We start from the raw sequence: 71932 nt of genomic DNA on the forward strand, positions 1-71932 counted from the left end.
TCTTTCTCCACTGCAGAGCAGTTCAAGTGTGAAGGAGGGTCAAACCAGACAGAGTGGCTAGTGAGGTATGAGGGAGTGTGTGTGTGTCAGTGGGTGTGTGTTTGAGTGTGTTTGTTAAGGATGGGCCGATTGCTGGGGGAAACATACAGGCAAGAAGGAGAAGTGGAATTTTCGGCTTCATCAAGTCCAGTCCACACCCAACTCACAATCCCACACACACACACACACACACACACACACAAACACACACACACACACACACACACACACACACACACACACACACACACACACACACACACACACACACACACACACACACACACACACACACACACACACACACACACACACACACACACACACACACACACACACACACACACACACTACGTGCCCTCACTATCTAGTTAAGTACTTTATTTGAGGTCTTTATTTGAGATGTCCTACACATCTCCAGCTCTGCTCAGTTTTTTGGAGGAGAGACGAGGAGAGACGGGTCAGCTTGATCTCTGTCCCCCCAAAGAAATCACGAGTCATCATTATTATATTTCAAAGTTGATTTATTGTCAAAGCTCCCTTTTTTACCAATTAGTCAATAATATTGAAACAGAGGACTTGGCTTTTGTTTAAGTTTTCTGGGGAGCCCTGTACTTAAAAACATACTAACAAAAGCCAACAAGGGTGTAGCTTTAAGACTTTGTCGTCAATATAGACAGTTACGGCCCGTCTACACTACAGGCATGAAAAAATCTTGGAGCTGGGCGTGTCTGAAGCTTGGCGATTTTTTGCGAGCAACCAATCACATGAATCTCCCGCCCCCGACATACAAAGCAATAGCAATATTAAAACGAAGTAAACTGGATATAAACTCTCCAAACAGGCGAAAAAACGATCAGTTTCACCCACTGTCTCTGCCACCTCCCTCCATGCCTGGTTCCTCCGGTTTGTATCCCGGTAAATAGTTCCGGTCGTAAAGAACCGGGTGATTTGCTACCCTAATATCTCGTTTGGAATATGAGGAAATGAACTGCGGTCTGGCTCTCCCAGCTTGCACGCGGTTTGATTGGCTGCGCTTGCACTGGCGGGATTTGCATAAACGGGATTTCATTGGCTGATGCCAAGCATCGAGCCTCAAAAGTTGAACATTGTTCAACTTTTGATGCCGATAGATGCTCGTGATGCTTGCAAAGCCATGCCATGCTCCCCACAATGCAGTTCGGCGAAGATTAAAAATCTTCTACGTCACCCCATTCAAGTGAATGGGCGAAGCGTTGAAAGCATTTTTTGATGCCTGTAGTGTAGACGTACCGTTCAACTTTTGATGCTGATAGATGCTCGTGATGCTTGCAAAGCCATGCCATGCTCCCCACAATGCAGTTCGGCGAAGATTAAAAATCTTCTACGTCACCCCATTCAAGTGAATGGGCGAAGCGTTGAAAGCATTTTTTGATGCCTGTAGTGTAGACGTACCGTTACGGCCCGTCTACACTACAGGCATGAAAAAATCTTGAAGCTGGGCGTGTCTGAAGCTTGGCGATTTTTTGCGAGCAACCAATCACATGAATCTCCCGCCCCCGAAATACAAAGCAATAGCAATGTTAAAACGAAGTAAACTGGATATAAACTCTCCAAACAGGCGAAAAAACTATCAGTTTCACCCACTGTCTCTGCCACCTCCCTCCATGCCTGGTTCCTCCGGTTTGTATCCCGGTAAATGGTTCCGGTCGTAAAGAACCGGGTGATTTGCTACCGTAATATCTCGTTTGGAATATGAGGAAATGAACTGCGGTCTGGCTCTCCCAGCTTGCACGCGGTTTGATTGGCTGAGCTTGCACTGGCGGGATTTGCATAAACGGAATTTGATTGGCTGATGCCAAGCATCGAGCCTCAAAAGTTGAACATTGTTCAACTTTTGATGCCGATAGATGCTCGTGATGCTTGCAAAGCCATGCCATGCTCCCCACAATGCAGTTCGGCGAAGATTCAAAATCTTCTACGTCACCCCATTCAAGTGAATGGGCGAAGCGTTGAAAGCATTTTTTGATGCCTGTAGTGTAGACGTACCGTTACTGTATGTGTGTACTTAAATTCTCCATTTCTGACTCATATTCCCTGCTGTGAGGCTGTAAACTAATAACAATATATATATAGAAAGCCCTTCATCATATGTCCTTAACATTTCCTGAAGCCAGATGGGGGGGGGGGGGGGGGGGATGCACGTCCCTCGACGCAGAAATAATTGAATTGTGTTTCTGAAAAAGTTGGAATGAGAGACTTGAGCACTTTTCAAGATGATGATGTCTCCCTGAAGCAGTGTCTGTGCTTGTGTGTGTGTGTGTGGGGGGGGTGTGTTTTTGTGTGTGTTTTTGTGTGTGTGTGTGTGTGTGTGTGTGTGTGTGTGTGTGTGTGTGTGTGTGTGTGTGTGTGTGTGTGTGTGTGTCAGGCGCGCCGGATTCATTTTAGAAGTGGGGGGGCCAAAAAAAGTGCGTGTGTATGGCCCAATCCCAAACCACGCCCTGCACCCTCCCCCTCCGTGACGGAGTGAACTCCGTGGAGTGACACATGAGGCTCCTCCTGTCAGATGGAGGGAGTAAATACAGCACTAGCTTTGGGACCAACTCCCCTCTCTCCGGCAGAAACAGGAAATGCCGTAACGGCTACAACGGTTTCAAATCAGCTTCTCTTTGACAAAAAATGTAAATGAATAACTCAAATAAAACTCCAAACATCTTTCATTGTGTTACTTTTTAGAAAAGCTCTTTTAGTTTTAAACCTGATGTTTATAAGCCTCTTAGTTTTTGCAACAGTCTGTAAATATACACAATTTTATAATAAAATGCACACATTTATCTTTTTCTAGACTAATCACACAGGTATGATCCTAAGTTAAAACATATGAGGTTATCATGAGCTCGTTAACATCGCAGTTTATCGTTTAGTGGTTTTGCAAATAATGAACCACTCTCTGTTTTTGTACCGTTCTGCGTTGAAGTACCTTCTCTTCTCCGATGGTTAGCTGTACAGCTTTACCCGCCTCAATGTCCCGACAGCAAACCTCCATGCAGTCGGAACCAGCCTGTTTCTGTTCAACACGGCGGCGGTGGGGGCGGCGGTGGGGGCGGCGGCTGTTTTGACAGTTTCTGCGGCCGCAGAGCTGCTGCCGGGTTCATCTGGCTGCGCTGTTTGAAGGAGGTCCAGGCTCCGGAGATGTGGATGTCAGGGATGTGACCTTCCAGTTGTTACATTTAAGTTTAGATTGACTGTATTTAGTTTTCTTCTGCGCTGGTTCTTCTGACATGTTTGCAAGTGTATATATTCTTTCTATCTAGGTTAACGGCTGACACACACAGAACAACGTAACAAATAAAGTAAACAATGTAACAAATAAACAAATCTAAGCTTTTTTATTGGTTGTAATTTAAATGAATGGTGTGACAATGTCCTATTTGATTGGGTTGAAATGTACATATTCTTCCTGTTATGTCTGCCTGCTTTATTTTACCTTTAGATTACATTTCATTTAGCTGAGGCTTTTATCCAGAGAGACTTACAATAAGTGCGTTCGACCAACAAAATACAACCTTGAAGAAAACAGAATCATATAAGTTCATCAGGTTTCATAGAGCCAAACATTTCAAGAGCTACTCAACTGGCTTTAGATAAGCCAGCCCTTTATTAGTATATAAGTGCTTTGTTAGTAATTCTATCTCTGGAAGTGGAGTCCAAAGAGATGAGTTTTCAGTCTGAAGAAGATGTGTAAGCTTTCTGCTGTCCTGATTTCAATGGGGAGCTCATTCCACCATTTTGGAGCCAGGATAGCAAACCCACGTGTTTCTGCTGATGGGAACTTGGGTCCCCCTCGCAGTGCGGGGGCAGCGAGCTGTTTGGCTGATGCAGAGCGGAGTGCACGTGCTGGGGTGTACGGTTTAACCATGTCCTGGATGTAGGAAGGGCCAGATCCATTCACAGCATGGTACGCAAGTACCAGTGTCTTGAAGTGGATTCTAGCAGTTACTGGAAGCCAGTGAAGGGAGCGGAGGAGCGGCGTGGTGTGGGAACATTCAGGAAGGTTGAAGACCAGACGAGCCGCTGCATTCTGGATGAGCTGCAGAGGTCAGATGGCACATGCAGGTAGACCAGCCAGGAGGGAGTTGCAGTAGTCTAGGCGTGAGATGACGAGAGCCTGGACCAGAACCTGCGTCTCTTTCTGGGTCAGCTGGGGACGTATCCTCCTGATGTTGTAAAGAGTGTGTCTGCAGCAGCGGGTTGTAGCAGAGATGTTTGCAGTGAAGGACAGTTTGTTATCTAGGGTCACACCCAGATTCCTTGCAGTCTGAGTCGGGGAAACAATAGAGGTGCCGATGTTGATTGTTAGGTCAAGAGTGGGACAATCTTTTCCCGGAAGGAAAAGCAGTTCAGTCTTGTTAAGGTTGAGCTTGAGGTGGTGAGCAGACATCCACCGAGAGATGTCAGCTAGACAAGCAGAGATGCGTGCGACGACCTGGGTCTCTGAGCGGGGAAAGGACAGAATCAGTTGGGTGTCGTCAGGGTAGCAGTGGTATGAAAAACCATGCGGGCTAATGACTGATCCGAGCGAGTTTGTGTACAAGGAGAAGAGGAGGGGACCAAAAACAGAGCCCTGAGGGACCCCTGTAGTTAATTGACAAGGGTCGGACTCGGACCCTCTCCAAGTTACCCTGTAGATCTTTGAGGTATGAGGTGAGGAGGGAAAGTGCAGAGCCTGAAACTCCAAGTTCTTGGAAAGTGCGAAGGAGGATCTGATGGTTCACCGTGTCGAATGCAGCAGACAGGTCCAGAAGGATGATGACAGAGGAGAGGGAGGCTGCTTTAGCCGTGTGCAGTTCCTCAGAGACAGCAAGGAGAGCAGTTTCTGTGGAGTGACCTGCCTTGAAACCAGACTGGTGTGGATCCAGGAGGTTGTTCTGATGGAGATAACAGGAGAGTTGTTTAAAGACAGTTCAAGTGTTTTAGACAGGAACGGGAGGAGAGAGACAGGCCTGTAGTTTCTAACATCTGACGGGTTGAGAGTGGGTTTCTTTAGGAGAGGGTTTACTCTTGCCTCCTTGAGACCAGAGGCGCGGGAAGGTATTTTGAGTGGGGGTGCTGAGGTGCTGGACTGAGCACGCACAAAAAAACTCCCCACACGCAAACACACAGTAAACCCGCGACTGTTACAATGAAGGATCAATAATCAGCTCACGGCATATAGGCAGAGGTAAAGTGCTATTTTTTACGAGTGGGGAGCGGACCTCACCTCCTCTAGGGGGGTCCTCACCTCCTCTAGGGGGGTCCGGGGGATGCTCCCCCGGGAAGATTTTTTTTAAATATTGAAGTTAAAAGCATCAATCTGGTGCACTTTGAGAGCAACATTAAGAGATCTATGGATACATCTCTCAACACCCAGATGAAACACAACTTTAAGCAGATGTTCTTTTTCTTTATGGATATTTTACAAATCACTCCCCTTTCAAACTGTATTCTTGTTTTACTGCCATATAGTATTTCATAACTGTTTTTCCTTTATTCTATTATTTTTTTTATAACTATAATGATCATATGAAGGTGTGCCGCGGAAATAATCTTTTGAATAATTTGTAACCAAACCGTTTGAGACCCACTGAGATAACTTAGACTAAAGTGAACTATCTAAACACTCAGAGAGTCCTTTAGCTCACCTGAGCCTCTCAGTCTGAGAGGAGAGCTCTCCTCCAGCTTGTTGTGGAACAAACAGCTCCGTATGTCCGTTAGTGCAGCTAGCTAACTAGATGCTAACAACACGGTCCCTGCTGCTGGCACCGGTCTCTCTCTCTCTCTCTCTCTCTCTCTCTCTCTCTCTCTCTCTCTCTCTCTCTCTCTCTCTCTCTCTCTCTCTCTCTCTCTCTCTCTCTCTCTCCCCCTCTCTCACACACACTAAATGCGCTATTTCCGCACACACACAGAGCCGCGAGCTTGAATGACACAAGCACACTTTTATTTCCATGCAACTCTCTGGTTGGTCTGGTGTCTTGCCTCTGTTGCATTCACTGAACACCGGACATTAAAGTCCTGCCGTCCTTTCTAGTGTCTTGATGAGGTTCACGTAAAGCACGGTTAATGTATTATATTATTGAGGTAGAATTGTCCGGGGCTACAGAAAAAACATTCGGGGCAGGCCAAAATATTATTTTACCAACAATGTGGAATGTATTGGCTCCATATTACACAGATTATGCACAGCGGGAGCAGCAATAACCGTCACATAATAATTCAGACAGGGGAGCTCCGCACCCCCTGCCTGCCGCTAGGGGGTGCTGCAGCGCCCTCAGCACCCCCCTTCCCGCGCCCATGCTTGAGACTGTTTGGAAAGTGACCAGAAGTTAGAGAAGTGTTGATGAAATGAGAAACGGTAGAATATCAGGAGCGATAGTCTGAAGGAGGTTTGAGGGGATAGGGTCCAGAGGACAGATGGTAGGACGGGCAGAGGTAATGAGGGTAAGACCCTCACTTGGAGAGAGAGGGGAGAAGGAGGTCAGACAAAATATACACAGCTAAATCAGATCGCGTTTTAGATGCGACTTTAGAGTAGAGGGGAATTATTGAAACGGGATTTGTACAGTTTTCCGCGGCATATGCTGCTGCGAAAATGTGGGGCAGGGCTGAAAAGTGGGGGGGCCAATGGCCCCCTGGCCCCCCCGCTTCCGGCGCCCTTGGTGTGTGTGTGTGTGTGTGTGTGTGTGTGTGTGTGTGTGTGTGTAGTGCCAGCTGTCTTGATGCTATTTTAGTTAAGTATCAGACGGCGCTCCATACATTAAAAGGTCTTGAAGCTGTTCCAGAACCAGCAACAGATTGAGAAACTGTCCCTGTTGATGACATAGTAAAACCGGAAGTGTCCCCCTGACTGTCAAATGATTTTACAGTGATATCTGCAGTACTCATCAACTAAAAAACATCAGTTTGTCCTTGTTAATTACACAACATTGGTTTAAATTGTGTAGAATGCATTTGTGTTTTTCCGTTTAGTTTCTGAGACACATTTCTTTTTTCTGAGTTTTGGAAATGGTGTTTATGCGATAGAAAATACGGAAAAAAAAAATGTTTAAAGAAAATAATACTTTATTCCGCGAGTGCTTGCTTTTCTCTTTGACAGTCATCACATAAATGCATTGTAATACGGTTCGGCTGCATTAAACATTACACATCTGCCGTAGTTCTTTATTTATAGAGCCCTGAATAGAAGACCTTTGTCTTTGTAAATATTCAACATGTAAGTTTATATCTTGTCTTTTAATTTGTATTGTACAATGCCATGTCTTTTTATGCTGCTGCAACACAAACATTTCTAAAATTGGGATCAATAAAGTTCTATCTTATCTAATCTTATCTTTGGACAAACTGGAAGAACTCTGACAATGAAACTGAATCCATGACGTGGATAATAAATATATCCGCAATTAAACAATATCTTCAATTTCTCTTCAAACAATACATCTCCTTGCAATGACTTTTATATATGATGCAATCAGTAGATAGGCTATATTTTACACCTTTTTGCATACCCAAAATTAACTACAAAACTTGATGTCGTTTTGCATAACGGCCAAAGCTGATATAATGGGACTTTTAGTTAGTTCATTTTTATAGATATGATGGATTTTCTTTGCATTAAAGAGTGTAAACACTGAGTTGAGAGAATAGTCAGGGGTTTTAGGTGATGGGAGACACATCTATAGATTCAGAATTGCAATATCTAAGCGTTAAATGATTGCACATAATTGTTCTCCCTTATTGTTCTTGGTTGAGATGGAAAATAACTGTTAGTTGTAGCTCAGGAAACACAGGGATAGAGAAGGGTGTGACATGCCACAAAGGTCCCAGGATAAATGTCGGACGAAGTGTGGTATATATTTCATCCCTAATCCAAGCATCCTCCCTTTCACCACCATCTGGCTGCACCGATGTCCATCGATCATGATTGGAGATGACACCTGCCATTCCCAATTTCCCCTGCTGGAGCTGCTGAGTGTCTGAAGGTCACGGTGGGATGTGGCGATGGATGTCAGGCCGGTGCAGCAGACGGTCAGCGGGTTCAGCCCCATACGTGTGTGAATGTGTGTCTATAAGCGGGAAATAGAGAGGGAGGTGATAGGGGGAGGGTTAGAGAGACGGAGATAAAGTATGTTTCCATAATGCCACAGTATGTGAGACGGACGGTATAGCCTCTCTCGCTCTCTTTTTGGTGTTATCTCTCAGTGGCGTTTGCTCTCCAGGAGAAATAGAGGGCATTCATTATCTGCCGGCCCGCTGGGACCCCCCCCCCTCTTTAGGATGCATCCAGCAGTTTAAACCAGGCCAATCAGAGCGGAGGGGGAGGAGAGTGTGAGGAGGAGTATGTGCGCTGGGGGGGGATCTCACATTCAACCTGCCAACCAGTTCATCCACTGTAACCATGGCGATCCACTCACATGATGGGATGACACAGTGGCGCAATGCATTTCGGGTTTAAGTTAAGAACATACCTGTAGTAAATGCAGAGCAAGGAGTAAAGCAACCCCTGATTGTTTTTAAACAATCTCTCTTTGTCTTTATCAACATGAAGTTTTAAAGGTCAATTATTGTAAAAAGTAACATTTCCATTGTTACGTCCCCACTAAGGTCTAGGGGACCTGGAGACAATAACATACAACCAATAAAAATGAGGGAGTCAGTGTAACAGTTGACAAAAGGTTTATTTTGCGTGAACCCAGAACCGAACAAACATATAATTGAAACACTCGGTTGGTGAGGAGGAGGAGGAGGAGTCAAAGGATTGTGCCAAACAAAAGAAACAAGCATAACAAAACCAGGCCTATCTCTACATCTATCCTTTGAAACCAAAATTCAAACAAAAAAACCCTCACTAACTAAACTACAAAGAATTTGACAAAACAATATACAGGGGTGGCAACAATCCGCTAACATAGTTTGTCTGAACATTAGTTAGCTACGTGGTGAGAAATGTACAGGGTACCCCAGACTTACCTAACTCCTCCACCTCTCAACACACACACTTTCAAAAAGGTCAGACAATACAAAGATCATGAGTTGCTAAACACTGCAGGCTCCTTCATCAGCAACAGGCCCAGAGTGAGAGAGAGAGAAGACTTCCTGGGTGCCTCATTTATGGTCGGCCCTGGCTGCTGATAGGCCAGCTAAGGGTGAGGGGATCCAATTAGCCATCAGATTCAGGTGCACAGGCAGATTCCGATCAGCTGCTGATTAGCTGTGCAGAAGACAGGGAGAAGAGAGAAACACAGGAGGGAAAGAAAACCCCACAAGTACAGCCTGCCTGGCACGTAACACCCCCACACATATAAATCCAAACAGTATGTTTGGACCCGACAATATACATTTTCTATTTACATAGCACGAGATAGTGCATCGGCAAGAACATTATCGGCCCCCTTTATTAGACAGAGCAGAACCAGGTACAGGCAATAGAACCAACACCTTGTCACCTGGCTGAAACAAGCGTGTTAGCGCCTTCTGGTCGTACCGTTTTTTCATTTTCCCCTGGGTAGAGGTCAGAGCTTCCCTGGCCAAGGAGCAAGCACGATGTAGACGATCCTTAAGTTTGGCGACATACTCTGGGATACTGCAAACTTTTTTCATTGGCATGATCAAATGCTCTTTAAGAACTTTTAAAGGACCTCTGACTTCATGTCCAAACACTAGCTCAGCAGGACTAAAACCTAGAGCAGTGGTCACCAACCTTTTTAAGCCCAAGATCACCGACCTCGGCCTAGGTGAAAGGCGAGATCTACCTATTGCAGAATTGAGTGAAAAAGACGGCCCAGACAGTGCTTCCAATTTGAGCACTTTTATATAGGCTAATTGCATCTGAATTACTGTTACAATAAAGGCTCCATAATCAGCTCACGAATTATAGGCAGGGGTAAAGTGCAATTTTTTCGAGGACCTCACCTCCTCTAGGGGGGTCCTCGCCTCCTCTAGGGGGGTCCTCATCTCCCCGAGGGGGGTCCTCACCTCCTCTAGGTCCTCACCTCCTGTAGGGGGTCCGGGGCGATGCTCCCCTGGGAAGATTTTTTTTTAAATATTGAAGTTGAAAGCATCAATCTGGTGCACTTAGAGAGCAACATGAAGATATCTATGGATACATCTCTCAGCACCCATATGAAACAGAACTGTAAACAGATTTACTTTTTCTTTATAATAATAATAATAATAATAATAGATCTAATTTGTTAGCGCTTTTACAGGTGCTCAAAGACGCTTTACAGATATAGTGAAGAGAAAAGAAAGGAACAACAAATAAATATAGTTAAAGTTAAAGTAAAATAATACAAAAACAATCACACATTAAAAGCCAGATTGAAGAGGTGAGTTTTTGTAAGTTTTTTGAAGGTGGTGAGGTCAGTGCAGTCTCTGATGGGTTGTGGGAGTGAGTTCAGAAGCTGTGCAGAAGACAGGGAGAAGAGAGAAACACAGGAGGGAAAGAAAACCCCACAAGTACAGCCTGCCTGGCACGTAACATCCATGTTTTTTTGTTTTAAGTCTTTGTGGTTTATTAATGCTGAGTTAGTATCAAAATGCTCAACTCACCAGCAAATGCACACACTTCGATTTCAGAAACTGGGCCTCAGATGTAGCACCTCATTTCAGACAGTTTGAAACGCGAGGGCCGTGGCCGGCACGGGTTCTGCCCTCGCTCAAAGGAAAACCTCCAGCGTGACTTGAGACCGCCCCCTTGATAAATAAATGTAATTATAATGAAGCCAGCTGCAATGGATCATTGATCCACCAGGGGGTGCAGTGGGGTTCCACACTGGAGCTCATGTGAAATAAAGTCAGATACAGTACGCTGGATGTGCAGCGGAACTTTGTTAAGATCCATGTGTCACGGATATCATACTCTGTGCTAAATAAGAGACATGTAATCATTTACAAAACATCACCATGTTTTTATTTTACAAAATAATGTTGGTTAGTCCACAACTGCTGTACAAAAAACATCAGGAAGCCCGCCGGCTCCAAAAACGAACGGGAGGAAACGCTCTCGATTTTTATTTCTAATTTAATCATCTTCACCACGATCATTTATGTTTTTGTTTGCCGAATTTACATGAAAGCACTGACAAATATGAATATACTGTAGTCAACTTCATTACAACTTTATTAACGTGCCTAAACTCAGTAATTCACTCAAGATATATTTATATTTTATTGGAGCCTCGTCAGGCAGATCAGTGTCCCGACGCGTAGCGGAGGGATCTTGATCTGGATGAAGGGTGTTATTTTCCCCATAATGACCAAGTCGCTGCACATTATCCCGCTTATTACATGGCCACATTCTCAACAAAGTAACGACATGACTCCCAATATTAATTGAAATGCTCTTATGGATTTCGATTTTTTTTTATTGATTTAAAAAATATTTGTATGTATTGATTTAAATTAACATGCATCCGCTAAGAAAAATAGTCCGTTGTTACCGTTTTTTAAACAGTCTGAATGAAACGGCAGCTCTCAGCTCTCAGCTGTGTGTTTACACACCTAATGGCCCATCAGGCACAGCTCTCTCTCACCCCCCCCCCCCCCCCCCCGATCTTACAGCTACACCATTGTTTGGTTTCCATGGTAGCGCGTCTCTTTAGTAGCGCGCGCAACTGAAAGTCTGAGAGGGTGAGGATTGTTCACAGAAAACAGAACAAGAATCAACAACTCCACCCTCTGCTCACTCCTTTCCTGTATAATACAGGTCCAGCCAGGCAAAACAGTGCACTCCTCTTTCCCGCACTACTGTGACAGACCATGGGGCTGGGTCAGCCACTAACATATATATATTTCTCTTCTCAAAAAGAGAAATATGAACGTTAGTTTTTAACTGAAATGATAAAATAAAGTCAACATTTCACAGTGTTTACAAACATTGACCATACCGTTCACCAGCCCCCACCCCCCTATGTTGTGAACTCTTTGTTTAAAACTAATTGGCCATCGGAATGTGTGTCCCCCAACCCCCCCCTGTGATCTCTCTTCTCCAGCAATCTGGTTTGTGTTTGCATATTCATGCTGTCGCAGTTCCTGTTGTTTCTATCACGCATTGCCGGTATGAAAGGGTCTGTGCCGGAAATATCAAACATTTAATAAAAGTGAAAAAAAATGAACAAGACTTAACGTATTAATAATAATTAATTCTATTTTTTCCGTTTGGATGTAGGATTTTTGACTTTGTTTAGAGCAGTGATCTTCTCTTCCTCTCTGAAGCAGAGAGCTAAGCGCTGTCAGACCGGACCTAACCCTAACCCTGAAAAGTATTATCATCTGAAAGTAAAATGAATCATTATGTTATTCGTATTAAATACATATAAGTATTTTTACAACTTGTATTTAGAAATACTCCGTTGTAATTATTCAAATTCCAATTATTGACGGGAAGAGCGGTGTAAATGGGTGGCATATATGCATTTGAAAAGAAATAGTAATCACACAGTTATCATACAATAGGCTTAAACAAATATAGCTTTACACCCCTGGCCGAAATGTCCTTACAATGAAGTCCGAGTTCGACATTTTAATTAATGTCCTGCCAACACTGACAGGACAGAAGGTGACACGCCCGTTCTAAGCCGTGTCCCTCACTCCTCACATCCCAAGCTACATCCCCAAAAATTGTATTATTTTGTAACATCGTTTCATATGTTATGTTTCAGTTGTGCTCTTGATAAGCCATTACAACAGTAAAAAGATGTTCAATTTCCTTTTGCTTGTTGTGTTTCTTGTTCACCAACACATACCCATCTGTCATGGGTATGTTTTGGTTTTACTGTATTCAGTAATCAGAAACTGATTACATTTACAAAAGGCGCGTTCACACCAAGTACTTTTCCCACAAAGGTTCCTGAGAACTTAGTTCTAGAGAACTCTTTTAGATCCTAAAACTAAAAGATCGCGTTCACACCGAAATTAGTTCCTGGGGGAGGATTAGGCAAATGAAGCCGCTGATGCCGCTGATGTCACTTCTTCTTCTGCTGCTTTGAGTTTACTGGCAGGCCGCAAACAACTTAAAGTTGCAATCCGCCAAAAAACCGAGAGAAGAAGAAGATAAAAAACTTCCGCTTCCGCTGTATGCGTCTGTTTACCTTCCGACCTCAGGTGTGGAGTTGACTGAAGTTCTGGTTTTGGTGCTTGTGTTATACAGCTTCGTAACTGAGTTATTTAAGCCAATAAGTCAGCCACAAATAAAGATCATCGACCAGTCAAATGCAATAGCAATGCTGATTCGGAGGCATTGCTATTGCATTTGACTGGTGTCAAATGTCAGTATCAAAACAGTGTGGCAATATAATAACAAACTGCCAGGTGTGTCGTATGTACAGTAAATAGGCTCAGCAGTTAACACACCTTTTATTATATATCCTCCTGAGAGGAACTCAGTACACTAACTCCTAAGATGTGCCCTTACTATAATTAATTAAAAATATTGAACTCACAACACTGGTAATTACAAACGTAACTATTTATCCATCCATCCATCCATCTTCTCCCGCTTATCCGTGGTCGGGTCGCGGAGGTAGCAGTTCCAGCAGACAGCCCCAAACTTTCTTTTCCCTGGCCACATCAACCAGCTCCTACTGGGGGATCCCAAGGCGCTCCCAGGCCAGAGAAGAGATATAATCCCTCCATCTGGTTCTAGGTCTACCCCTTGGTCTCTTCCCAGCTGGACGTGCCTGGAACACCTCCCTAGGGAGGCGCCCAGGTGGCATCCTAACTAGGTGCTCGAACCACCTCAACTGGCTCCTTTCGATGCGAAGGAGGAGCGGTTCAACTCCGAGTCCCTCCCGGATGACCTTATCTCACCTTAAGGGAGACACCAGCCACCCTGCGGAGAAAACCCATCTCGGCCGCTTGTACCCGCGATCTCGTTCTTTCGGTCATGACCCATCCTTCATGACCATAGGTGAGGGTAGGAACGAAAATGGCCCGGTAGACAGAGAGCTTTGCCTTCTGGCTCAGCTCCCTTTTCGTCACAACGGTGCGGTAAAGAGACTGCAGTACCGCTCCCGCTGCTCCGATTCTCCGACCCATCTCACGCTCCATTGTTCCCTCACTCGAGAACAAGACCCCGAGATACTTGAACTCCTTCACTTGGGGTAAGGACTCACTCCCTACTTGGAGTGGACAGTCCATCGGTTTCCTGCTGAGAACCATGGCCTCAGATTTGGAGGTGCTGATCCTCATCCCAGCCGCTTCACACTCGGTTGCGAACCGATCCAGTGAGAGCTGAAGGTCGCAGACCGATGAAACCATCAGAACCACATCATCTGCAAAAAGCAGTGGTGCAATCCTTAGTCCACCGAACTGCAGACCCCCTCCCCCACGACTACGCCTCGAAATCCGATCCATGTATATTACAAACAGGATTGGTGACAAAGCGCAGCCCTGGCGGAGGCCAACCCTCACCTGAAATGGGTCCGACTTACTGCCGAGGACCCGGACACAGCTCTCGCTTTGGGAGTACAGAGATTGGATGGCCCTGAGTATAGACCCCCTCACCCCATACCCCCGCAGCACCTCCCACAGTGACTCCCTGGGAACCCGGTCATACGCCTTCTCCAAGTCTACAAAACACATGTAGACTGGATGAGCGTACTCCCAGGCCCCCTCCAGGATCCTTGCGAGAGTAAAAAGCTGATCCGTCGTTCCACAACCAGGACGGAATCCGCATTGTTCCTCCTCAATCTGAGGTTCGACAATCGGCCTGACCCTCCTTTCGAGTACCTTAGAGTAAACTTTCCCGGGGAGGCTGAGTAGTGTGATCCCTCTGTAATTGGCACACACCCTCTGATCCCCCTTTTTGAAAAGGGGAACCACCACTCCGGTCTGCCACTCCTTCGGTACTGTTTCCGAATTCCACGCAACGTTGATGAGACGTGTCAACCATGACAGTCCCTCAACACCCAGAGCCTTCAGCATTTCTGGGCGGATCTCATCCACCCCCGGGGCTTTGCCACTGTGAAGTTGTTTGACGACCTCAGTGACCTCCCCCCGGGCGATTGGTGTCGATCCCCCGTCATACTCCAGCTCTGCCTCTAACATAGAGGGCAGAGTTGTCGGGTTCAGGTGTTCCTCAAAGTGCTCCTTCCAACGCCCTAACACTCCATCAGTTGAGGTCAACAACGTCCCATCCTTACTGTACACAGCTTGGATGGTTCCCTGCTTCCCCCTCCTGAGGTGTCGGACAGTTTTCCAGAACAACTTTGGTGCCGCCCGAAAGTCTTTTTCCATGTCTTCTCCAAACTTCTCCCACACCCGCTGCTTTGCCTCGGCCACGGCTGAGGCTGCTGGCCTTCGGGCCTGTCGGTACCTTGCAACTGCCTCGGGAGTCCCCCGGGATAACAAATCCCTGAAGGCCTCCTTCTTCAGTCGGACGGCTTCCCTGACCACGGGTGTCCACCAGGAGGTTCGAGGGTTACCGCCCCTTGAGGCACCTAGGACCTTGAGACCACAGCTCCCCGCCGCGGCTTCGGCAATAGAGGCTTTGAACACCGACCACTCTGGTTCAATGTCCCCAACCTCCACAGGAATGCCCGAAAAGCTCCGCCGGAGGTGTGAGTTGAAGGCCTCCTGAACTTGGGCCTCCTCCAGACGTTCCCAGTTCACCCGAACTACACGTTTGGGCTTACCAGGTCTATCCAGAGGCTTCCCCCGCCACTCGACCCAACTCACCACCAGATGGTGATCAGTTGACAACTCCGCCCCTCTCTTTACCCGAGTGTCCAAAACATACGGCCTCAGGTCCGATGATACGATAACAAAATCGATCATGGACCTTCTGCCTAGGGTGCTCTGGTACCACGTACACTTATGAGCATCCTTATGTTCGAACATGGTGTTTGTTATGGCCAATCCATGACTAGCACAGAAGTCCAGTAACAAACCACCACTCCGGTTCAGATCAGGGGGGCCGTTCCTCCCAATCACTCCCCTCCAAGTGTCTCCATCATTGCCCACATGTGCGTTGAAGTCTCCCAGCAAGATTAAAGAGTCCCCTTCAGGAGCCCCATACAGGACTCTTTCCAGGGTCTCCAAGAAGGCCGTAACTATTTATCTTTCTATAAATTAATACTGCTTGCGTTGATGGACGCCATTTTGAAATACAATGAAATTATCTTTTTCAAAGCCACATATTTGGGGTGGGAGACAATAAATAAAGCTTTGCCAGTTTATAACCAATGAAACATGATGGTCTCAGAATAATCACTTACATGACATGTAAGTACATCACATTGTGATGTATAGGATGCTACACAGGTCACTGTAGAGATAAAGTGTCAGAGGAGAAATAAGCAAGATACGTGATCTGTTTAATCGCCATGTAGGTTCTCTTTTATTTATCAGCAGCAGATCAATAAGTGTCAGTAGTATCAAAACAATATAATAACAGTGGCAATATATATATATATATATATATATATATATATATATATATATAATAACAATAATAGGTAGGCTCAGCAGCAGACACACCTTAGTGCAAAGTTATGTGTCAGTATTAATAACACTGGCATATAGAATAATAATACAAACTGACTGTCCCAGATGTAGGCAATTTGGGGTGAAGTGTCTTGCCCAGGGACACAATGACATGCTGACTGCAGTGGGGTTTGAACCTGTGCTTCCCTGATCCGAACACCAACGCACTCATCCACTGCGCCACAAGCCTCCCAACAAGTCATTGGATAGTTTATCAACGACGACTAGTTTTTCTTCTTTTTTTAATTGAAGGCCTGTTGGATTTAACCAGCTCGCTTAGCACTCCCAGAAGCCCAGCCTGAAAGGTATTTTGTTGCTCCGCCTGGAGCGCCGCCACCTCCACCTGGCGCGCCGCCGAGTCAGCATGGCGTGCCATCACCATGAGCAGCTGGTCCTGCGATTCCTGGGCCTTGTGTGAATGCAGCAGCTGTTCGTCGTACATCTCCTTGTTGGCCATGGCATGCCGGTCCTCATTGTCCTTGCTGACCATGGCACGCCGGTCATCCATCACCATGATGGTGTCAAGAAAGCGGTCATCTCGTGCCCGCTTTCCTAAGAGGAGAAATAAGCGAGATACAAGATCAGTTTAATCGCCAAGTAATTTTACAACATACTAGGAATGTGTTTACTAGTAGGTTGTCAACAGAGACAACATTGGACATGGTGCAGGCAGGGAGAGTGTACAAAATGCAGGTGTAAAGTAGAAGATAAGATAGGATCAATTAGCTGACGCTCAAAGTGCCCTTATTTATTGTTTTGTGCTTGATGTATGCTTGAACTTTGTTATATTTTGTCAAAAAACTATTAAGAGTTTTTTCTTACAGGAAGTCATGTGACCTCTACCCACGGATGTTTACGTTTGTGAGACAGTGAAAAGGGCGTAAAAAGTGTAAACGATGTATGTTCACGGTGTTTCATAATTGTACCAAGAAATAAATAAACGGACAATAGTTCGATGCGTAACCTTCTTTTAAGGCCAGAGTAGTTACAGTGTGTTTATATGTACCTTTGCGTTTGTTTGGAATGGGAGATGAGCAGGCGCCAGTGGCGGTTCTACGGGTTGGCACGGGGTGGCAGCTGCCACCTCAGAAAAATGCCTTGCCACCCCAGTTGCCACCCTAAATGTAGGCAATGAATTTATTAATAATATTTTAAATGTTGATTATAAATGTTTGTGACATTTCTCCATAGTTTGTGGAAACGTTTTACTCAACAGTTTAGAATGAACCCCCCCCACACCTAAATAATGGTTTCACTCGCCCCGGGAAAATCGTGTCACGTTCATCGCCTCGCTGCTGCGCTGTTGCACACTGCTAGAAAAAGTCGACGGAGTCGGTCGGAGTGACAGTTGGTTAAGCTATAATTTGCCTATATGGGACTTGCTCTATCGAAATCAGTCACATTGACCCGAAGACAAATTTTGAATTATAGACACTGTTGTTATTAGGGCCCGAGCACGATGTGCTAGGACCCAACGGCGTCCTAGCACGAAGTGCAAGGAAACCTATTGTTATTGGTGGAATTATTATTATTATTATTATTTTTATTCGCCATCTTTCCTGTTTTGAGGATGCTGACAAAGTTGTATAATTTTGCACGGACGCCAGGACCGGTAAAAATTACAACATTCTGGAGTGAATGGGTTAAAATATTCCAACATGCTCAATAGCGCCACCTATCAAAATCCCATTTCGGAATACATTTATAAAGTCGCACCGTAACTCCGAATGACCTGAAATTTAGCAAACATATCCGGGTGGACCTGTTCTACAAATAATCCTCTTGGAACCCTAAGCTCCGCCTACATGTTTTTTCTTCTAAATTAGCATAATGTTCAAAAGAGTTAAATATTCACTTAAATTTCAATTTTCAGTTTTTCAACACCAAACTTCATATCCCGCATCGGTGGAGGGTCAGACACATTACCGTAGAAAATGATGTCGCAAATGACTCCAAACTACTCCAAATTACTCAAATAAAGTTGTTCCAATATTCACGAGACGCTATATCTACATTACTATTATGATTGCACACATATTTCAAATTGCTTTTCATTAGCCCCGCCCCCCAGAAAGCTGGCCATTTTGAAAAATGTGTATTTCTCATGCATTTTAAGCACATTTGTGCTAATTCGTCATAGGGAAATGATCGGAAAAATTCCAATCTAGGGCAACTTAAGCGGATATCCAATGTGATGCAACATTGCGAAGGAATAGTCGATCGCTTGAACATGGAGCTCGTAAGTTAATGGAGAATGTACCATTTTTGACCATTTATATGTCACATACTACCTTAAAGGGGACCTAAAAACAGGGCTGCAACGGATTTGATAAATGCGGATTCTGATTTGCACCTCTATGATGTCACAGAGGTGCACTCCACCTGTATGGTCAACTCTCCACCTATCAGGGGAATGAGAGGTTGCAGTGGCATGGCAACAGCATAGCAACAGCATGGCAACAGCATAGTAACATGACGCTTGTGCCTCGCCCCCTCCTTTGCAGGGGGGGGGGGGGTGTCAGCTCCAGCTCATGCAAAGACAGAGCTGGAGTGAGACAAAATGAGGCATGGCTAAACTGCATGATCTGTTTGGTATTTTGAAAAATAAAACTTATAAATATACCTTATATAGGTATGGCCCTACAATATATTATTCAAATATAGCATGATAGGTCCCCTGTCTGCACCTTCAACTCACACACACACACACACACACACACACACACACACACACACACACACACACACACACACACACACACACACACACACACACACACACACACACACACACACACACACACACACACACACACACACACACACACACACACACCTCCTCCAGAGACACTCCTCTCTCCTCTAAATCAGTGTATCCTCGGTCACGGCTCCTCCAGACAGCCTCCTCGATAATCGATCCTCAACGGACCTTCAGAGAAATTAGTTTTCCTTCCAGACCGCGCGCCGACATCCGTTTCCGGGTTGCTGCCGGAGGACCTGGGAGTCTGGGATGCGAAATTAGAGAAATGACAAACGGCTCATTTCCGAGGACTCGCGCGCGTCTGCTTGACGCCGGGACGACTGGCCGCCCTCCCCGACAGGCGCACGGACGCGAGGGCCCGCTCATCACTGCGCGCACAAGTGCGACCGCAGTTTTAATTATTATTAGGGCCCGAGCACGATGTGCTAGGACCCAACGGCGTCCTAGCACGAAGTGCGAGGAAACATATTGTTATTGGTGGAATTATTATTATTATTATTATTATTATTATTATCTAGTCACCATCTTTCCTGTTTTTGAGGCCTTTATGATGCTGACAAAGTTGTATAATTTTGCACGGACGCTAGGACCGGTAAAAATTGCAACATTCTGGAGTCAATGGGTTAAAATATTCCAACGTGCTCAATAGTGCCACCTATCAAAATCCTATTTCGGAATACATTTACAAAGTCGCACCGTAACTCCGAATGACCTGAAATTTTGCACACATATCTGGGTGGACCTGTTCTACAAATAATCTGTGTGATCCGAAAAATGCCAGTCTAGGACACCTTCAGCCCCTATCGAATATGATGCCAAATTGAGAAGAACATTGTTGATAGCTCAATCGTGGAGGTCGTAAGCTAACAGCGAATAAACAATTTTTGACGATTTACATGTCGCAAATGACTCCAAACTACTCCAAATTACTCAAATACAGTTGTTCCAATATTCACGAAACGCTATATCTACATTACTATTATGATTGCACACATATTTCAAATTGCTTTCCATTAGCCCCGCCCCCCAGAAAGTCGGCCATTTTGAAAAATGTGCGTTTTTCATGCATTTTAAGCACATTCTTGCGAACTCCTCCTAGGGCAGGGGTCGGCAACCCGCGGCCCACGGGCCACATGCGGCCCTTTAAGCCCTCTACTCTGGCTCCCTTGAGCTTAGACAAAAAATAAGAAGGAAATAAAATAAAAGTATTTGTAGGACTATTTCTATTTTGTTGCATGGTTGAAAATGTTTCGTATCTTGTATTTTGAGGTGATACTGTGACACATAAATAAAAAACAAAACGGTTTTAATTAGGTCAACTAAAATATGCGTCACATCCTGCTACGGTCCCGCACGAGCGCCTTTTCCTGCGGGTGAATAACCTGACCCCCGGCTCGATGAGCGAACTATGGATAAATCAAAGAAAAGTACCGGAGGAACACAGGATTTAATTCTGTGTGGACAGGGTTATATGCTTTCACAGCAAACGATGCTGGTTTACCGGTATGTTTGATATGTAGAGAGAAGTTGTCAAAGGTGCTGCAGCCTTTACGTATCGAGGAACAACACGGGAGAGGAAGACAGCTGACAATCTTCAGTCATAATTCAATGGGGTATGTCATTTATTTCAAAAAACACTTTTTGTTATATTCCATGGAATGCTCTTAACATCCCGATAGCAATGAATATATTAAATGCTTTGACAATAAATACATAAAAAAATTAATCTCTGGAAGCAGTAGCGCTGTAAAAAGCACAACCAATCATCTGAGCCGGCCCGGCTAAAATAACTGGATGGCCTACCTGCCTGTCAGCCTGTCATCCTTCCATCTGTGCACACATTTATCTCGTGCCCTCATTGGTCATGTGCGCGTTCGTGTGTGTTGGAGGAGGGGCTCTGTGAGGAAGTCTGAAGGAAGAGGCCTATTTTTTCCGGTTGTGTATTTTCAAACTCTAGCGCACTCGAGCTGGTTTGTCCATTCTTACCCATCCCACCTTTAACTCTTTTTAGGGTGCAGCTATATGTTTTATTTATTTCAAAGTGGGCACATTTTAATAATTTTTTTTTTTCCCTTCAAATGTGCAGAGGACTCCCCAAGTGCTGTGTTTAATTTATTTTAAAGTAGGCCTGTGTATTATTTGTAATTCTCCTTATAGGAGTTCTTTGTTTCTTATTAGAGGTTAACAGTTTTATATAATGTAATAAATAGCCTAATAAATGCAAAAAAACCTGTAGTTTTTGTCTGATATAACAATAAATACAACTTTATTAGCTATCAAGCTATGAAATGTGTTTTGCGGCTCCAGACAAAAAGAATTTGGGGAAAAAGGAGCAAAATGGCTCTTTTGGTCAAAAAGGTTGCAGACCCCTGTCCTAAGGGAATGATCAGAAAAATTCCAATGCAGGACAAGTTCAGCCCCTTTCCAATATGATACTTAATTGCGGAGCACATTTTGGAAAAATCACTCATGGAGGTCGTAAGCTAACAGCAAATACACCATTTTTGACGATTTACATGGCGCAAATTGCTCAAAACTGCTCGCATATAGGGACAATGCTGGTTGTTTCTACACGGACCACTATTGCGGTAAGCATGTTGTAACTTCCGGTTGTTGTTGTCATCTCTGGGTATCCCGTGTGCCTGTTCTGTTGCTGATAGCTTATTATCTTAACTTAATCGATCGTTTTAAAACTCTTGATCACGGCAACTGCCTGACGTTGTAATCACACGTTACTACAGCTTAAGCACTCACAACTCTCCTTCTCTTAGCGACTGTAACTCCACAGTTGCCTACACTCTTTTCGGGTTTGCTAACGGTAGCTACTTTAGCTTGATAGCTAGCCATGGCTCTTTCCCCACCCTCGGGTGCTATTTCCTGCTCTAACTGTCTCATGTTTGGTTACTTCCCTACCTCCTTTACTGGTACCGATACATGTGTTAAATGTATTATGGTTGTTAGGTTGGAGGCGGGAATCATAGCCATAGAAGCCCGGCTCCGCATCTTAGAAAATAACTCAGCTACAGTAAAGCCCATGTTAGCCGGTGCGGACCGGCAAAAGGTAGCTCCTCTTAGCCGTCCCCCGGCAACTCCCGAGCAGCAGGGAGATTGGGTGACTGTTCAGAAGGGGCATAACGCGAAACCTGCAGGTCCCCACCAACCCGTTCACGTATCTAACAGATATTCCCCACTCAGCGAGACACCCGCTGAGAAGCCAACTCTGGTTATTGGTAGCTCTATTATGAGACACGTGAATTTAGAGACCGAAGCGTCCACAGTCACATGCATTCCGGGGGCCAGAGCGGGCGACGTTGAGGCGCATCTTAGACTGCTGGCTAAAAATAAACGTAAATACAGTAGGATTGTTATTCATGTCGGTGGTAATGATGTTCGTTTACGCCAATCAGAATGCACCAAACTTAATGTGGCGTCGGTGTGTAGTTATGCTAAAACAATGTCGGACACCGTAATCTTCTCTGGTCCCCTCCCCAATCTGATCAATGATGACATGTATAGCCGCATGTCATCATTTCAGCGCTGGTTGTCTTGGTGGTGCCCAGCAAACAATGTGGGCTTCGTAAATAATTGGACAGCCTTCTGGGGAAAACCTGGTCTGATTAAGAGAGACGGCATTCATCCTACTTTGGAAGGTGCAAATCTCATTTCGGCAAACACTTCAGGGCTTTGTGGACTTAATCCACGACAAACTGGAGTTGAAACCAGGAGGCAGAGTCGCAGTCTTACACACTTCTCTGCGCTCTCTCCTAGGCAGTCATCCATAGGAATCCCGAACCCAATAAAATACCCAATATTAACGGTGTGTGTGTCTGCCCAAGGACAATTTAAGGTAAAACCTAATAGAGGTGTCATACATAATAACCTAATAAAAGTACGTGTAACAACTACTACAGTGCAACAAAACAGCAAGATTAAATGTGGTCTCTTAAACATAAGATCTCTAGCATCTAAAGCAATATTGGTAAATGATTTAATATCAGATTATAATATTGATATATGCCGTCTCACTGAAACTTGGTTGAGACATGAAGAATATGTCAGCATAAATGAGGCCACTCCACCCAGCCATATCAATACTCATATTGCCCGAGGCACGGGCCGAGGAGGTGGAGTTGCAGCAATCTTTGACTCAAGTTTACTTATCAATACTAAACAAAAATTAAATTATACCTCCTTTGAAAGCCTCGTTTTTAGTCTTACGCATCCGACCTGGAAAACTTTGCAGCCAATCTTATTTGTTACAGTGTACCGTGCACCAAGTCCTTATTCAGAATTCTTATCAGAATTCTCTGAGTTTTTATCAGCTTTGGTACTTAAAACAGATAAAGTAATTATCGTAGGTGACTTTAATATTCATGTTGACGATGATAAAAATAGCCTTACTGTTGCATTTAACTCTATATTAGATTCTGTTGGTTTCTGTCAGAGTGTAAATAAACCAACCCACTGCTATAATCACACTCTTGACCTTGTTCTGACTTATGGTATTGAAATTGAGCAACTATTAGTCGAACCGCATAATCCTGCTTTATCCGACCATTTCTTAGTAACTTTTGAAGTACTGTTATTAGACTACAAAGCATTAGCCAAAAGCTCCTGCAGCAGAAACCTATCTGTTAGTGCTATAGCCAAATTTAAGGAAGAGATTCCACCAATACTTAACTCGATAGCATGTCTGCATGTAAGGGAGGAAACTTATAAAAAATGTACACCACCCCAAATTGATCATGTTGTTGATAGTGCTACAGATGCGCTGCGAATAAAATTAGACTCTCTTGCTCCTTTGAAAAAGAAGAAAATAAAACAACATAGATTAGCTCCATGGCATAATACCGAAACCCGCAAAATAAAGCAAAAGTCGAGACAACTTGAAAGGATATGGCGTTCCACTAAACTTGAAGAATCTCGTTTAATTTGGCATATTACTCTCAATGAATATAAGAAAGCACTGCGTAAAGCGAGAGCAGCCTACTACTCTTCATTAATAGATGAGAATAAGAATAATGCAAGATTTCTTTTCAGCACTGTAGCCAGGCTGACAGAGAGCCACAGCTCAACTGAGCCTTCTATTCCCATAGCACTCAGTAGTAATGATTTTATGTTTTTTTTTAACGATAAAATTGTTACTCTTAGAAACAAAATCAATGACCTCTTGCCTTTGACCAGTATAGTGTTATCAACAGCTCCCGGAAATGTAAGTTCTAATATTACACTAGATAGTAAACTAGAATGCTTTTCAGCCATAAACCTTGAACAATTAAATTCAATGATTCTCTCTTCTAAACCATCAACGTGTATCTTAGACCCGATTCCAACTAAGCTGTTAAAATAAGTTTTTCCATTAATTAGCACTTCTTTATTAAATATTATGAATATGTCTTTATTATCAGGCTATGTTCCAAAATCATTCAAAGTGGCAGTGATAAAACCGCTTCATAAAAAGCACAACCTCGATCCAGAGGTTTTAGCCAACTATAGACCTATTTCTAATCTTCCGTTCCTCTTAAAAATTATTGAGAAAGCAGTCGCAAAACAGCTGTGTGATTACTTAAAAAACTATGATTTATTTGAAGATTTTCAGTCTGGCTTTAGAACACATCATAGCACAGAGACAGCTCTGGTTAAAGTCACAAATGACATTCTAATAGCCTCAGACAAGGGACTTGTCTCTATTCTTGTCTTGCTCGATCTTAGTGCTGCATTTGATACTATCGACCATGATATCCTATTGCAAAGACTAGAGCACTTAGTTGGCATACAGGGAACTGCTTTAGGCTGGTTTAGGTCATATCTATCTGAACGCTCTGTTTGTACGTGTCAACGATGAATCTTCCATGCAAACCAAAGTTAGCCATGGAGTGCCACAGGGCTCAGTGCTTGGACCTATTTTGTTCACACTATATATGCTTCCGTTAGGCAATATTATAAGGAATCATTCTGTGAACTTTCATTGTTATGCGGATGATACTCAACTATATTTATCAATCAAGCCTGATGAAATTAATCATCTAAATAAAATTCAAGACTGCCTCAAGGACTTAAAAACGTGGATGACCTTAAATGTTTTGATGTTAAACACGAACAAAACTGAAGTTATTGTACTTGGCCCGAAGAATCTACGAAACGAATTATCTAAAGATATACTAACTATGGATGACATTAATTTGGCCTCCAGTGAGACTGTAAGGAATCTTGGTGTTATATTTGATCAGGATTTATCCTTTAACACCCACATAAAATCAATTTCAAGGACCGCCTACTTCCATCTACGTAACATTGCAAAAATCAGGCATATCTTGCCTCAAAACGATGCAGAGAAACTAGTCGATGCATTTGTTACTTCAAGGCTGGATTATTGTAACTCCTTATTATCAGGGTGTACCAAGAATTCAGTCAAGTCGCTTCAGTTGATTCAAAATGCTGCAGCTCGTGTACTAACTAGAGTTAGGAAAAGGGACCACATTACTCCTGTTCTGGCTGCCTTACACTGGCTCCCTATAGAACACAGGATAGAATTTAAAATTCTTCTTCTCGCCTACAAAGCCCTTAATGGGCAGGCGCCATCTTACCTTAAAGAACTCATTAAACCCTATTGTCCTACTAGGGCATTGCGTTCCAAGAATGCAGGGTTGTTGGTTGTTCCTAGAGTCTCTAAAAGTACAATGGGAGCCAGAGCCTTTCCTTATCAAGCTCCACTTTTGTGGAATCAGCTTCCAGTTTGTGTTCGGGTGGCGGACACCCTATTCCTTTTTAAGAGTGCGCTTAAGACCTTCCTTTTTGATAAAGCTTATAGTTAGGGCTGACTAGATTCAGCCCCTAGTTTTGCTGATATCGGATTAGTTTGTCGGGGGACATCTTACTTCTTCCTTCTCTCTGTCTATACCTGTGTACTCTCATGTTCCAATTAACCCAGCTTCCCCAAATGTCTTTCTTTTTGGTGTCTATATACGCCGGGATCCGGAGTCATGGATGATCCTGCGGTCCTGTGTCATGGATCGCGAGTCCTGGATCTTGAGTCGTGGCTGTGGTCCTGGATCATAAGTCCTGGATGGATATCCTCGTGGATTCATCTTCCTATTATACACACATGCATTTCCAAACATTTGGACTACCTATGTTGCAAATGTATTATCTTTTCAATTTACACACGGCATCTATTGCACGTCTGTCCGTCCTGGGAGAGGGATCCCTCCTCTGTTGCTCTCCCTGAGGTTTCTCCCATTTTTACCCTTTAAACTGTGGGTTTTCTCTGGAAGTTTTTCCTTGTACGATGTGAGGGTCTAAGGACAGAGGGTGTCATATTGTCATACTGATATTCTGTACAAACTGTGAAGTCCACTGAGACAAATGTAACATTTGTGATATTGGGCTATATAAATAAACATTGATTGATTGATTGATTGATTTTTCCGATATTCACGAAACGCTATATCTACATTACTATTATGATTGCACACATATTTCAAATTGCCTTCCATTAGCCCCGCCCCCCAGAAAGTTGGCCATTTTGAAATATTTGCGTTTTTCATGCATTTTAAGCACATTCTTGCAAACTCCTCCTAGGGGAATGATCGGAAAAATTCCAATGCAGGACAAGTTCAGCCCCTATCTAATATGATACTTAATTGTGGAGAACATTTTGGAAATATCACTCGTGGAGGTCGTAAGCTAACAGCGAATACACAATTTTTGACGATTTACATGGCGCAAATTGCTCCAAACTGCTCGCATATAGTTTTTCCGATATTCAAGAAACGCTGTATACACATTACTATTATGATTGCACACATATTTCAAATTGCCTTCCATTAGGCCCGCCCTCCAGCAAGTCGGACATTTTGAAAAATGTGCATTTTTCTGCCATTTTAAGCACATTCTTGCCAACTCCTCCTAGGGGAATGATCGGAAAAATTCCAATCCAGGACAAGTTCAGCCCCTATCCAATATGATACTTAATTGTGGAGCACATTCTGTACGTTCTGCATATTAGTATATCTGGCCAATCGGTTTAGACCCTACTGCCCTAGACGCATGCTCTCAATAGGGAAGTCACGCTTTGGGAAGAGGTGTTTCATTTCACAGATCTACCTTGATTCTTGTTGTGATGGCTGAAGGAAGAGGGACGGGGGAGGAAAATTCAGAGGATGAAGAAGCAGAAAAATAAACTTGTTTGTAAAACGGACAGCACGTCAGTTTCAAGAAAGATGACACCGTGTTTATGCATGACATGCATAATATCTTGAAGCCCTACAACAACAACAAAAAAGGTACAAGAATATTGTGTTGAAATATCGCAAAAGGTCGTAATATTGTATAATGTATTAGTTGCATGTTGTATTTTGCTAAAAATCACTATGTAGTTTTTCAAAAATATAATGGAAAAAGGAGAGAAAAACAAAAACAAAATATCACAGTATGTTGAAAAAATCTGAAAAAAGTTATGTTGTGTTAAAATAACATGAAATAAATCAAAGTAAAGCATCTAAAAAAACATATATTTAAAAAAGTAATGTTAGTCAAGTCAAGTTATCAAGACTGCATTGTTTTCATCGAAACAGTGTTAAAATCACAAACTTGCCTTTTACAGAAACAGTCTTTAAGAAAAAATCTAATGAGAAAATGTACTTAATTTTCTAGTTTTAAGGTTTTGCATACCTCAACGTGTGTCTAAAAGTATCTTGCCAGTAACTGCGATTTATACAAAAAGTGTGTAGATTGTCGACGTTCTTACTACACCCCCAAGAGTAGTGCAGATAAAACACACAAGTTTGTGGTGAAAAAAAAAGAAAGTAAAACATGCAAGGAAAAATTACCCTCTGCTTCTACAGGCGAGTGTGAAAAACATGTATCAGACACGCTCCCCTTGCTAAAATGAAGGCAAACTTGCCTTTTAGAGAAACATTCTTTAAGAACCGCTCGCTCTCTTTTCTTGATCGCCCTCTCACGGAGAACCCTTCACTGTCCCGCTTCATTGTAGGATTTCTGCCATGTCTCTACTTCAGTTTGACCATCTCAATCAATCAATCAATCAATGTTTATTTATATAGCCCAATATCACAAATGTTACATTTGTCTCAGTGGACTTCACAGTTTGTACAGAATATCAGTATGACAATACGACACCCTCTGTCCTTAGACCCTCACATCGTACAAGGAAAAACTTCCAGAGAAAACCCACAGTTTAAAGGGAAAAATGGGAGAAACCTCAGGGAGAGCAACAGAGGAGGGATCCCTCTCCCAGGACGGACAGACGTGCTGTAGATGCCGTGTATAAATTGAAAAGATAATACATTTGCAACATAGGCAGTCCAAATGTTTGGAAATGCATGTGTGTATAACAAGAAGATGAATCCACGAGGACATCCATCCAGGACTTATGATCCAGGACCACAGCCACGACTCAAGATCCAGGACTCGCAATCCATGAAACAGGACCGCAGGATCATCCATGACTCCGGATCCCGGCGTATATAGACACCAAAAAGAAAGACATTTGGGGAAGCTGGGTTAATCGGAACATGAGAGTACACAGGTATAGACAGAGAGAAGGAAGAAGTAAGATGTCCCCCGACAAACTAAGCCTAAATCAGCAAAACTAGGGGCTGAATCTAATCAACCCTAACTATAAGCTTTATCAAAAAGGAAGGTCTTAAGCGCACTCTTAAAAACAGATAGGGTGTCTGCCATCCGAACACAAACTGGAAGCTGATTCCACAAAAGTGGAGCTTGATATTATCTGTTATTAAGTGATGGAATACTAGATAAATAAGTAATTAGATACTTTACCGTTACTGCGCTCATAAAGAATAATAAGAATAATGCGTATTGAACTGGTTTAATTAATTAGTGAGTTTATTTATGGCAATTAGTTAGAAGCCCTATTTGATCAGTATGTCTGCAGAGCAGTTACAATGGTCAAACTACATTAAAACAGAATTGTCCCCATTCTTTCTTTAATACTTACTAACATTAGATATTTTTAATGAGATATGGACCGCAAAACAAAAGATATCTCTGGTTTTCATTTTAAAAAATCAAAGTCACTGAATGCAAGTCGTTGCCTTAGCTTATTTTGTTATGAGATGATGATGTGAATTACTGTTCAAATTAGTTAATGTAATAATCGTTTGGTTATTTTATGCATAGCCTAATGTTACATTTCTGTGCTTAAGAATGCCTTCAAGACAGAGGAGACTGAAGCAGAGAGAGAGAGACATCTGAAGGAGGCAGCTAAAAGGACTGCAACTTTGCAGAGCTGGATAAAAGCTGCCAGCAGGGTATCTGCAGGTGAAGCACTGTGATTATGTCAATCAAAGCAACTACATACATTGGTTCTGAAATTGACCCTTGACTTCCTCAATAACTCCCCAAACCACTCCAAGATTGTCCAAATCAGCCAAAACTGTGTTCTTAACTATTGTTACATATGCTATAATGTTAATTCTTGCTAATTCAGGGTATATGCAGGAATCCTGAAGTCAAATATAATACCTTTTAAGACCTTTGTTAAGACCCTTTCCATACATTGTAAGACCTCATCGCCACTTTGAGTTCTAACCGGTTACATTGGCGACACACTTTACTATACAGTATTGATTGTCCTACCTCCTTATCTTCCAACCATTTGGATGCTAGCTTGCAAATAACATGAAATCAAAGTAAAGCATCTAAAAAACATATATTTAAAAAAGTAATGTTAGTCAGAGCTTTCTGAACTTATTTCTTATCAGCACTGGGCATTTTGTGTTGTATTGTGTACAGTTGAAAGTGCACAGATAAACAGTCGGGCAGGGGCGGTAAGGTGTGTCTACTCAGGCTCTCTAATACAGAGTCACCTCTCAACCCTTGTCTGCTTTCCTGTCTTTCTACAGCATCAGGCCGACTGCATGACAATGGACACTTAAGAGCCTGTTAGGAACCTGTAGCTCCTTGTGAGGACAGCAATGAAGGTCCACACACACACACACACACACACACACACACACACACACACACACACACACACACACACACACACACACACACACACACACACACACACACAATTGGGGGCGGGCCCACCTGTCACTTTTGATGCATACTAATGTGATTGAATCAGCATTTTTTTTAATTTATTTTTTTACGCCATATGGCGCTACAGTGGGGGCATTTTCACACCTGTGAATACACATCACCCCCTCCTATCGACGGATCTCACACCTACTCGGGATATCACAGCTACTTGGGATATCACACCTCGACCAAATGGGAGGCGGGACTTAGCTCATTTGCATAATCGGGGGAGGTGTGACCTGTCACTTTTTTATGCATACTAATGAGACGAATGCGGCATGAATATAACTAATTGTGCGTGTGTGATGACAGGGAAATGAACCAGGAGAGATTGAGTAGTCGGAGGGAGAGTACTGGTTTCAAATCTTGGAAACACTTTATAGTCAGAGCATCTCACCGGGCCCACTCTCTCCTCTATTTATTTTTATTCCGGTAAGTTTGTTAAGAGTTTTTTTCGGTGTGGACATGTTCTACTTTGTGTTTTAAATTAGTTTTTTAATGTACAGTACACACAGTTTAATTATATTGGAAAGTCTGAAGGATTTCATTATTATTCTTTATGTAAAAAAAGGAATTTCTACAACCAGAAAGTTCAACAATCTGGGAAATGAGAAGGGAAAATAACAATTGTTTGCACCCTCCTCAAAGAAACAGCTGCAATCTCATAAAAAAAACTGAAAAAAAAAAATATATTTGCCAACCTTAATGAGATATGCCTGCATCGTGCAGCTGTAACATTATGGGATTTATGCAGCGCTGAGGCAAACACTGTCGTCCTTTGAGATGCTGCAAACTCAGAGATTGAGTAATTGAGTTCATTAGAGGTTGAACCGAGGAGTGTTAGGGAGGATATTATACATTATAATATGTATATATATATACTGTATATATATGTATATACATGATGTACTGTACATCTGGACCTACAGTAAAGTGCTGCAAGCGAGTGTGACTATTTATAAGACTATTTCTAAGTATATAATACAAATTGGCAGGACATCAACAACTGCAGACCAAAACGGAACGTGCTGCCCCGGACTCATCTAAGATCTCTATGAATACCTTTTAGTGTAGTGCTGCTTATAAATGCAAAATAGTGGAGGTGAAAAATAAAATGTTATGGGAAACTTTTCTTCAGTTAAAATATGCACACCATCAGCAGCACACTTGCATATGTGCACACACACACACCTCGTATACGATGATGGGAATCACGGCGCAGGTAGTTTAAATCTGACACCGGCATAAATGAATATGAAGGGATGAAATAGTGTGTGTGTGTGTCTGTGTGTGTGTGTGTGTGTGTGTGTGTGTGTGTGTGTGTGTGTGTGTGTGTGTGTGTGTGTGTGTGTGTGTGTGTGTGTGTGTATGTGTGTGTGTGTGTGTGTGTGTGTGTGTGTGTGTGTGTGTGTGTGTGTGCTTGCGTGCGTGCGTGCGTGCGTGTGATGAATGCCAAGGTCCCCAAACTGAAGATTGCTCCACTCAGCACAATCACGACCAGCTCCCCCCCCGCCAGCACTACAGCCTAACCACTGGTCACGCAACAGCAGCTTTACTGTGTGTGTGTGTGTGTGTGTGTGTGTGTGTGTGTGTGTGTGTGTGTGTGTGTGTGTGTGTGTGTGTGTGTGTGTGTGTCAGAGAGACAGCACAAGAGTGTGTTCAAGAGCCAATGTGAGCCTTTTTTTAAAGGTTGAACATCATTCATATACAAAGCAACACACTATAACTGTACTTTTTTGCAATATTGATGCTGTAACACTGAGAAAACTGAAACATGAACTTTAATTAAATATATTATGTCAACAGATTTCACATAACTGTATTAGGTTAGTTGATATGGAGGACGGAACATGACATATGTGTAAATAAATGTATGAAGACATACAGGAATAAATAAATACGTAAATAAATACAGGAATAAATAAATACAGAAATAAATACAGAAATAAATAAATGTTGAAATAAATACACAAATAAATAAATAAAAGAATAAATAAATGCATACATAAATATGGTAATAGATACACCAATGTATAAATAAATAAATAAAAGTTGAAAATAAAACAGAACACACGTTATTATATATCTTTCATATATTTCTACATTTACGCGACATACATTTATTTATTTATGTATGTATGTGTCTGTATGCTAATGAGGTGGGCGGTCCTAACCTCAGTCTGAAGCAGGATTGGTTACAGGAGTGTGTGATCATTTCAGCAGAGGGCTCTATTGGTTTAAGAGCCATTGGAGATCATTTACGATCATTAGCGGACCATTTAGAGAACGGAGAACCAAAAGACTATGTCCAGTTTCATGTGGAACGATGTATAGAGGACTTGGCTCAGCTCGACATGGATGTTAACCCAGCTGTGTTTGAGAGTCTTCAAGAGGTTGCCCGCCAACTTGAAATCCTCTCGGAAACAGAGGAGGCGACCCTTGGGCGTCCATCTTACATGTTGCCCCCAAACGTTATTGAAGCACATCTTCGTTGGGGGCACACCGCTGGGGACATCGCGCAGGTGTTCGGGGCTAGCCAGGCGTTAGTAGTAGAGCCCTCTGCCAGAAATGATCAAACACTCCTGTAACCAATCCTGCATCAGACTGAGGTTAGGACCACCCACCTCATTAGCATATGGACACATAAATACATTAATAAATAAATGTATGTCGCGTAAATGTAGAAATATATGAAAGATATATAATAATGTGTGTTCTGTTTTATTTTCAACTTTTATTTATTTATACATTGGTGTATTTATTTCCATATTTATTTATTTGTGTATTTATTTCAACATTTATTTATTTCAACATTTATTTCGTCATTTATTTATTCCTGTATTTATGTATTTATTCCTGTATTTTTTCATACATTTTTATTTACATATTTATTTATTTACACTTATGTCATGTTCCGTCCTCCATAAGTTGAAAGCTATAATATTAGGATCAAATAAATATTAGGTTTTAATTAATACATGTTTTTTTTATGTATAGGCTACATGTGCTTGCCTTCTTTTTAAGATCTTAGACTACTCTTTTTAGTTGCCTATCACTGTCCCCTTTGTTGTAACAGTTTACATTTCCCTGCTGTTCTCCCAGTGTAGGATTTCTGATTCTGATATGTGAAATCTAAATAAGAAAAATCATTAGGGTGGCAGTTTATCAGAATTCGGGCGATATAAATGTTAAATGTTGTACCATTATGTGCGCCCTTGCTCATTGTGTCCTGCAGAGGGCAATGTTGTCTGCAGTGCGTCCAGGGCGTGACGTCACTGACTATACCTTGCACTACCTGTGGCCTCTACCTTGTCCGTTCAGATGTTGTTTGGATTGAATACAGAGCGGCAGCACAACCGCATCTCTCCTACCACGATATAAATAAATATGCCTAATGAAGGCTAAAGAAAGCTGTCTACTACTGAGTTCTATTAAATCTCCACCGCAACGCACTCCGCCTAACAATAAAGTTCAAAACGTGAAATCATGGGAGGGATGTCGCATGTTAAAGCTCCCATGACATGGCCATTTCTATTGATCATAATTCCATTGTTGAGGTATACTAGAATAGATTTACATTGTTCAATGTTCCAAAATCACATTGGTTTCTCATACAGCATCTCTGTATATTATGTGTATTCACTCTCTGTCCTACACTGTTTGCCCGGTTGAAACTGTCCCCGGAAATGTCCCCGTTTTTTAATAAACGTTAAAAACACATAGCAAGGTGAAATAAAAACGTTTCATGTCAGGAAACACTGGGTAAGCAGACTGTGGTCAAGCCAGCCCCCACTTCGGAAAACACAGTCAAAAGCACGTTGTATTGCGGTGCGCGAATATCCTATGGATTACGGTAGAGGCCTTCAAAATAAAAGCGTTTACTCGGTCAATAAGAAATATACCTAAAAAACACACCAAACATATTCATATATACTGGAGCTTAAATTAAGAAATATGTACTGTGTAATTTGATCAATAATAATTTAAAACAAACTACGTATAACTACAACATTATAACTGAGTGAATGTAAAATGTACGTATACAGTTATGAAGAAATATCTGACATTTCTACTGGGTGACTAATTTCAATTGATGTTGACACCATCTCACAACACTCCTAAAATAACATTACTTTCTGAAGCACAATTTAAAATGTATACTGTTTAAAATCTCAAATTAGATCTATTGTCCATCTATATTTTGATTATTATTTAATGGAAACCGTCCATAATCAAAGAGTCATTCGAAGTCAATCAAATACTTGATTCACTCCAGGGTGATAGCAGGAGACCCCATCTAGTCAATCAGAGAAAGTCAGGACAATCTGATGTAGAATTTCAAAATAAAATACTTTTGAAATCTCATATACGGGCTATCGTCCTTCCGTTTTTATACAAGAATAAATAAAAAAACTGTCAAATTATCAAAGACTTATTTCACTCCAGGGTGATAGCAGGACACCCCATCTAGTCATTCAGAGAGAATCAGGACAATCTGATGTAGAGTTTCAAAATAAAAGACCTTTGAAGTCTCATATATGAGCTATCATCCCTCTGTTTTTAGATAATAATCAAACAAAAACTATCCAGTATCAAAGACTTATTTCACTTCAGGGTGATAGCAGGACACCCCATCTAGTAAACTCAGAGAGAATCTGGACAATCTGATGTACGGTTTCAAAATAAAAGACCTTTGAAGTCTCATATATGAGCTATCTTCCTTCTGTTTGTATCCAACAGCTCAAATGTTCGAATTACATTAAACCAGAATTGTCCCCCTTTTTTCTTTAACAGTGAAGACAATTGGATATGTTAATGATGTATTGACCGCAAAACTCAAAATGTCCCCGGTTTTCATTTTGAAAATCTGGTCACCTTATTCTATTACCAACGTTCAGGGAGCTCTATGCAAGTCAATGGGACTCCCTGATAGCTGAAAATCAACGCTAAAGGTCCCCCCACTGCGTTATATAGCAGAGGTGGGGACTCGAGTCAAGTCATGTGAGACTTGACTTTTTAAAATTAAATATTTGCGTTTGTTTTTGTAGTGGGATATTACGTTTAGTTTTTTCGAAAAATGTGATTATAACGCCATGCGCGCAAACCTGGCAACCCACTAGACGGCAAGAGTGTCAGTTAACATGGCAACGGCTAGCTTTACTCCAAAAATAGTGAAGTTTGGATTCAAGGATTATTTTGTCGATGACACTAATAAGAAGAGAACAGCGGTATGCAGGGTCTGCAGCATAAAGATCAGTGACAGAACCACCACAACATCCAACTTCATTCGTCACTACAAAATAAACCCACAGAGAAAGGTAGGCTACGTGACTGTGTTGTGTTAGCTAGAAAGCTAACGTTAAGTTTAAGCTACGTTAGACTTGGTTTCAAATCGATTAAGCAAAGAGAAGACAAAACGGGGTAAATTAACACTAGAACCGCCAAGGGATTAATTTTGACTAACCCTGATACTGACGGGCTGTCAGGAGAGAGAGAGAGGAAAAGAGATGCCTCGTTTATTTCCCCTGTGTTATTATCAGAAGTTACTGGAAACTTTTGAATAATGTAGTTCATCTACTTTTAGTAGTTTGTTTAAATGTTTTAATTATGTTGTTTTTGTTTGTAGAAGTGCATCATTCCTTGATTTATTGTAAAATGAATCTGAACTTTTTGATCTGTTATGATGATAAACTGAAGCCATTTCTAAATTAACCCAATTAAGTGAGTTTTAAATCGTCCTGCTTAGTTCATAAGGAAATTATGAAGAGGAACAAATTAAATGGTTTGAAAATGATATCTATGTAGGTGCTGACGCTGTTGGCGGTTCTAGTGTTAACAGAAATTTAAATTAAATATGTGTAATGGCAAATGCCATATATGATTTTCTTACCAGGAATTCTGCCTTTTTGAACAGACTTTTTGAGTCCTAGCTATGTTTTCTGCAGTTCTAGGGTTAATATGAATCTAATATGATTGTCATCTGTCTAAATTAGATTTCAAATGATTAACTGTGTATGTAATGAAGATCATAGTGTGGGTTGAATCAATTTTCATAACCACTGTCTTTTAACTGATTTAAATGCAGAAACTGGGCTTATTCATCATAATTTCGTATGACTTGACTTCACTTGACTTGCTTGACCTGAGCAATGACTTGACTTTACTTGCTTGACTCTCACCACAGTGACTTGGGATTTGCTTGATACTTGTAGGTCAAGACTTGAGACTTGCTCATGACTTGCACATGTAGGACTTACTCCCACCTCTGTTATATAGTGACGCCAAGGGATCCTACGGAGCCCTGGAGGGTTCATAGAGAGAAAAATAAATAAAACGTGGCCACGTTTTACTAAAGCGTGCGCACGAGTTACTAAAGCGTGCGCACGAGTTACTAAAGCGTGCGCACGATTTAATAACTAAAGCGTGCGCACGATTTAATAAAGCGTGCGCACGAGTTAATAAAGCTTGGCCTTGTTTTATTTATATTGAGGGATTCCTGTCCGTGACTCACAGTATCTGCTGCCCACAGCTGTTTTATAGAAGGAAAACCTCCTTCACTTTATGAAATCTCTGCGGCACCAGTGGCCTGTGCTACGAAGCAGGATTCGCTATTTACACTATTCATTCATGAAGTATGACACTGCGCTGTCAGCACGCGTCTCCATGTTTGTGATTGGTCAAATGTTGCTAACCCCGTCCCTTTCACGTGAACGCGCTCTCAGCCGGTCAGAGAAACCCTGGTTGATTTACTGAGTTGATAACCAGCTTCGCAGGACCGCTTATCGACATTGCGTTTGTTAGGGCTAGTTAAGCCGGGTAAATCGAACATATCCAGGGTCTGTTGAACTGGCTCCGTAGTAAAGGGCTCTGGAGGCAGTAACGTGTAACTCAGCAGAATCTGAGAAGAGCAGCACCAGCTGCAAAGGGCTGTGCCTTTTACTGTTTACTTCATTGTGTTTCCCTTCATTAGAACCGCTTAATAGAGATCGAGGCTGCTACGTTTAACCACACACACCTCTACACACATCGAACTACCAGAGTATTCCGCCTCGTTTTATGAACGAGATGTCCTGTCACCGGGGCGCATGGTGTGTGTGTGTGTGTGTGTGTGTGTGTGTGTGTGTGTGTGTGTGTGTGTGTGTGTGTGTGTGTGTGTGTGTGTGTGTGTGTGTGTGTGTGTGTGTGTGTGTGTGTGTGTGTGTGTGTGCACGCTCAGCTCCGCTCTGTGTGCGTGCTCGGTGTGTTTGTGTGTGTCCGACACCACCGGCATTTGTTTTCAAATGACCACGAACAGTAATTTACACAAATCTGGTTCTCCATAGTTATATGTGTATTCCCAAGTGAAAGAAATTCGTTTAATCTTAATCTCGATGTGATAGTCCTGCCGGAGTACACCGGAACGAACGATACTATCATAAACAAATGCCGCCCCCCACCCAAACGCCCCTCACACAAACACACACACACACGTGTGCGCGCACACACACAAAACGAGGCCACGCTTTATTAAATCGTGCGCACGCTTTAGTTATTAAATCGTGCGCACGCTTTAGTAACTCGTGCGCACGCTTTAGTAACTCGTGCGCACGCTTTAGTAAAACGTGGCCACGTTTTATTTATTTTTCTCTCTATGAACCCTCCAGGGCTCCGTAGGATCCTGTTGTGTGAGGAGCTCCACGGATTTGTCCATTTGGTCGTTGTTACGTCACTTATACCAGGAAGAAAAAAATTGAAAAATAAAAATGTCCAACGAGGCGTTCTGGGGCAGCATAGGCGGGTCTTCTCTGTGTTAGAGTTTTACTCGCTACTGGGTACTTTGAGGGTTTTTGACTCTGCAGACCGTTTACATGCATACAAACCTTCATAACACACAAGGGGACGGGAAATAACCGGAAAAGCATGACATGGGACCTTTAAGGCTGTTTGGAGTGTGAGGTCCACAAATCTCTAAGCCTTTTTGTGTCATCATCACCTTGTTACATACGACCGCAACGGCTCCTTTTTTAACATCTTTTTGTGAATTCAAAGATAACTGATTGGTCAAGTTAGAAAAATATCATGTTTTGGGTTAATGGAAGCAAAATAATTTACGCAGGTTAACTCATCAATGTTAATTCATCAATGGTAATTCAACAAAACCACATGTTAATTCAACAAAACCACTCTAATACTTGATTGGGCAATGGAAGAGATCTTAGTTTTGGTTAAAATCAGTATGTGTGTTGTATACTATTTTTGATTACCGTAATTTTCGGACTATAAGGCGCACCTGAATATAAGCCGCAGCAGCTAAATTGAATGATGTGTACATATATAAGCCGCACTGGACTATAAGCCGCAGGTGTTTTAATGTTTAATTACCATATGTAAGGGTTCGTGCACAGAGGGGATTGTCGGGAAAGAGATGGCTGTTTGAGGAAGCTCCCATTTATTAACATTTCAACAAACAAGTTGCATATTTGCATAACGTATTCAAGTGTTACCATTTAGTGCAATAGTACTGTGCTGTGTAAACTGTACTGTATCACATAGCGTTTCAGACACACAAACTTTTCAACTTTCAAACTTAAACGGTGCGCTCCCAGCGCACGTACCGGCAGTGATCTACAGCAGTGGTTTTCAACCAGTGGTACGGGGACAAACTGTCTCGCTCTCGTAATGTCTGTCTGTCTTGCTCTCGTTCTGTCTCTCGTATCACTCTCGGTTCCACTTTTACTTTTGCGCGCTACCTGTCTCACTCTTTTCCGGCCTCCAGCTTTTCCTGCTGGAGCCCGCCGCTTAAAGGTGGGGGTCCGCGGACCGGCCATAGAGCCCATAGAGTTAAAGGTGGTGGACTGTAACCTGTAAAATCCATAGATTTAGGAGGTCCCCTAGTGGCCGTTAGCTGTGAAAATCCATAGACTAGCCGCACCGTTATATAAGCCGCAGCGTCGAAAAATGGGAAAAAAGGCGCGGCTTATAGTCCGAAAATTACGGTAATCCATCCTCTCCTTGTCGCGTTAAAATTTGTATTGTGTGATAGAACACAAAATGCCATGCTAAAACAGATGTAGTGATCGAACACTAAATGACCTTCACTTTATTCATCCGCCATTTGTGAGGCCACTCTGGCACAGAGTATATTTCTGAATCCATACTCACACATGGTGGGCCTTCATTAGTCAGAGTGTGTGTGCGTGTGTTGTAATACACCACTGAGCAGTTAGTCCTCTATCTCCTTAGAGCGTAATCTCTTGATTTGTGGGATTGACCCCTTTTAATTCAATGGAAAATAATCGCTGTGACAGCAGCACTGAATAGATTTTCAATGCACTGCACCTGCTCTAATAAGTTTAGGGAGAACCTCGGCCTTCCTGCCGTGCACACACACACACACACACACACACACACACACACACACACACACACACACACACACACACACACACACACACACACACACACACACACACACACACACACACACACACACACACACACACACACACACACACACACACACACACACACACACACACACACACACAGAGAGGGGAGTGGCAGATCACACGCTCAGATATTGTACAAACTGAATGAAGTCATTCCTTTATTCTACCCTCTTACCTTTCCCCAGTCTCTGTAATGTGTCTCCAGTCTGGTGGCTCTGATCAATGTCCTCTCTATGGCTCTGTCTCTGAGGACTCATCCCAGGACATCTTCATTAGGAGTCTGATGCCAGATCTCACCGTCCCCGACAATAAAGCCTGTTAAAACTCAGATCCATCAGTCTGAGACCTTGCTGTCATAAGGCTTACATTTTACATCTCAGGAAGCTGGCTGACACTCTGTTCCACGCTTTGAATGAGAAGAATTATTCAAGACTGTCAACAACTTCAACAGCTCACGATCTGTTTGTTTCACTTTAAAGCACACTGGGTACCACTTGCCGAGGTCAGCAGTGCATCTCTTCTAAAGCTAGTACTTGTCAGGTTAATGCAAGAACTAGGGGTGTAACGGTTCACAAACATTTCGGTTCGGTATACTCGGTTTTTAGGTCACGGTTCGGTTCGGTACGTTTTCGGTACTGCAGAACAAATTATCACAAAACATAAAATATTTCTTTTTTTTAAAAATTATTATTAAACTGTGAATAATGTATTCACTCAAATAAATACAAAATATAATAAAATAAACATTAAGGTGCAGCATTTCGATGAACTGAAATAATCTATATTTGAACTGTAGCCTACTGTACTAGCACCTAAGCAGCCAGTTTGACATAATGACTTGCTTGTCATTGTATTTTCATGTTTTTTTTAAGAAAAATTAACTTGTCCACATTGCTTGCCGAAAGGGCAGATCTGCTGACACTAACAATGTCTCCTGCTGTGGAGAACACCCTCTCTAGGGACAGAGGTAGCAGATACAGCCAGGTAGCGCTTTGCTAACATGGCAACATAAGGATATTTGGCGTTTGTAATAGCTTTGGCTCGGTCTGAACTTTTTGCGAGTGGTGGAGGCTTAAATGCTACTGGGAGTTGGGTTTGCACTTCAGTCTTTTTTCTTTTGGTACCGGTGATATTCACGTTCGGGTGATGCCTTTTCAAATGAGTGTGCAAGTTTGATGTGTTGCCAGCCGCGTAACCAATTTTAGTTGAACAATGCCGACAAACAGCTTTGGTTCGGTCCACCTGTCTTTGTCCGTCATCCTTGTACGTAACTGCGAAACCAAAATGTTCCCAAACCGGAGTCTTCAATGATGCTAGAGGATTTTCGAGCACAACTTTCAGCTTTCAGATTGACTTTTGGCATCTGCCTGATTTATTGCAGCTACATTGTGTGGTGTGGTGTGGTGTGGTGTGGTGTGGTGTGGTGTGTAGAGCTGAAACATCCTGGGAGCTGCAGAGTATCTGCGGAGGCCTGCTCCCACCTGTAGAGTACGGCTGTGCTGAGGAGGTTTTTACCCCGGAGTCGTCGCGGAGAGACATAGTGGCTCCACGCTTCGGGCTGGGACCTGCTACCAACGGGCGTGTGAAGCTGTGCGGAGGAGGATTTACCACGGCTGGGGCCTGCTTTCCACCTTTCCTGGTTCTGCTGTTGCGGAGGCCTGCTCCCACCTGTCGTGTGCTGCGGTGTCGTGTGCTGCTTTGCTGAGGAGACCTTTCACCCCGGGGATACCACGGAGAGACCGGGGTACTTCCACGCTGCTGCTTTCGCCTGTCCATTGCTGCTGTAATGATTTGCTCCAGGAACATCGCGGATAGTGTGTGCTGGTCTGGAGAAATGGCCCATATCGTGATTCTGCTCTGCCTGTTAACTGTTTTTGACTATGAGAATATCTCTAGTCATTCTGAGAAGTCTACTGGATTCAGGTCTGTTCTGCCACCCGCAATGGGCATCCCCTGCAAAGGTTCGGATGCAACCTGATCTCACCAGAATGCGTGACTCCACCACGAGTCCTTAACATCGCATTGCGTGGTGGAGTCACGCATTCTGCTACATTTACTTGTAGGCACCACGCAAAAAACCCCAATGTAAAGTGAATGAGGCTCTTTTGTCGTGGTGCACACACGAATTTCTACAATGTCCCGCAGTGAGCTTTTATTCTATAAAACTTTTTTAAAATGTACTTTATAGCTTGTAGTACTCACGGGAGGCTTCTTTTATTTTATTTGTATTCATAATAATTTGTATTTTTCATCAGAATGTAAAAATGATATTACTTACGAATTTTTGTTCTCAAAAAACAGTGCATTGTTAGTAATACAACTGTGATTTTTATTAAATTAGTTAGTTTTTAAGAAAGGCCAGAGCTTCAGTTGTGTCAAATAGATTGTTCCCTTTAGTTAACGTTATTTAAAAGATAATGATCATGTCCCCTTTATTGTATTACGAGCGTCCATTCCCATTGGACAACGGAGAATTTTGCAACCAGAAGTAAGTATGCTCCTTACTGTCGATTGATTTTACAGTGATATCTGCACTACTCATCAACTCAAAAACACAACTTATCCTTGTTAATTACACAGCATTGATTTGGTCAAATTGTGTACAATGCTTTTGTATTTTCCCCCTTCGATTTGGAGAAAAAAATTATTTTCTGAGTTTTTGGATGGCAGAAGGCTACACTACCCAGAATCCTCAGCTATTGGGACTACACCATGTGCTTAGCTTGACAAACCCCGTTATCAGTCCTCAAGCTCTGTGATTGGTTGACCTACAACTGCATTCCATATGAAAAAAAAAACGTTTCGTAAAAGATAAAATCATACTTTATTCAGCAGTGCTTGCTTTACTCTTTGAAAGTCAACACATGAATGTATTGTAATAAATGGCTTGGCTGAATTAAATATTACACATCTGTCGTAGTTCTTTATTTATCTACAGAGATCGGGAATCAGAATAGACCGGAAACTATTATTTTACCGTTCTTTTAACTTCACAATAAAGTTAGTAGCAATCATTTGTTTTGATATTATTGTTTTTTATTAACTACTAGACCGCTGGGTCATGTTAAGACCATCTTTTCTGTGTTGCTATGGGATTTTTCCATCGCTTTTGTGTTACAAATATCAAAACAATAACTAAATATATCCGTCGTAAACTAAACCAGAAACAGCAGTATATTTTATTTTGTTAACACTGCAAACTTGACAGCTTTTTAACCCGCACCTCCTACTGGTTAAAGCACGTTATTACACGTTTAGAGTAATTGCAATGTATAAGATTGTGTTGCTTTTTAATGACTGTTTTAAAATGCCTTTTTCTTAATGTCTTTCATTTTTGTAAAGCACTTTTGAATGTGTTATATTTGATGAAAACATTTAAATATTAAGAGTACATACACAATAGTGGGAAAGTAGAAGGTCAATGATATAAATATAGAATAGAAAATATCAAGAAGATACTGTTAATAATACCTACAATAAAACAGTTTAGTGCCTGATAGGAGGATGTGCAAAACAGACAAACTAATAAGGCTTTATTTAAACATTAAAGAATACTTTAGGTTAAGCTCTTCTTTTAAATAAGAAAAAAGCTTTGGGGGTATCTACAGATAAATATTAAGCCTGACAAAGTACTTAACGTCTAATATATTGCATGGTTTGTTTTGGAACTTGACAATCAACTTTCCTGCGATGTTAATGTTGAAGCACTTATTTTAACCGATATTATACATATTTATTATACTCTTATAAGATGTATGTAGTGTTAGAAATTAAAATCAATGTTTTATGGCATAATTTAGTTAAAACATACCGTCAGTTTAAATGCTATTTTATTCTGGAAAAAAACGGAAGTTCTCAATACTAAGCTTTTATTCTGAAAATCCTTCATGACGACATTTAGGGACTACCGTCCATTAGTATCATTAAAGTGGCTATTGACGCCGTTAACATGTGTTACACATAAAGTTATGAAAGAGATAAGGAGGAGAAAAGGCATGTGGAAGTAAGCAATGACTGTAAAATGTCGAAATCCTCTGTTTAATGCAATATCGGACACAGAAGAACGAGGGGGGAAGTCACCTACATCACCACAGCCCCCAGAGAGGAGGAGCGAACAGCCAGCAAGCGGGAAGGACGAATGGTTGTGGGCTCTCTTCTGCTCTGCCGACCACAGAGAGGGAGCTTTTCTCTCTCTCACACTCAACATCTTCTGGTTGTAACATTACAGCGCCTTTTTTAATTATAGTACCCATTTGAACCTTCTCAGAGACCAGGGGCGGACTGCCCATTGGGACGTTCGGGACGAATCCCGATGGGACGGTAGCCCGGTACCGAAGTGGGCCGGTCGGACCACTCGACACGGCCCACTGCCCCACTCCGATCTGCCCACTTCGGTAGAGGTGAAATTGTAATCAGCGTAATGCTTGGCCCGTGTATACGAGTGAACGTGGGTCGCTTTATTTAGTGATCGGATACGATCGGAAAAACATTCCATGTAAACGGCGCTATTGATAGGTTGTCAAACTTGTCAATCTTATGTTTTTTGAAAGTAGGCTGAATGAACTGAAGGGGTTGGGCCGGCCCGGGAGAGATGAGTCGTCTCTTCCAATAAAGTGGCGAAGTCCCTCCCCTTCCTGTGGACCTCCCGTCAGTCCACTCATCAGACAAGCTCCCTAGCTTCGTTTGATAATTGATCAGTAAGTTAGCTAGCGAAATTGAGAAAGACAAGATGGAGAACAGTCAAAAAAGCAACAAGTCCTCCAACTAATACGACCAAATAGGTCGATTGTTTTCCGACCCATTAATACGACCCAGAGCAGCGTTTTCAATCAACGCGTTTTAAATCAACGGGAGGCGGCGTAATGACGTACAACGTCCTCGACAACTTCTGTTAAAAACCATCGTTTTTCAGACACGTACACTCTTCAAAAATCACGGCTGTCTGTCGTAGAACAAAACGTGATCCGTCTCTTAAATTTGTGTCGACCACAGACCTTATTTCAAGCTATTTTCCCAAATCCTATGGAGAAATCTCATTGGTTCTGAGGCGAGGGAACCGGAAGTGGTAAAATGCTAACTCACCGGGGTTTTGGAGTCGTTACTGCATCACTGACAACATCCATTTATTTCCCAGACAAGCTAATAAACGTGAGTAGTCAGATATCAAAAATATATTCATTTTGGGATATGTATTATGTTGTTTTATTTTGTCGTCTAGCATAGTGACAAAGATTACTATGTTTACCTAGGAATAATGATAGCAAAGCTAAATTAGCCAAAAGTAGAATCAGCTAACGTTAACGTGAGCATGGAAGTTATGTGATCCATCGGTTCATGCGGTTGATCCAAATGTTATCACACGTCACATTCTTTATAACTATATTAAATACTATTTATCTATTAAGTGAAGAGTGACCAGGGGTGTAATACTGCCGGAACACCGCTCCGGCACCTAAAACGGGGATGGTTGTTAGCATCTGGTGCTAGCTAGCTATGATAACGGATAGGCTAAGAGGCTAATGTACCTAATGTAATGTTTACACAGTTAACTTTAGTCTAAGTTATCTCAGTGGGTCTGAAACAGTTTGGTCACCATATATGGAAACACATATTTCCAAGGCACACTTTTATATTATTGTAATGTTCCACAATAGGAGTCGGAAATTCAAGTTCTTAGGTTCAATAGCTCCTTTGGTAGTATACAAATACAGGTTCATAGGTCACAGGTTGCAGGTCGCAGGTTCAACGTCACACAGCACCCTAAAAAAAATCGAATGAATCTAAAACATCGATGAAATGTTTACAATTCATACTATTGGACATACAACAAATGCATAAAAAAAAAAAACAGTAAATAGTTAAATATGCACAAAGATACATTTAAAAAAAGTATTATTCTTATCTTTTTTTTTTATTATTGAAATGTATACAGTTAAGTTTCATATGGGTGTTGACAGATGTATCCATAGATTTAGTTAATTTTGCCCTCAAAGTGCACAAGATTGATGCATTTAACTTCCCGGGGGCCTCCGGACCCCCCTAGAGGACATGAGGTCCACCCCCACTTAAAACATATTCACATGGATAGGATACTAAATAAATGTGCACACTTTTTATATAGTAACCTTTGTACCTCAGCCAACAGGAGGGAGTTAGTTTATAAAGGTCCTTCACTGATCACTTAACTATCACGCAGCTGTGTGCAGCATTTAATGTAAGAATCACACATTTATTCAATAATGCAGACTTAATAAATGACCATTCTTTGCTGATTCTGGCTGGAGTGTTAATTGACAGTAGTTACATAAGCTTCAAAACGAGCCACAACTGCGCCTGCACACATGCAGAACTTATAGAATTAGCAATACACCCCTGGTAATGATGATTTTAGTATTATTTTCTGTGATGATGGAGCATCAACTTTTGGATCAACCAGATATTGACAGATTAGGGTTGTCCATAACAGTCACTTTAAACATGTGACTGACTCTGTATAACATTGTTTTCCTTACTCTTGTGATTTTTGTTCATCCTATCTAAAAGATAAAAAAAACATGAGTTCATTGTTTTAACAAGATTTTTCACGATATAATAAAATACATGAATCCTGTAAACATTTGTAGTATAGTATTCTTATTTTTGGTATTCCCTGACATTATATGTGTTTCTGTTACAGATGCCTACTCAAAAAGTGTGCCAGACATGCAGGGAAAGCATAGGAGTATCAAGTAAAAAATGCAAACAATGTGGTGCCATCCAACCCTACAAAGAGAAACTCTCCAAGCAAAAAGAAAAGGTTGCACAGGAGTGGAAGGCCACGCAAAAGAAAAACCACAGTGTCAACAAAGTGTATGACTCGACACATTTACTGGTAAGCTTTTTTCTCTTGCAGATGTCAGTTATCATAAAAAAGTGTGTAAATAATCCCTGATCTTAATCTTTTTATACAAATAGTTAAATTACATAATTGATTTATACTTTCCAACAGTCGCCCTCATTTACTTTTTAAAAATAATCCTAATTTCTTAATTAAGTTTATGTGAGAAGTACAGACTAGTGCACGATTACTGCACTTTAGGCTTGGGCGGTATTACGGTATACCAGGGTATTTCGAAATACCGTCGGTATGATTTTCAATACCGTGACTTCACAGACTGTGCGCCAAATCACAGATGCGTTTCATTCTATTACACTGACACAGAGTTTTGACAGGGACGACATTGATTGTAATGCACAGCACGCGCCAGCAGAGGGCAGGGGAGGGCAGTCTGTCTTTCCCGCTCTCAGAGCTCAGCACAGAGCTGAGCTGAGCAAGATGGCGGCAGCATTTGCCGGCCCCGAACTCGGACAACTAGTAAAAAAGAAAACTGCCTCTGCGCCTGTTTGGGACTATTTTGGGTTTACTCGTCGCCAGTGACTTCATCCAGCACAACGAGAGACAGAGGCACTTCTTTGGGAATGTTTAAGACGGGGTGAGTGAGTGTTGACATTTTTTAATCCTATGCAACTGGTTGATGGTTTTGTAGTCGAGGTCGGACGGTTTTAAAAACGAAAGCATTTACGTGCTAAACATTCACGCGAGTAATCCAATGAATCAAATGGAAATAAGGTTTTTAACACATGCACGGAATAATATTGCCAAACTAGTTAGTGAATATAGCAAACTTTATTCAATAAGTCAAGTATTTACTCCCGGAAAATGTTTATGTATGATGATATATTGTTAACTTAGCTCACTATGGAAACAACGTCGGACATCTACAAACGCGTCCTGTATTCGATCTCAAAATGTGCCATTTGCACAATGTGTCATGTATGCAGCCCTTGTTTTGCACTTGCGCGCACGTCGCGGCACTTTGCGAGCGTCTACCGGCTCGGGCTGCATTTTACAGCGAACATATAATATACCGTTCGAAACATCTATTTGCCGCCGAACGCCACCTCACTCAAGTCGACCCAAGTCATACCGTCAGTGGCGGCTGGTGGAAAATATTTTTGGTGGGGCTGTTGATATAGTGAGTAAAAAAAATGTTTTGGGGAGAAATTACCCCTTAAATTGGGACTGATACCGTCATATACCGTATACCACGGTATGATGTCAGCAAGGTATGACGGTATGAAAAAAATTATACCGCCCATGCCTAATGCACTTCATGTAATGTGTTAAGCAAAATTGTTGTCACCGTTGTATTTAAATCTGTAAAGGCATAACACATTTTTTCGAACTGATGTTAGATAGTGTTTGTACTTGCAGGTACCCAGTTTTAGTAAAACATTATTTCTTAACCAGAAGTAACATAGTTCAGGCCAGTGGTAATTCCTAGAATCAGAGCTTCAATGTACATGTTTTTCTAATTATATCTTACAAAAAAACCTGCATTTTGGTGTTTTATATTTTATTTTGGAACTTCATAGTATGGAAAACACATAATTATATGACTATGGTTTCCAAAAGTAAAATAAATGAAATATCATATACATTTTTGAATAAATGGTAAAACCAAGAATGTCACAGAATCAAAACCAGCCCATATTAATATAGTGCTTGAAAGACAATCAAGACCTGGAAAGAGTTAGTATTAATAAAGAGGCCCTTAAAAGCACTTTCATTAAGCTTACCAGAGTCTCTGACTTTGAGCCGTGTTCGAACAGTCATTTCAAAATTCCCCTGTAACACCAGCTTTACATCTGAAGTGCTGTTAATGCAGAACTTTGAACCTGAAATGATATAGGTTATAGCTTGCTGACATGTTTCAAAGCTAAATGTAGCTTATTCAGATATCTGAATGTGAGAGTTAAATGGACCCATATTAGGGATGCCAGAAACTGACCATGATCAAAATCGGACAGCCCTGGCGAATATTAATCGATTATTCGCCGCCGAATTGAAACTAAGCCAGGAAAAAAAAGAAAAACATAAATAATAATACAAATATATATAAATAAAATCGAATTTTAAAAATAATTTTCGATTATGGAGACTATAAAGAATATTCGAAAAATAGAATAATCGCTGGCATCCCTAACCCATATAAAAAGAACTATGCCCATGTAAAAAAAACTCAAAGTGAACCCGAGCTCGATAAACTTCTTTTTTTTTTACAGTTCTTTTTTAGGGGCTCACCTAAAAGGGGTCTAAAATCACACCTGGTTAATTGTGGGGTGCCTTCCTCAATGTGCACACGTATCACATCAGTGCATTTTTCACTTATGCAAAATAAATGGAGTTATAATGGCTTTAGGTGTGTGATGATGTTTAGAGCTGTTGTGTACATAATATTTCTTGTTTTTTTGTGTCCATTGTGTTCCAGCTCCACAAATGGAAAATGTTAGATCGGCGTCCCATCCTCCTTCTTGCCAAGAGAGGCACAAATGGTTTTGCGGCCGATTGCATCTGTCCATGGCAAATCGAGACAGAAGATGGTAACAATGCACTTGTTACCATAAAGAGGATTTACGAAAGCCTTATTAATGGTAAAGTATACAAATCTGCATGCTATATTTCAGCAATGTATCTGTTAACTTTTTTTGTAAATTAGTTGCTCAGTTATCTGGTTTTAAATGTAAAAAAATGTGAATCACTGTTTACCAAGTAGTAAAAATATGTCGTTATGTCTTGTTTTGTCAATTAAAGGGCCCATGTCATGCTTTTCTGGTTATTACCCGTCCCCTTGTGTGTTATGAAGCTTTTCCTGCATGTAAACGGTCTGCAGAGTCACAAACCCTCAAAGTACACCCTGTAGCGAGTAAAACTCTAACACAGAAAATACCTGTCTATGCTGCTCTTTTTCAAAAAAAAATCTTCCTGAGTATAGTGACGTAACGGGCATAGTGACGTACCGGCTCACACACACTCACTCAGCCTTATCTTTTCTCAGCCGAGGCTCCGTGGATCTCCTCACGCACACACGCACTCACACTCACAGCCTGGATGTGAGTGTGTGTGTGTGTGTGCGCTCAGGCTGAGTTCCTCGCTGTCTCGCAGACCCCACGCAGCAACCAGGAAACAACACCAGTAATCCAGCTCACACTGTCCGCTCCTCGAGCCTCAAAGGGCGGAGCAGCGAGCCCCCCAACGTCCCGCCAACACGGCACCCAGACCCCACGCAGCATTCTCATTTGTTTGTCCTTACTGGTGTCATTTCCTGGTTGCTAACAAACGCCATTGTAACACAGAATCACTGATGTTCCGCTGTTTCATTTTTAGCTGTAATTACTCAGATTATAAATGTATATGGCGGATTATACTTGGTCATTTATTCACCATGCGTCTACTTTTTTTTCTTCTCAATAGTGACTTTGGCAGTTGAACCTGAGGGCCCTTGTACCACACAGGCAGAAATGGCCGCAGACCCAGGATCAGACTTGTCTGTACCTCTTACCACCGAGACTGACACTGAGTTCACTCTCTTCCTCACTCCTGTGTCCTCCGGCCTGACTCCTGCTCTCTCCTCCGGGCTGACTCCTGCTCTCTCCTCCGGCCTGACTCCTGCTCTCTCCTCCGGGCTGACTCCTGCTCTCTCCTCCGGCCTGACTCCTGCTCTCTCCTCCGGCCCGACTCCTGCTCTCTCCTCCGGGCCGACTCCTGCTCTCTCCTCCGGGCTGACTCCTGCTCTCTCCTCCGGCCTGACTCCTGCTCTCTCCTCCGGGCTGACTCCTGCTCTCTCCTCCGGCCTGACTCCTGCTCTCTCCTCCGGCCTGACTCCTGCTCTCTCCTCCGGCCTGACTCCTGCTCTCTCCTCCGGGCTGACTCCTGCTCTCTCCTCCGGCCTGACTCCTGCTCTCTCCTCCGGCCTGACTCCTGCTCTCTCCTCCGGGCTGACTCCTGCTCTCTCCTCCGGGCTGACTCCTGCTCTCTCCTCCGGCCTGACTCCTGCTCCCTCCTCCGGCCTGACTCCTGCTCTCTCCTCCGGGCTGACTCCTGCTCTCTCCTCCGGGCTGACTCCTGCTCTCTCCTCCGGGCTGACTCCTGCTCTCTCCTCAGTGTCTTCCTCACAGAAAAGAAGACCAACGAGGAATAAAGTGGCAATTAATGGTATGTGCGGGTTAATTAGTAATTATCTTATTTACATCGACTGAAACTGTGTTTGATTTTGCACATTGAATTAGTTAAAGAGAGAGAAAACAATCATCGGTACAATTAGAATACACCACCTTTTGTTTTGTTTAAGACTTTGCAGTATCAAAAGTCTCAGTGCCATTTTGAACAGTTTAATTGAGCACAATGTGATGTTAGGCAATGTTTAGGAGGTTATTGCTGAACTTCAACTTATTACCATCTTTTAATTCCTTGCAGAATGTCCCATTCATCAAGGGTCAGACACTTTCCCCTACAAAAAAATACTGAGGGAACGAATCAGGGAGGTTTGTTTAGAAAATATTTTTAAATAAATAAACAATGACAATAATGTTTCCGTGGAACCAAGTCTTATCTTATTGGATTTTCGTATACTTTGTTTAAAAGGAGTGTTTCAGTCTTAAGCATGACTGCTAATGTAAATATTGAAATTACAGTAACAATAATTTATTATTAATTTAAGGTTGAGGTACTTGTGTAATGCTTCATGTCACATTAATGCATCATGTCCAGCCATTTATTTGTATATTACATTTTTTCTTGTAATCCTTTGTAGGTGAATTCCTATTCTTGGCAGTACAAATATTTTTTTAAATAATAATAGTATTCCAAAATATTAAACTGATGGGGAAAATGCTATTGACTATGTTACAGTCCTTCATATGTTTGAGTTAATCGTACCTACTATTATTTCAAATTATCATTTGATTTCACTGGACTTTTTGTATTTACATGTATGACATTTGAAAAAAATGAAGTTTACCTAAAATCTGTGTTTCTTTACTCAGGGCCATACCGAGGTGTTGGTGCAGTGGCAGTCTTGCTCTGGATGGTATGTATCTAATCTGAAGTTTCCTTCAGTGTAGCTGATGGGTCTGGCAGAACAGGGGCCACAAAGTAGTCTTACCAACCAACTTCATCAACCCTGAGATCACTAACTTAAACATTTTGGGTTCCTCAGCAGTAAATTGAATTTAGTTGATCACATGGGGGTGGGGAGCCATGTCATCAATGGCTCTATCAGACGTTTGCGCCATAAAGTAAGACATCCAAGTTCTCTGCCCTTCGTCATTCAGACATCGCGCCCTAGAAACGCTGTCTGATTGTAACACATAAGCAGGGAAGTAGCCTACATTGAAATAGAAATTAAAATATACAATAGAGTTTATCATTGATCAATATCACTAAAGGTTAAATGATTGATATGTGAGGCTGGATGGTATTTGATCTCTTTTGTAATTACTGACTTGTTACATTTGTTCTTAACAATTATACTATAAGTATAGTTAGTAGTAATAAGTAGTATTATTTCTGTGTGCAGTCTTGCAGGCAGTTGTCTAAGTTTAGTGCTGTATGTTTGGGCATTGATAAGACAGCAAATTCAAAGAATTGGTCAAATGAAACATTGACTTTGAAATAAAAAATGTACCTTGTATTATATATGATGTACGTGTTATATATAAATATATACATTATACTGCACTTTCATCATGATATTTTTGAGTGACTTAGTATATCTTCTCATTTGAAATAGCATTGTCAACATACTGTAGAACTACATATTCCAAAAAGTTATACTTTTTGCTGTGTCAGTATTGTCATACTGATATTCTGTACAAACTGTGAAGTCCACTGAGACAAATGTAACATTTGTGATATTGGGCTATATAAATAAACATTGATTGATTGATTGATTGATTGATTGACTGTTTCTGTTTTACAGTGGGGCGAAGTTGAAAAATTCCTGGGAGCCAAAGGAAAACTTTTCCAGTTAAATATGGCTGACTTTTTTTTTTCTACTTTGGAGTAATAAAATACATATAAAAAAAACATCTATGTAAGTGTTGTGCCTATTTGTGTTCTTATGTTATCAGTGAGCTGAAGCCAAGACAAATACAAATATGTTTTAAGTGTATCCATACAAACTCATTCTCTAAAACTGTCATGATTGGTCTGTTGTGAATGACACCCATGAGGAAAAAGGTCTTATACATTATATCACATCGGCAGGGCTGTGATGTGATGAGGCCCTCGCGAGCATCGACGGGGGGGTGGTGTGTAAACCCTGGACACACCAAGCCGATTACAGCTAGTGGAGCCTCGCAGCAGAAACTGTGGCGCGCTCAATTGCGCCGCATTTGCGCATCAGATGAGGCTCCCTCCACAAGATGAGGGCGAGAGGCAGACGCAGTCTGTGTGATCGGCGTGTATGGAGGGGCGGGCCTGCACATCGGCATATCACAGACTGGTGCATACATTGTACAGGCGGCAATTTGAAATGGAACGCAGCCCACACACGGCAGACAAACCCAAACACTTTTGGAACACGCCACCTCCAGACACATTAACATGCACTCCCCTAACTTTCCCCTAATCTGACATTGTATTTCATTCCATAACATATAAATATACTGTTCACCCATGTGAAACACACACACTGAAACCAAAATAATTTACAAACATGTAAAAATCTTTCATATGCGATGGAAACTTCTGAAGCAATGGAAACAGGAGTCAGAGAGACACGAGGAGAGCAGGAACTTTGATGGCAAACTGATGGTTTATTCACAAGACATGTTGTGTGCCACGAATTGACACAAAATATGCCAAACCAATTCTGAAGATCTCTACCCCAGACCCATATTTAGCTAGTTCTGAGAGAAGAATCAACATTGTGCATAACAAGATAAAACCAACACCTCTATCAGCTGACGCCAATAGGCAGGAAAAGGGAGACAAAACACTGAGAGCACAGTAGCCAAGGCTACAGGTGCCTGTGCTCAGTCAGGACAAGACCTGGGGGGTATACCACGAAACTGGTTCAACCTAACCTGGATATGTTTGAGTTAGCCGGTTGGCCTAATCCAAAACATACGCCCTCTCGCTAAACGGCACTACGACACGGGTTATCAAGTGGATCGCTCAAGCCAGCCGTGTCCTATCTAGTTAGGTACGCGTTCACATAAAAGGGGTAGTATTTGGAGCATTCGACCAATCACAAACATGGAGAAGCGTACTGACAGCGCAGCGCGTATACTTCCTGAATGAAAAGTCAACTATATAATTAGACAAATATGAAGACTTTAAACATCCATGACTCAAACACTTTATCCAGGATAAAAGCCACATAGCTGCACCTGCAAGGTGAACACAGCTGGTAAAAGAAAAAGTGTTTGAATGCGTACATTAACAGGTTTATGATATGCCCCGTCTAAGACACGATCTGACTTTAATTACATTTGACTCGAGTGTTTCGTAATGTGTTGCTTAAAATAATACTTTTGCATACAGTATGTGACACTGTAAGTGTTGCACGGCCAGATACGGCTCAGCTGACTCAGATAAGGAGATATATGATACATTATGATGTGATGCCGCGGACTGTACTGTTACTTTGATCCAGTTACTTATGTTGTGGCAGATATTTAATTAAGCTTTCTTAACGCTAATGTTATAATAGTCGGATTGCTCTGAAGATGGGAGGTGATATTCTATTAATGTTCACATTCACATGTGAACACGTTTGGTTCTATGCAAACTCAGTAATATCCATTGTGATACAGTTATAAGGCCTTCACAAGAGACTGTCAGTGGAGATTAAAGGGGATCAGGAGCTCACGTCTTCTCAGAGTCCTTGGTATCTGGCTTGATGATTGTCTCACATTTCTAAACTTCATGTCAATAACCTGCTTAAAAAGCTGAGGGTTAGGCTAGGTTTCTTCTACAGGAACAAGTCCTGTTTCTCTGCTTGAGGCCAGGAAAAGGCTAGTCACTGTGACCTTTTGACCTGTGCTGGACTATGGTGATTTGATCTATATGAATGCACCTGCCAATTGCCTGGTCAAGTTAGATGCTGCGTATCACAGTGCACTGAGATTTGTGACAAACTGTAAAGCATTAACCCATCACTGTACCCTGTATGCAAGGGCTGGTTTGCTTTCACTAACTGTACGGAGGCTCAGTCACTGGTACATTTTTATATACAAAGCCATGTTAGGGAAACTTCCATCTTATATCTGCTCCCTGATCTCACGGAAAATTGTAAGTGGCTACTGCCTGAGATCGAATGCTGTGGTTTTATTAAATGTGCCAACTGCTAGGACTGTCTTAGGGAAGACAGCTTTTAGATGCGCAGCTCCTCTGTCTTGGAATAGTCTGCAAATTAAATGGAAACTGAGCAATCTGGTGCCACTAAATGTTTTTAAAGCTCGGTTGGATGCTACTCAATCGGAAGCTATTGGTACCTGTTTATGTGGATAGTTATGTAAATGGTGCTGTATGATGTCCTTTTGTTGTTCTGTTTATGTTTTTATGTTTCATGTGGAACCTACTTGAGCAGGTCTCCCTTGAAAAAGAGATCAATGATCTCAATGGGATACACCTGTATAAATAAAGGTTTGAAATTAAATTAAATGAGAGTCATCATCATCATGTTCTCTCTGCTGCTGCTGCTGCTGCTGCTGCTGCTGCTGCTGCTGCTGCTGCTGCTGCTGCTGCTGGCAGCTGGAAGTGAGTCAACACTTATTATACTGCTGTTTAACAGGATAATCTGTCATATAACTTTTTTTTGTATTTGTACAGGTGTGAAGTGTGAACAGTTGACACAGCCAGCCTCTGTGACTGTGCAGCCAGGTCAACGTCTGACCATCACCTGTCAGGTCTGAAGAGTTTATCGCCGGCCACTAGAGGGCAGTGTCACTGCTGTCGCTGCCCGGTTATGCCGTGCTCTGACCCGGAAGTGCCGAGCGGCCATTTTAGTTCAAACATTGTTCATGCACTCCGCCTCGAGTTGAGACGTTCGTCCACTCATTCATGTAAGACTGTTTCCACTATTATATTATACCATATATTATACTATATATATATTATACTATTATACTACTATACTCTGTTTCGTGGTATATATTTGTGTTGATTGAATTGCATGGATGTAATACTTTGTCAGCTTATCTTGCTGCATTATTCTGTTTTAGGGTGTCGTCATCCTTGTCAATAAATCACCGAAACTGACATTGAGGAGTGTGTTTCTTCATGACGACACCATGGTCGTTGTTGGATGCCCTGTCCCCGGCTGCGAGTTCAAATCCGATGACTTGTCTGAAGCACTCGTCATTGCTATATTGACGATTCATGGATGTAGCCACCGGCACGCAGCGCCTGTCATGGCCGCGCCAGCCCAGGCCCCAGCCCCTCACGGCCCGAGACTCGATCGGCCCAAAGTTGATGTGGGCGTGTCAATAGAGGAATGGAACGTGTTCCGCCGTTGGAATGTATTCCGCGCCGGCTCAGGCATAGGGGACGCACAGGCCCCCTTCCAGCTGTTTCAGTGCGCTGGGCCTGTACTTGGAGACAGCCTGTTGAAAGCCGTCCCCGACGCCGCTTCCGGACCCTTGCCAGACCTGATCACCGTCATGCGTTCCCTAGCTGTCATCCCAGTTGCTACATGCGTCCTGCGCACCGAACTACTTCAGTTACGCCAGGAACGCGACGAGACATTCCGCGCATTCGCTGCCAGAGTGCGGGGTAAAGCAGAGACATGCGCATATAATGCGGTATGCGAGTGTGGTAAGGACGTGGACTATACCGACCACATTATCCGCGATGTGCTGCTCAATGGCATCTATGACTCGGACATACGCCGCGAGACGCTAGGGACAACTGACGTCCTGGTCAAGCCAGTTAATGACGTGATTGCACTCGTCGAGAACAAAGAGATGGCCCGTAACGCTCTCCCGTCGTCCTCCCTATCAGCCATGTCGTCATTCCGGCGCTTGAAGACGACTCCACAGGCGAGCCCCGCCCCGAGCCCCGCGGACGGGGCTAAACGTGCCTCGTGTCCGGAATGTAAGAACGTCTTTAACGTCTTCACGGAGGGGCCTCGCGGGTGGAATCCTAAGCCTCACCAGGTGTGCATCGGCTGCTACAGGGCCCGCCGACAACAGAGGCGTCAACAGCCGTCATCCGACAGTCAACAGGCCGCCATGGGGTCGGAGCTGGTATCCCAGGTCTCGTCGGTGCAAGCTGGAGCCCGCCCTGGCCGACGTCGCGGGAGCCTTCGCCGACGCCGCGCCCCTACGTCGCACGGCTGTGTCGACAGGCCTTCACCTATCATACTCGAGCACCACATCTTCTCCAAGGGCGAATGGAGGCGAGCCAGGCTGAGAGACCACCCCCGGGCGTTAATCACCATCTCGATGGACATGCCAGTCGGGCCGAGGGATGGCACCAGCAACCGGGGCTCGGCCGACGGAGCTCGAATATCCGCCGTCGCAGACACTGGCGCGCAGTCGGACCTTTGGTCTCTGGAGGAGTTCCTGGCCTGCGGTTTCGCGCGGGACGACCTGCGACCCGTCAGCCTCAGCCTGTTGGCCGCCAACCGCTCCCCTATAGCCATCGAGGGAGCGTTCTTCGCTAGGCTCTCGACGACCTGCAGCGGGGGCCGTACTACATCCTGCCGTTCCATGGTATATGTGAGCAGCTCAGTCCGGGCCATGTACCTCTCCTACGAGTCGTTGCTCAACCTCGGCCTCTTGCCCATTAACTTCCCGTCGGACGACGTTGCAAGGGGGCCCAAGGACAGGCGTAGCCCTGACACGGCTGACACGCCAGTCCAGCCCCTGTCCATCAATGCGACGAGGTCAACCAACGGCGGCTGCGTGGGGCCAAGTGACCCCGGGGACGCCCAATGCTCATGTCCTCAGCGCACGGTCCCCCCGGCGCGCCCCGCAGCACTGCCGTTCCCTTGTACGCCAGAGAACAATAACCGGATGAAAGGTTGGCTACTCGGGAGATATGCCTCGTCGACATTCAATACTTGCCCCCATCGGGCACTACCATGCATGGAGGGGCCGCCTATCGAGATGCACGTGGACCCCGCAGCTACGCCTAAGGCATGCCACACCGCGGCTACGGTGCCTCTACACTGGCAGCGGAGGGTTCACGATGACCTCCTGCGGGACGAAGCCCTTGGGGTCATTGAACGCGTGCCGTACGGCGAGCCGGTGACGTGGTGCCATCGTATGGTAGTCACTCGGAAGCACGACGGTTCCCCCCACAGGACCGTGGACCTCTCCCCCCTCAACAAGTTCTGCCAACGTGAGACCTTCGCCACTGAGTCCCCGTTCCACCTCGCACGCCGCGTCCCGAAGGGCACCTGGAAGACCGTCACGGACGCCTGGAACGGCTACCACAGTGTTCCCCTGCGTGAGTCGGATCGCCACCTCACTACCTTCATCACGCCCTTCGGCCGTTGGCGCTACACCAGGGCACCACAGGGTTTCCTGTCGTCAGGGGATGGCTACAACCGTCGGTTTGACGCCGTCCTCTCGGACTATGAACGCAAGGAACGTTGTGTGGATGACACCATCCACTATGACACCGACCTGGAGCAACACTGGTGGAGGACCATCGACTTCCTGACGCGTGTCGGCCGATCGGGGATCGTGCTGAATCCGGACAAGCTTCAGTTCGCGGAGAGGTGCGTCGACTTCGCTGGCTTCAGGGTGTCGGAATCTACCATCGAACCGCTCCCAAAATACTTGGACGCCATCCGGGACTTCCCCACCCCAGGCTCCACGACGGACATCAGGAGTTGGTTCGGCCTTGTCAACCAGGTGGCTAACTACGCCCAGTTGCGTGACACCATGGCTCCATTTAAGCCGTTCCTCAGCCCACGCTGTGCGTTCCTATGGTCCCCCGTTCTGGAGGAGGCCTTCCAGACGTCCAAGCAAGCCATAATGGAGGCCATCCGCGAGGGCGTGGAGATCTACGACATGCAGAAGCGTACCTGCCTCCGCCCTGACTGGTCCATGCGTGGCATTGGCTACTTCCTGCTCCAGCAACATTGTCACTGTGCCTCGGGCATACCGGACTGCTGTCCAGGAGGGTGGAGGGTCACCCTCGCGGGCTCGCGTTTCCTGTCCCCTGCGGAGCAGCGCTATGCAGCCGTCGAGGGAGAGGCCCTAGCTGTGGCATGGGGCCTGGAACAGACGCGGTACTTCACGCAGGGGTCCGACAACCTCGTCGTGGTCACCGACCATAAGCCGTTGGTGAAAATCTTTGGCGACCGTATGCTGGATGAGATCACAAACTCGCGTCTGTTTAGACTGAAGCAGCGCACCCTCCCATGGCGCTTCGACATTGTGCATCTGCCTGGCAAGAGCAACTATGCCGCTGATGCCACGTCGAGGCATCCTTCCCCCTCGGGTTCAGCGAACGGCCTCTCATTGGGGCTGCCGAGCGGGCCTGACGCCATGGAGTCAGCACTCATGGCCTCCATCCGCGACGACGCACGGGAGCTCGGAGCCGTCTCTTGGCCCCTCCTCGCACGGGAAACAGCGGCTGATGGATGCCTCGGCCACCTCCTCCAACTCATCGAGCAAGAGGGTGGGATTGACGTTAACGACCCTGCCCTGGCGAGTCTGTCATCGGTCTGTGAGTCCGTCTACGCCCAGGACGGCGTCCTGCTCTATCGGGACCGCGTCGTGGTTCCCCCATCCCTCCGTGGGAGGGTCCTTCGGCATCTCCATGCCGCTCACCAGGGGACCTCAGCCATGGGGCAGCATGCCCGAGCCATAGTTTACTGGCCCAGGATGTCCGGGGACATTCAGGCCACCAGGGACGGGTGTGCAGACTGCAACCGCAATGCTCCGTCACAGGCGGCTACACCCCCCCGGCCGTCCCCACCCCCGTCCACGCCATTCGAGGCGGTGTTTGCTGACTTCTTCGACTATGGGGGCCGTCACTACCTAGTTGTCGGGGATCGGCTCTCGGGCTGGGTAGAGGTCCTGAGCTCTACGGCGGGTACTGCCCTGGCGGGCTCAGCTGGCCTGGTCCAACACCTCCGGTCGTTCTTCGCCACCTTCGGCGTACCGGAGGAGCTCTCGAGCGACGGTGGTCCGGAATTCAAGGCGAGCCACACCGAGGACTTCCTCCGCTTATGGCACGTCGAACACCGTGTGTCTTCCGTTAGCTTTCCGCAGTCGAATGGGAGGGCGGAGGTTGCGGTTAAGACTGCTAAGCGCCTCTTGATGTCCAACACCGGCCCGTCGGGCAGCCTTGATCAGGACCGCTTCCTGCGCGCTATGCTTCAGTTGCGTAACACGCCTGACCCCGACTGCGACCTCTCGCCAGCACAGATCATCTTCGGCCGCCCACTTCGTGGCTCGCTCTCCTTCGTGAACCGCCTCGAGAAGTTCTCGAACCCGCATATCCGCCTGCTATGGCGCGAGGCATGGGCGGCGAAGGAGGACGCCCTTCGGACCCGTATGTCCCGTACCACCGAGTCTCTGGGGACTCACTCGAGACCGCTCCGCCCATTGGCACTCGGCGAAAGGGTATTCCTCCAGAACCAGCAAGGCCCGAGCCCCCACAAATGGGACAGGTCGGGGATCGTGGTGGAGTCGCCGGGCCACGACCAGTATCGGGTCAGGGTTGACGGTTCGGGACGTCTGACACTGCGCAACCGGCGGTTCCTCCGTGCCTACACGCCGGCCACACCCTGCGCCCGCGAGCAGTCGGCTGCGCCGTCGCCGCCGCCCGCTGCCCTGGGTCATCAGCCCCCACCTATCCACCCGGGCTGGGCGACGCCCCAGGGGATTGCTCAGCGGCCGGCTGTCGGGCCCCGCGACTCGGCTATTGGCGCTTCCCCACCGACGCCTGCTGATGGGGCGTCCTCTGACCTCGCTGTTCCTACGGGTGCCTTCCTGGGTGCACCGCTCCCGGTGCCGCAGTCGCCGCCGACGCTGCCCCAGCCGACTCAGCCGGGCCGCTTGAGGAGGCCGCCTGCACGTTACGAGCCCGAGTCTGGCAGCTGGATACGGGATGTAGACCGTTAACCTATTCCGGCCCATAGCTTTCCGGTCTGGGGGGGATGAAGAGTTTATCGCCGGCCACTAGAGGGCAGTGTCACTGCTGTCGCTGCCCGGTTATGCCGTGCTCTGACCCGGAAGTGCCGAGCGGCCATTTTAGTTCAAACATTGTTCATGCACTCCGCCTCGAGTTGAGACGTTCGTCCACTCATTCATGTAAGACTGTTTCCACTATTATATTATACCATATATTATACTATATATATATTATACTATTATACTACTATACTCTGTTTCGTGGTATATATTTGTGTTGATTGAATTGCATGGATGTAATACTTTGTCAGCTTATCTTGCTGCATTATTCTGTTTTAGGGTGTCGTCATCCTTGTCAATAAATCACCGAAACTGACATTGAGGAGTGTGTTTCTTCAAGGTCTCTTATTCTGTTAGTTAATAATAATAATAAAATTCAATAACGTGCTTTAACCACTAGGTGCCCGTCTATCAGCTGTGCACCGTTATGGTGTAAATACTGCCTATCTACCAATTGGATCAAATATAAAAGTCAGCCGAATTACTGTTGATATTGCAAGGAGACATATTGTGTGAAAATAAATCTAAGATGTTGTTAAATGGCTGATATATTTGTGATCCACGTCACATTTTCAGTTTTGGCCGCAGTTCTTCTTGTTTGTATAGAAGTCTTCTCATCAGGGCTCTATAAATAGATAACTACGGCAGATATGTAATATGTAATGCAGCCGAACCATGTATTACAATGCCGTTATGTGATTAGCTCCAAAGAGAAAAGCAAGCAAACTCGGAATAAAGTATTATTTTATTTTTTTTAAATGTTTTCGGATTTCACATCGCATAAACACCATTTCCCAACGTGCATTGCGGCTAAACCATGAATCACCGAGCTGAGGATCTTGGTTATGGCTAGAAAGGATCCGTCTTGTGTAAAACTCTCGCGAGAGTTCGGCTGAATGTCACGTGGCTGAATGTTTACGTTTGGCAGGCAGCCTTTCAGTTAGGATCGTTAACATCAGTTGGCCACAACAAATGATGGTGAGAAGCTAAACTATCTATTAATTATGTCAATGACAGGGAGTGTGATTGTTGAAAAGCGGTCTTGCTGGTGTTCAAAGAAGAATGACAACACTGTAGATCACCAACACTATGGTTTATTTTTTATTCACAGGCAAGTCAACGTTGTCGCAGTAAAAGTCCCAAGATAGCTCCTGGTGCAATAAAATGTTCCCTTGCAGTGTTTTACTATTATGTCTGATGTTTCTCTATTAATATTGCTGCTGCATTAATGTGTATGTTGCATCATGTTACTGCTGTAGATGTGTTTCCGAGCCGCTCCGATTACAACGAGAGTTACAACGAGAACGTGACGTCATATTTACAATAGAAGGATCCTTTCTAGCCTTAACCGAGGATCTTGCCTACGTCTGTTTCCGGTATTGTTTTTGACGGATGTATTTTGTTATACACACATTCCTTCACATTTAAATTAAAATGTACATTAAAATATTTCGTGAGGCTTTCTAAAATGTTTTAAAATATAACTACGGTTCGAGTTGAAGAGTTTATAAATTAACATGAACCGAAGCTGTTGCCTGGTAACGCAATCGTGCAACGTCACGTCCGTTAATTCCACATCCACACACATCGATTTAATAAATGAATGTAGCCTTTGTATCTGCTAAAAGAGGTGCCGACCAGCTGGGGCAACAGAAAATTGGCGAAATTGAGTGTGACTATTACAAATGAAATCATTATTATATTAATATTGATAATAATAACAACCGACCGTCGGGGTAGCATTTGCTTGGCATTTCCGGTTATATCTCCACTGGTTGGGCCACGTTAACAATACTGTGTAATTGTCACGTTTGAAGGGACGAAATCGTGACAGCTTAACGCAGTGGTTCTCAAACTTTTTCTGTCAGGCCCCCCATTTGGAGAAAAAAAAATGTCGGGACCCCCCAACACAAATAGTCAGGCTCAGTGGCCAACACAAATAGTCGGGGTGCTGTGGGGTAACTTGACGTTTCATAGAGGGTGCTCAAACATTTAGGGTTTCCCATTAATGTAGCCTACCGGTCGCCACAGTTGAATTTGAAACTACAACAATCCCCACGCATATACACAGTGTACCCACGGCTGTTACAATTAAGGCTTGATAATCAGCTCACGGCATATAGATGTAAGAAGGGGTAAAGTGCTATTTTTATAGGTGGTGCGTGGACCTCACACCACCTAGACCGGGGGGTCCGGGGGCATGCTCAACACCCATTTGAAACAGAACTGTAAACAGATTTACTTTTTCTTTATGGATATTTTACAAATCACCCTTTTAAACTTTGTTATTTTTTTACTGTCATATAGTATTTCATACCTGTTTTTAATTTAATCTCTTATTTTTTTATAACTATAATGATCATATAAAGGTGTGCCTCGGAAATAATTGTTTACATTAATGGTGACCAAAACGTTTGAGACCCACTGAGATAACACTGAGAGAGTCCTTTAGCTCACTGAGTCTCTCAGCCTGACAGGAGAGGACTCTCCTCCACCTTGTTGTTGAAAAAACTCCTTATATCCGTTAGCGTAGCTCGGTAGCACCAGAAGCTAACAACAACGATCTCCGGTACCGGTGCGCTCTCTCTCTCTCGCTCGTGCACGCACACAAAATGGCTCGTTCCACACACACACAGAGCTGAGCTTTAATGAAACACAGAGACCCAGACGTAATAGTACTGTATTGTATCATATTATTTTCGAATAAATAATTTTTCAAATTATGATTTTAAAAAATAATAATTTTATAACCATTTTTCCTCCTGGTCTCTCGCGCCCCCCCTGTCATGCCTCTGCGCCCCCCAGGGGGGGCCCGCCCCCCACTTTGAGAACCACTGGCTTAACGTCTCCCATCATGGTAAATCGTCACATGTTCACGTCTTGCCGTGATACCGGGTTGTGCTGACCATGTCCATGCCTTTATGACAACAGTGTACCAATCTTCTGATGGCTACTTCCAGCAGGATAACTCACCGTGTCACAAAGCTCAAATATTCTCCAACTGGTTTCTTGAACATGACAATGAATTTTACTCAAATGTCACAGTCCACAGTCATCAGATCCAAATCCTACAGTGCACCATTGGGATGTGGTGAACCAGAGATTTGCGTCATGGATGTGCAGCCGACAAATCTGCAGCAACTGCGTGATGCGATCAGGTCAATATTGAGCAAAATCTCTGAGGAATGCTTCCAGTACCTTGTTTAATCTATGCCATGAAGAATTAATGCAGTTCTGAAAGCAGATGGGGGTCCAACCCATCCTAGCAAGGTGTACCTAATTAAGTGGCTCGTGAGTGTATTACTTAGCTCAATTTGTATTGTTAGTGTGTGTCTGTAGGAGTAAAGTCTAGACACATTCTTTGGATGTAAGCATTGGCTAATTAAACAGGTCATGATTAAATGACATGATGATAATAAGGGTGATCACCAAAACCTTATACCAGGGGTGGGGAACCTCTGGCCCTCGAGGTAACTCGGATCTGAAGGTGACTGATAACTGCTAATGGCATTTAGTTGAATACCAGACATAGTAAATGCAAAGCAGGATCATATAAAAAAAAAAGGTAATAAACAAGCCATTCAATCGTAATACTCGTTTTAATACGTTGACATGCATACAACACAATAGACTTGTTAAGTCCTGTTCGTTGTCCTGTTTGTTGTCCTCATCACCGTCCTGTTAGTTTTCTTCATCACCGTCCTCATCACCGTCTTGTTCGTTGTCCTCATCACCGTCCTCATCACCGTCTTGTTCGTTGTCCTCATCACCGTCCTCATCACCGTCTTGTTCGTTGTCCTCATCACCGTCCTCATCACTGTCCTGTTCGTCGTCCTCATTACCGTCTTCAATGTCTTCCTCCATCATGAGAAAAGACGAGTCCGAGCCAATACAGCTGTAGGTGCTGGTGACTCTGCTCAGTTTCTGCTCCAGAAGATATTGATGGTGTAAAATACAGCAGTGCAGTCCCCTGTATCCCTCTTCTGTTATATCGCTTGGAGAAACTAAAATAAAAAGACAAAATGACAGTCTATGTAAGGAAACTTTTAGTTAGCATTGATGTTGGTTCCATATAAGCAATTTGAATGTTTAACTCCGAGACTGTATATTAGCTAAAAAGATTTGTGATTCAGAAAAAATGCAATCATTACAGATGCTATTCAGTGATAGACATTTGACACTGGGAGGGGGGCAGTGGCAAATGTTATAAATCGGTATTTGTGGAACATACTTTGGTTCCTGATGTCGTCTTTTGTCTGATGAAGGAGGTGGTCCAGTTTGTCCAGTGCCTGCCTCAGATTTTGACAATGCTGGGTCATCTCCTTCACAATGATGACTTTCTCCTCTTCCATACGCCTGACCAGCATAACCTGGTCAAAAAGTCGCCTCTTTGTGCGCAGGTTCACCACTATAATGGAAAAAACACAAAATATAACAACCACAATGGTAAGGCTAATAAAACAAATAATATCAGTTTGTATTCAATCTTTTTTAATTAAATTGACCAAAACCTTAAAATCTGGTAAAAAAAAATTCAACCTCGCCGCTTGCTGAATTTTTTCAATTCTGTCTATGTTGGCAGAATTACATTCAGTATGTCTTGAGATTCAACATTAGTATGCAGTTCAGGGTGGTCAGGAAGGGTTTTACTGTTTCCATAGATATGCCTGTCCCAGTGAGACTAGACTATTAAGACTTGATAGGGCAACATCATACAGACCTTTCAATATAATTATTTTAAAATGATTTGTTGTGATCATGATGATTTGTGACACCTATGTTGATAGCTCTGTGTTACATTGGTGATTGTATTCTAGTACTTCAACTGAATTTATGGAATATCTAGGGCAAACAAAAACAAGTTGTTTCTTACCATCTCCTTGCGCCTCCCAGGGCAGAATGACATCCTCAGACAGACCGCATGCTGCTTCTGTGTCAATTTTCTCTGAACAGGCATCAATGGTGTTGTACTGCAGTATCCTCTCTCTGAGTTTCTTCTTGAGCTCTGTCAGTCTTCTCCGTTTGCGTTGCCTTGTTTGGTTGCTGTCTGTAAAGTAAAACAAAATACAAATAAACTAATATTAATAATACAAACAACAACAACAAGAAACAAATATTGTTTCTAGATAACGTAATAATAAATACCATTTTGTCGATAGAGGTCGTGTTTCTTTCTTCGGAGGGAATAAATAATTTCATCTATTTCTCTCTGGAGCTCCTCTTGGCTACTCTGGGCTCCATGTTTCTCTTGAAAACAGAAACAACAAGGTGTAATCATAAAACATGAAGCCAAATGTTTGGAAATATGGAACCAAATCTATACCACAGTGATCATATAACATACCAGTGGCTGCCCATTGCTTGACCTCCAACACCCACTGCTCCGTGTCCTCCAGGGAGATCTTCAGCTCTTGCTTGAGACTCTCAAGATTGTCCACTTCAGTTTGTGCTCTCTGTGTAGTCTGGTTAGAATGTTTAAAAGGAAAAAGTGAATATGCTTTCCAGTTGGATGAGAAGGTTGCTTTTTACTGAATTCCTTTATGCACATTAACTGACCAGACAACAACATGAAATGCTAAACACCTTCTCTTCAAGATTGGCAAGTATCACCTTAGTGTCCCTTTTTTTTCAAGATCAAGCAGGATTACCATTATTATTATTATTATTATTATTATTATCCAGAAATTCAGATGAATCAACCTATAGTGCTTTATTAAAAACAAACAGAACAGAGACTCTCTTGGCAGAACAGTGTGCCATGGCAGCGCCATCATAATGAAATGATTGCAGAATACATTCAATTCAACAACATGTAGCTAAGGATGGTGTTAAATTACTACAACAACAAACTCGGATAGTCTTAATATACATTTTGAAATGCAGCATGGACGTCTTACTTTGACAAATCTCTTTGAGAGTGTCTTGTGGAGATTCTCCACCTTCCTGTGGTTCCATTGCATAGCCAGCACGGTTATCATATCTGCTCTAGCTGTAAACACAAAAACATGAAAATTCATATGAGCTTTACAATGTGGCACTACTTAAAACTATTTGTTTTCCTCTACCAACCTGATTTGGTCATGTATTTTGTTGTCAGAGCTGCCCTTGAGAGGAAGCTGTTAACCTGTTCCACTTCCTCGCCGACAGTATTTCCAGCACCTTCCTGGCTTCTGCCACCCCACTTCACCTGCTCAGAATCATAAACAATGAGATCTAGCTATTTAGTTCAATATTATAATTTCTTGTACTGTACATCTTTAGTTATCATCAGTGTCAGGAGCAATTTCAGAAAGTTAAAATGTTCTGAGATTTAATTATGCTTTGAACTACAATGTCACAACTGCAGTTATTTGAAGCTCTATTCATTCATTATTTCTACAGTGCGGATATATTTACTAAAATAAACATAATGGGTTTTGGAAGCCTATCCTTGTGACAGTCTGTTTTGTAACAATTTTGTCAACATTTGTAACTATTACAATTATTCCACAGGCTTGAATAGAATATACTACATGATATTCTTATGTGCACTACAATTTCTAAAACATTTGAATCTAGTGACACAAATGTTTAACTTGCATACTGTACCTCGCATTTGCCTGTGTGGGCCTTGGCGTGCATTACAGAGAGAAAAGGTTTCATCTCTGTAAGTGGTTGGAGCTCAGGCAACTTTGCTGCCATCTTCTCCAAATAAGGCCAGTACCTGTAATGACAAAATCAATTAGCTTTTCCAGTTGCATGATGGCATAATAGTAAAAAGATAAACCAGGTCCTTAAAATTACCAGTACAATCCTTGTAACCAACATCAGCATTTATCCAAATGAATGCTTTTTTTGCTTTACATCTACTGGATGTGCAAGAATTAAATAGATAACACGTTTCCCACAAACACTTCCAATTTTGCAATAGTTATAACTACCTGCAGGCAACATCCATACAAAAGAATGTTGCATTCGCAACTTCAGCCAGCTCCTTCTGCAGGAACATTGGGTAGGCATATATTTCACCACGGTAGTGATTTAGGCCTTGTAGTAAGATGCCATGTCTGCACACAGCTATTTGCAGTCCTTCCTCATCCACCTTGGCCCTGGACTTGTGTGAGGTTTCTCTGCAAGCTGTGAATGTTGCCGGTCCACAAACATCACGACCACTTTTCTGAAATAGACACAATCTGTTACATTTAACCCTGTGCTAAGAAAAATAAATAAAGGGTTAGGGGATTGAATAGATTCTTACAATCGTCATCTGGCTCCTGATTTTGTCGACAAAGGCAGACACTTTACTGTCCTGGGCAATGAACAGTCCATCAAATAGAGACAGTTCATCTGTCCTGCGAAATTGGAGAAAGACATTGTAAGCAACATTATCATACATACATAAGTTTGATTGTGTCCTCTATTTAATGTGGCCAATTTGCTTTTGCCATAACATTTTCATAAATGTGGAAAAGGTCTTTGTGAATTTGATCTGTAATTCTGTGTAAAGTCTTTTGCCACCATTATTTAACATTAGTGAAAAGTTTACTGACTTCTTGTAAAAAGGTAAAAATAAAAGTACATCCTTTATATTGATGGGCATGGAATAGGGCAGAGGAAGGCATAGAAAAAGGTTCCTGGGCAATTTAATACATTTTTCATGAAGCGATTATATCCAAAACTGGTTCTTAGCTCCAACATATCCAACTAACGTCAACCATTTAACATTTTAAAGTTGAGTTAACTTTACAGGCGTCATATACAATAATGTTTATGAATTGGATTTATATAATTATGTGTAATTTCAAACCAACTATTGTTTTCTGATGGTCTACAAACTTTGGAAAAAGAAATTGCAGAGTTGGGGAAAGTTAGACATTTCAGCAAAGACATTCAGCTTAGTCAATAAAACAACAACTAAAATGAGAATATGATTTCACTGACCCTCTGGACTTCTTGAAGCGATAATGCTTTCTATTGCCATCTACAGCAATAGCCAGCATGTCAGGTGTGCATGCTGGGCATTTAAAGGGCTCCACCAGGCATAGATCTTCTTGTCTGTAATTACAGAAGGCAAACTCCCGAAAGACTCTGTGGAAGGTATCGCTACAGATTCTGGCTGTCTGGAAACAAGAATGGTATTCATTTGGTTAATTAAAAGTTTGGTATTCAAAAATCTTGAAAACCACATTTTATTCTTACCCTTGCTGTGGAAAACGATCGATGTTCAAGCATTTTTATAAATACTTGCTGGGATAATGCTGGGCTGGCCAATTTCATTTGCTCGAATGATGTGAACACATCAAACTTAAAAATAATTTTGCAGCTGTCGGTTGCTGGCCAGTATTTGTATCCCAGCAAGTCACCTATGCTCGGGGACCATTTGGCGGAACAAATTGGACAGCACACAGAAGGCAGACGAACGTTGTATGAACCTGAGAAAAAATATAAATGTGCAATTTGACAGCTATCTATGCAATGTAGGACAAAAGTATAATAGTAATCCTGTATTTCTGCTTGATCGTCTTCTGGTGGCAACAAACCATTGATAGTCACCAACACGGTCTGCTTTCCTGGGATGATGGTGAAATCTTGGCTTGGACCACAGAAGCAGATTTGGGATGGCGGAGGAATTGGAAGCAGACACACTGCAGCAAAGACAATTTCAGAGATTCATATGCATGTTAGGACATGTTAGGAAATGTAGTCAATACAAATTGAGACATTTTAACTGTTAAAGCAAACTTCCGACATGGTGAAAATGATGCCGCTGTATATGTAGTGCACATTAGGAAACCATGCTAAGGGAATATGTAATACATTATTTGAACCCACCTTGTTCACAGAGTCCATATTGGCCACTTTCATCCACAACCACTAAGGATGTGGGAGGAATAGGTCTGTAAAACCCATCAAACATGGCTTCCCTGTCATGGAAGACATGTTTACCATGGATAATAGGGTCACATGCCGGACAAAGAAAGGGAGTTCCTGGTGGAACACAGTCCAAGCACCGGACCACAGCATCAGCAGTTTTGCATTGGAGACAGGAACGTGTAGTGACATTCTCTGCAGCCAATTTCAAATTAAGGAGCTCTGGCATTGCAGCTCTGAATTTTTGTTCACGTTTCAACTGTCTTTGGGTCCATGTTGATGCAGTGGGTGTTTCTTCTGATGATGCAGGGACAGTGAGAGAACCCAACAGGTTTCTCAGTGTCTGAAGATGTTGATCTAAAATAACAAAATATAAAACAAATCATGGAATTTAGTTTAATTAAAAAAAGATATTCCATACATGGCTTTTCACTTTACAATGTATCATGAACAAAGCTATTACATACTACAAACAATTACCTACATTTCAAGTTGAAGGATAATTTAAGAATTCATTGTGCTTACCAAGACTTGGGACCTGTAGAGGAATCTCATGTGTCTCCTCGACCTCTGGGGACTTCTGAGAGCTGGAAGGTTTAACTGCATAAAACAAAGTACGATGATATGGGAAACATTATTGAGGACCGACCAACGACATTAAAACTTAATGAAACACTAGAACTAGATTATATTTTACAGACCAGATCGATTCTTATTCCAATGTTGGGCTATAATGTTCCCATCCAGGTCCCTCTTCCTACAGGAAACATTTGATCCTTGCGTTATTTTCTTTGGTATCTTCTGTATCTTCGGTTTCTTTGGTTTCTTTGGTATCTTAATATATAAATATATAAAAGAGATTATATATTTCCCTTAATTGTTGCACACACATCTTTGTGTGTGTCTGTTATCATTTGAGTAAATGTTATAATACATTTTTGGATAATGTTGTACTTGCCTTATTTGCCAACTCATCTGCGAGGGCATTCCCTATCTCTAGCCATTCATTCAGTTGCTTGGATGCCATTTTTAAGTGAGGATAAAAAGGGCAACAACAAACAAAGGATGAACTGACATACAGGGAGGGAGAAAAACAAAACAAAAGACAAGAAAACGAGAGGGGTGAAAGAGAGTAGGAAGAGGAATATGGCTCTGAAAAGAACCGTTGATTTTTTTATGATAATAGGCTACTTCATATAATTGAATTGATAGATGACCTGAAAAAAACCAAACAGATGAACTCAGATTAGCTGTGCTACCATGTAATTTAATTGTTGCTTCATAAATAAGCATTTGCCAAAATAAAACTACAGGCACCAAAATCAATCAAGTCCCAGGTAAATCAGTAATTACAGGGAAGTATATTTCTCTTTTTAACTAGATGTGATGCTTTCACAAAACTTAAGTTGAATTAGCGAATGTTTAAAGTAGTAAAACAACTATGACCTGATGATATTCAAGTGTTGAACTTACCCTAACTATCATTAATGCAACATGTTAGGTGACATTTCGAAGAAAGAAAAAGTGTGTGCATTATAAAAAGCGCCATGTAAATGTCAACTATTATTATTATTATTATTAAAGTGCCATTTCCTTTCGCATTGTTTACGTTCATATCATGTCCTGGTCTGGTTGGCTGAATATACATACTTTTGCCATTGTTATGTGTTATGTCACGTGCTACCAAGGGTTTTGTTTTTAGGCAAGATTTTAGCTCCTTTTGTGCGAAGGAGAAAACTCTCCCTCCAACTTGTTGTAGACGAACCTTCTTATATTGCAATACATATCCGTTAGCGCATATAAGCTAAGCGCTAAGCGCTAACCTTTACAGCCATGCTATTGCTAACAACATGCATTCGCCTATACTGCCTATGCCACGGGCCAGCCCTAAAACGTAAAACTGAAATATCGTGGTTAAACATGATTAGTAGAAAAACGAAAGGATTAATTAAAAGCGTAAACAAATCAAATGAAATACAGAAATCAGATTTACCACTTGTAAAGCTCTGACGCTCTTTAACAATTCTTCTTCTTCTTCATCTTCTTCTTCATCTTCATCTTCTTGGCTCATCCCACTTTTATTGATGCGCAAGGTTAAAGTTCACGGGATTACGATCGTGACAAAACGTGACAAAAGGTTGTAATAAACTGCTGCTAGAAATGAATAATGGGAAAGCTACGTGGCTATGGGTCGTAATATCGTGATCAACACTGCTTAAACAATCGACCTATTTGGTCGTTTTTTGTAGGAGGACAGGCTGCAAAAAAGAAAGGGTGGGGCTGAAAAAACCAGAATGAAAAAACA

The 71932-nt window shown here is 43.0% G+C and overlaps 4 protein-coding genes across 8 annotated transcripts; 1 reads left to right on the forward strand and 3 right to left on the reverse strand.

The window, feature by feature from the left end:
- Positions 1 to 16362: 16362 nt before the first annotated feature.
- On the reverse strand, positions 16363 to 41603 carry LOC307037008 (uncharacterized protein). The gene is made up of 2 exons (XM_079677720.1): positions 39971 to 41603; positions 16363 to 17088 (listed from the first exon to the last, which is right to left on the reverse strand). The coding sequence occupies exons 1-2, from the start codon at positions 40050 to 40052 to the stop codon at positions 16751 to 16753; spliced, it is 420 nt and encodes a 139-aa protein (XP_079533846.1). The 5' UTR covers positions 40053 to 41603; the 3' UTR covers positions 16363 to 16750.
- LOC307037002 (uncharacterized protein) lies at positions 34976 to 53449 on the forward strand. Of its 4 annotated transcripts, none has more exons than XM_079677706.1 (7): positions 34976 to 35685; positions 46472 to 46666; positions 49107 to 49269; positions 50090 to 50830; positions 51092 to 51159; positions 51661 to 51704; positions 52596 to 52662. In XM_079677706.1, the coding sequence occupies exons 1-7, from the start codon at positions 35509 to 35511 to the stop codon at positions 52645 to 52647; spliced, it is 1440 nt and encodes a 479-aa protein (XP_079533832.1). In that variant the 5' UTR covers positions 34976 to 35508; the 3' UTR covers positions 52648 to 52662. The 4 variants fall into 4 exon arrangements, with proteins under 4 accessions (XP_079533832.1, XP_079533833.1, XP_079533835.1 ...); XM_079677709.1 differs by lacking the exon at positions 34976 to 35685 and adding an exon at positions 43679 to 44008; XM_079677708.1 differs by lacking the exon at positions 34976 to 35685 and adding an exon at positions 44520 to 44943.
- Positions 53450 to 63444: 9995 nt separating this feature from the next.
- On the reverse strand, positions 63445 to 66346 carry LOC307034837 (uncharacterized protein; the record flags this gene model as incomplete). Its single annotated transcript, XM_079673763.1, has 6 exons — positions 63445 to 64781; positions 65009 to 65185; positions 65651 to 65824; positions 65923 to 66024; positions 66122 to 66214; positions 66334 to 66346. 6 exons carry the CDS (start codon positions 66344 to 66346, stop codon positions 64459 to 64461), a joined length of 882 nt encoding a protein of 293 aa, XP_079529889.1. The 3' UTR covers positions 63445 to 64458.
- A 160-nt stretch (positions 66347 to 66506) lies between these two features.
- Positions 66507 to 69785, reverse strand: LOC307037648 (uncharacterized protein). Of its 2 annotated transcripts, XM_079678709.1 has the most exons (9): positions 69589 to 69783; positions 69297 to 69401; positions 68956 to 69188; positions 68698 to 68876; positions 68015 to 68108; positions 67698 to 67933; positions 67366 to 67480; positions 66847 to 66964; positions 66507 to 66766 (listed from the first exon to the last, which is right to left on the reverse strand). In XM_079678709.1, the coding sequence occupies exons 1-9, from the start codon at positions 69671 to 69673 to the stop codon at positions 66606 to 66608; spliced, it is 1326 nt and encodes a 441-aa protein (XP_079534835.1). In that variant the 5' UTR covers positions 69674 to 69783; the 3' UTR covers positions 66507 to 66605. The 2 variants fall into 2 exon arrangements, with proteins under 2 accessions (XP_079534835.1, XP_079534834.1); XM_079678708.1 differs by having other exon boundaries at positions 68956 to 69401; positions 69589 to 69785.
- Between the last annotated feature and the right edge of the window lie 2147 nt (positions 69786 to 71932).

The sequence above is a fragment of the Notothenia rossii genome, assembly GCF_949606895.1.
Source record: "Notothenia rossii genome assembly, chromosome: 4".
NCBI classification, from domain to species: Eukaryota; Metazoa; Chordata; class Actinopteri; order Perciformes; family Nototheniidae; genus Notothenia; species Notothenia rossii.

What these genes read in the sequence shown, in the direction of transcription:
- LOC307037648 (XM_079678708.1), bottom strand. Translation starts at nt 69,673, where the DNA reads ATGTTTGATGGGTTTTACAGACCTATTCCTCCCACATCCTTAGTGGTT. An exon ending in CGCTTCAAGAAGTCCAGAGG is followed by an intron (nt 68,109 to 68,697) that starts GTCAGTGAAATC and finishes CCAATTTCGCAG; the next exon opens with GACAGATGAACTGTCTCTAT. An exon ending in AAAATACATGACCAAATCAG is followed by an intron (nt 66,767 to 66,846) that starts GTTGGTAGAGGA and finishes TTGTGTTTACAG; the next exon opens with CTAGAGCAGATATGATAACC.
- LOC307037002 (XM_079677706.1), top strand. Translation starts at nt 35,509, where the DNA reads ATGGCAACGGCTAGCTTTACTCCAAAAATAGTGAAGTTTGGATTCAAG. An exon ending in TTACGAAAGCCTTATTAATG is followed by an intron (nt 49,270 to 50,089) that starts GTAAAGTATACA and finishes TCTTCTCAATAG; the next exon opens with TGACTTTGGCAGTTGAACCT. An exon ending in GAATAAAGTGGCAATTAATG is followed by an intron (nt 50,831 to 51,091) that starts GTATGTGCGGGT and finishes AATTCCTTGCAG; the next exon opens with AATGTCCCATTCATCAAGGG.
- LOC307037008 (XM_079677720.1), bottom strand. Translation starts at nt 40,052, where the DNA reads ATGAGTCCTCAGAGACAGAGCCATAGAGAGGACATTGATCAGAGCCAC. An exon ending in ATTACAGAGACTGGGGAAAG is followed by an intron (nt 17,089 to 39,970) that starts GTAAGAGGGTAG and finishes TTCTCCTCTTAG; the next exon opens with GAAAGCGGGCACGAGATGAC.